This window comes from Cottoperca gobio, chromosome 1 (genome assembly GCF_900634415.1).
Source record: "Cottoperca gobio chromosome 1, fCotGob3.1, whole genome shotgun sequence".
NCBI classification, from domain to species: Eukaryota; Metazoa; Chordata; class Actinopteri; order Perciformes; family Bovichtidae; genus Cottoperca; species Cottoperca gobio.
Window position 1 is genome coordinate 24,783,929 of NC_041355.1, and position 72,089 is coordinate 24,856,017.

Here is a 72,089-nt window from a genome sequence, read left to right on the forward strand (position 1 = left end):
GCCTGTATGCACGCTCACCATGCAAGACTCCAGCTGAAGAAAAAGCATGTTGAAGCTCGTTTAAAGTTTGCTGAACAACATTTAGACAAGCCTGTGAAATACTGGGAGAATATAGTCTGGTCAGATGAGACCAAAATTAAACTCTTTGGATGCCATAATACACACCATGTTTGGAGGTCAAATGGCACTGCACATCACCCCAAAAACACCACACCAACAGTGAAGTCCGGAGGTGGAACATCCTGTTGGGGGGCTGTTGTTCAGCATACGGCACTTGCAAACTTCATATCATTGAAGGAAGGATGAATGGAAAAATGTACCGAGACATTCTTGATAAAAAATCTGCTGCCATCTACCAAGATGATGAAGATGAAATGAGGGTGGACATCTCAGCAAGACAATGATCTTAATGACCAATGACCCTCCTCAGTTGCTCTCCCTGAGGTTTCTTCCATTTTTCCCCCTTTAATTATGGGGTTTCTTTTAGGAAGTTTTTCCTTGTGCGATGCGAGGGTCTAAGGACAGAGGATGTCGTAACCTGTACAGTCTGTAAAGCACACTGAGACAAATGCATAATTTGTGATATTGGGCTATACAAATAATACAAATACAAATACTATACAAATATTTGATTTGATTTGATTTGATTTGATCCCAAACACACAGCCAAGGAAACTCTCAGATGGTTTCAGAGAGAGAAAATAAAGCTGGTAGAATGACCATCCAATCAACTGACTTGAATCCAATAGAAAATCTATGGAAAGAACTAAAGATCAGAGTTCCCACGGAATCTTCAAGATTTGAAGACTGTTTTTGTGGAAGAATAAGCCAAAATCAAACCTGAGCAATGCATACGACTAGTTTCTGCATACAGGCGCCGTCTTGAAGCTGTCCTTACTAACAAAGCCTTTTGTATGAAGTATTAAATACATTTCAGTAAGCGTGTTCAATACTTTTTCCCTGTGTCATTCCATTTTATTACACATAACTTAATTTCTGAACTTATTTGTTTTGGCTTCTTTGCATGAGTGGATTGAATGGGTTACCGACATCTGGTGAAAATGTCATGTCAATAGCACCTTTAGAAATATATTTACTAAGAAAAATGGTGACGTGTTCAATACTTATTTTACCCGCTGTATATATATGTATTTAGTTTTTGTTTCATTTGTCCAGTTAGTAGGATATCCATCTGTAAGATGTTTTTGTTTGTGGTACCCAAGGCAATGAAAAATGACATATTTCATCAGCAGAAATGCATCTTTAACATTAAAATTCGACATCAGAGAAACATTGTCCATCAACTCCTACGTTTGAGCACATTGGTGTGAACACAGTCTGTTTCCTCTCGTCTCACGGAGTCCTGTACTCTGTCCTGCGGTCAAGTACAACAGTTTTATCTTGGATGCCACCATGGAGTCAGGTCTGATCGTCTCAAAGTCCGCTGCACTTAATCCAATCACCACGCTTCCTTTCCAGTGTTGCTGACTGTATCTCTATCATTTGCCATATGTGCTCCAGTTATAAAGACAAAAAGACAACAAATAAAACAAAAATGTAGCAAGGAGTTCATGGGAGCTACCTGCTGCTGCATTCCAGCTTTTTAAAGGGCACACTATTCAGATAGTAAGATAAGCCTACACAGGCGGGTTCACAACGCTTCAACACTCAGCTTGTTAAACAATCAAACAGTAGTGCCAATTCATTGCTGGAAGACAACTGGTTTCAGATGTTGATATGCTCCAATTGTATCGAATTGTTGAAAGAGAAAAGTAATTAGTTACTTCAACTAAACATCTGTATTTTACAAATGATGGCCAGTACTACTACTCAGCCTTTGAAACAGTTGTCTTCTGTGTCACAGTGATGTCACAGTGATGTCACAGTGATGTCACAGGGATGTCACAGTGATTCACAGGGATGTCACAGTGATGTCACAGTGATATCACAGGGATGTCACAGGGATGTCACAGCATACCTGTCAACCGTCCCGTTTTTCCCGTAATTATCCCGTAATTATCCCGTATCTTTAACCTTTCAAAAATAAAAATAGGCCTAATTTAAAAAAGTATACAGTGGCCTCCGATAGAGCAGGTGGCAGTATTATGTTTAACATGAGCTGAAAAACATTATCCAGCAATAAACATACAGAAGAAGAAAACAGGAAGAATAACACAGAAGAAGACGAAACAATATGGATGAGAGTCACAGTGAACGGGAGATAGATGGAGACGCAGTTGTACTTATTTTGAAATTCCAATGTTGACAGGTATGTGTCACAGTGATGTCACAGTGATGTCTCAGGGATGTCACAGTGATGTCACAGTGATATCACAGTGCAGGTTTGAACACACACACACACACACACACACACACACACACACACACACACAGCTGCAGTACAGGTAGATCCAGTTTCCCGACGGTTTAGGTGAGCAGTAAACAAAGCTGATCATAGCAGGAAGAGAGAAGAAGGGAGACCTCTAATATTTGGTGGGAGTTTTGTGTGAATGCGTCCGATCAAGATTTATTTCATACTGCTTCTATAATCTGATCAGTAGAATCGTCACCAGGAAGTGTATTCTTACATTTCTATACCTTCCATTTCTCCTGGTAGTACTTATTATATTTATCACTGATCTGTGGGCAAATTGTCTGCTGATCCACAAACTTAGACAGTTTTCTAACATAGTTCTAGTGTTATACTCATAAATAGATTGAAGAAACAATCGACCAATCAGAGCTGATTTGGCAGGATTAAGAATGGGGGTGTCAGGTTCCGACATGGCCTCCGAGCTACAGTATGAATAAGATCAGTGTGGCCTAACCCTTAAGGCATGCTTGAAGTTTAGCCAATTGATTGGTTTCGTCTGGTTTAATTGATAGATATAATTGGGTATCATTCGCATAACAATGAAAGTTTATAGAGTGGTTCCTTATAATATTGCCCAAAGGAAGCATATATAATGTGAATAGAATCGGTCCAAGTACAGAACCCTGCGGAACTCCAAGACTGACTTTGGCTGTCATGGAGGATTTATCGTTAACAAGTACAAATTGAGATCGCTCAGATAAATAGGACTTGAACCAGCTTAGTGCAGTTCCTTTTATGCCAACACAATGTTCCAGTCTCTGTAGTAGAATGTCATGATCAACAGTGTCGAAAGCAGCACCGAGGTCTAACAAGACAAGAACAGAGTGAAGTCCTTTGTCTGATTCCGATAGAAGGTCATTGGTAACTTTCCCCAGTGCCGTCTCTGTGCTATGATGAACTCTAAATCCAGATTGAAAAACCTCAAATAAACAATTATTATGTAAAAAATCACACAACTGTTTTGTGACTGCTTTCTCAAGGATCTTAGCGAGAAACGGAACGTTAGATATCAGCCTATAGTTGGCTAAAACCTCTGGATCAAGACTTCTTCTATTAATCTCTTAAAGTGTGGGTGAATTTACCTGAAAATACCTCCAAACGACATACCCAAAGTAAATTGAAAGCTGCTCTTCAACCATTTGTACCAGCTGCATGCTTTTGATCTCATTCAAAAGATAACTCCAAGTGCTTCTGGCACTGAGTAATAGTGGTCTGAATATACTGAATTTGAAGAAAATACACTCCGCCTGAATTTATTTGTTGAAAAAGATGCCTGAAGATGGGTATAGCCGGTCGTTCCGAGCTGAAAAACACAATAGAAACATAGAACCAAATGTTATCAAGTTCACCACCAAATGTCAGATAAAAAAGGATAAAAACTTAACTTATTAGACAGGTCTTTCTAACAGTAACACAAGGCGTTCACATGCTGTGCAATTTGGAGATTTAATAAAATATTATTTTTATTTATTTATAAATAACTATTATATTATAAATATATTCCCTGTTAGTAGTAATCACACAGAGTAAGTGAAGTATAAACACATTTATTTCTAATATTTTAATGTTTGTTTTGTATTTTCTTCTGAACTTGAATATAATAAATATAATTTTGAAAATAAATACAATTTAAAAAAAGAAAACATAGGATATGACATATCAAACTGACCAGCGTTCATTGTCATTACGATACGCCAGTCACCGGGAAACTGAGCTGCTGCTGGCTCAGCCTATCAACGAAAGAAGAGGGCGGGCACTTCCTTATCAAGTTGACACTCATTGGCTCATAAAGGTTATAGATAAGCCATGGAAGCTCCGATTGGCTCAAATGAAGCGTCAATCTAACGCTAAGAGCCCGTCCTTCAGTCAGGAAGTGCCTGGACAGCGATGAGCGCTCGAAATATTACGTTTTGACAGTTTATGATAACAAAATGTTAAAATGTGACGTGATGACGCCAGACGTCAAAGACCAGAGATTATATATACATGGATGTAACCAGTAGGCGGGACCATTCTGTAGAACGTCGGAGAGAGGAGGCTGTGAAACAGGATGGTCACCCAGCTGGGTAAATTGTCCATGCTTGTCTTATGATATTAATAAATGCTTTGTTAAACAAACATATTGTTCAAAATATTGCTGAGAAGAGGATATTTATGAGGCATCATAGGTAAGTGGGCTCAAAGTTATGATTTTGATTTTGATTTTGATCATCTTAAAATCTAAATAGACGAGATTGTAAGTTTTCCAAAAATATATAAAAAAACAAACAAACATCCAGCATGATGGAATGTACACAACACATGGCACAATAAAACCCCTGCGGGCCCAGTAGGCTGTCCACACGGTAATTTAAGGGAGGTTGAAATCTCTCAAGCGTACCAGTTCAATGTGTACCAGTTCATCCCATGCAGTTGATTTCCTGTTTTAATGTGTTAAAATGATCCCATTGTGTGGCATGGCAGACACAAAAAACACACTATATCTGTCTCTGTGAAAGCTTTACTGGAAAAAGTTAGTACATCATGATGTTAGACAAATCAACATTATGAAAAGATAAATTAAGAGGAAACTGAAATCTCCCTTAAATTGCAGCAATGGAGTAAAAGTACAACATGACTGGAAATGTACAGAAGACAATGAAAACAAGAACCTCAGAATTGGACTTAAATCCGATGACAAAACACAACATTGACATAATACTACCTTATGAAGTTGTTATGCCAAATCCTTTTACAAGTTTCTGAAAAAAAAAAATATTGTATATATATACTATATCTTTACATAGATAATATTTGTCTGTATTGAAAGTATTTCTAGGTTTTACAAGAGAGGGTGATCCTAGACACACACATGCTGTTGTTATACATTGTCTCATCACATATATAAAACCTTCTAAAAACTACTACACATAGTATTTATACATTTACCGGGAGTGTTGTCTTGTGGATATCTGATTTTAAATGTTGCCTGATTTTAAATGTTGCCCTTACAGGGCAGCTTCCCAGACCTGCTGAGGAAAAGAAAAGCCTGTGCTGAACTTCCAACAGTGGACAATGTGAACACTATAGTCTTCAATTCATCTTGAGTCTTGACTATCCAGAACAAAGGCATTACAATGAATGGAACTAGATTAAAAATCAGCATAACCAACACTAAACAGATGATCCTGACAGCTCTCTTCTTCTGATGGTTCCCCTCATTCTCACAAGCCTCTTTTTTTCCTGGGCTGGGCCTTCTGAGGATCCTGACAATAGACAGACTGCAGAAGTCGGTCTGCAGGTGTACGACAATCCAGAATCTACAAATCAGCAGAAAGAATGACAATGAAGATCTTTATGTTGATATATTTGTGAATAACCTTCAATTTCTCTTTGCTTACATAGAACAACCAGCCAAACAGCAGCAAGACAGGCCCCCCTATACTTTATCTGCTTGTATCTGAAGAAGAAGAAGAAGAAGAAGAAGAAGAAGAAGAAGAAGAAGAAGAAGAAGAAGAAGAAGAAGAAGAAGAAGAAGAAGTGTGTATTTCAGTGTGAGGGTCAGTTTGTCTTATATCTTATATATAGTGTTACATGAGTACTGGTCTGTCTTTAAACTTCAGGTACCTGATGAACAGCACAGGGTGCACGACTGCCAGGTAGCGGTCCACACAGATCTGGCACGGGAACAAGGCTCGACCCACCACAGCCATAGCATTGTAAAAGTGTATCAGAGGGACAATAGAAACTTCTTTGCAAAATATTTGGATCAGCGAAAGCAAAAAACACATTGAACACAACATTTCTATGATTAGCAGGTTCAGTGTTAAAAGTTCAGAGTGTACGAGGCTGCGCCTCCCAGAGACGATCAGCCACAGAGCCCAGCCGTTGACTGGGACGCTGATCATGTGGTCGACTAAACCAGTGAAAACATAAATGTACATTTCAGGGGAAAGATACACCGCGGATTCATTGGCCATTTATCCTTCTTTTTCTGGAGACCAATTACCTAAAATAAAGAAACAGAGGACTCTTATATTGAAGAAAATAAACACAGTTGTAATTTTTGTGTATATATTATTGTTATTATTGTTATGTCCTTAGATTTTGAAATGTGTATGTCATGAGTTTGTGACAATGGCTATGCTAAAAGTAAAAAAAAAAGGTTTTTGTTATTATATTATAAATATTATATTAAGATATAGTTAATACTTTGATAAATGATTAATAAATACTTTGTAAAGCATCTATAAACATTATTTAGATAGATTTGTTAATGTAAGTGGTTTCTGGTCCATCTATCTATGTAATGTTTTACAAATCATTTGCTAACCTTTAAGAAATACTTAATAGTTTATAAAATGTTATGTGTGCAACAACAATATAGCATTACTAATAAGTAAACATTATTAACTGTTATTTCATTATGTATTAACATTAAAGTAACTATTAACCAGAGTTGAATTAATTGTTTAATGGTAATTATATTTTTATAATATATATTTTAAGTTTTTCATATATTTCACCAAAGGTTTTGTGCAGTTCACATTCTGCATCCTGAATAATAACAATATTAACAGTAATAATGATAAAACTGTACATCTAATATTAATCATTGCTTATAGCTGCATTTTAAACAGCACTTACCAGCTGGAGTGTCTGTCCCGAGTCCAGCTTCAGCACCTGCTTCTGTTCAAACATGGAAGTAATTCCATCCACGACACTTTGCATGTCTTTTATTTGACTAATGGCTCACTTGTCATCACTACACATTATGAACACTTCTGATGTAGCGCTTAACAAAACATGAACAAAGAAAGAAACTCAATTCTCAAAAGAGAAATCATGACACGCATCATCTGAATCATACCCCAGGCTGTGAGGATGCTGAACTCTCCCCCTGCCCCCTAATGGACCTGGATTGAAGATTGTTATTTTTATATATTTATTGTTGTACCTCCTTTTTGTATACCTCTTTTATGTGTGTATATGTACATATGTGAGTATGAGTATGTACATGTATATATTTTTATTTTTTCTGGGACTGAGAAATGGCATTTTGATCTCACTGTTTGTATCACACACAGAGAAATTGACAATAAAATTGACTTTGAACATCGACTTATTAAACAATCATTCAGAAAACAGTTCACATGTTTTACTTGTGAAAACTTAAATTGTTGATCTATTCAGGGTCCATGGAGTACCTTCTTATTTAGACAGTAAAACTAAAAGAACTATAAGAATGATCACCTATACGTTAGTTGTACTGTAAGTTGTTGTAATGATGAACTCATAAAATGTACATAAATGTTCAGTTATGTGAATAACACATTTTACAAGATTTACACTTTATTTTATCCCATAAAATTGCTAAACAGAATAATACATGATCAGTTATGTGAACAAAACTTGTTTTTAAAGGATTTCTAAATGTAATTACAGTAGCACTTTTTAAACCACCTATTAAACAGGTCTTTTGCCGGTGTACTGCGGCCTCGATATGTTTGTGATATTTGATGAATCCGAACTACCCAAAGTTACATAATAACAAAAAAATAACTAATGAAGGCAGGAGTAGCAGTAGACAGTAACTCTCGTGTTCTGCGAGGTAAAATGACTGAAATGAGTCTGGCAGAGATGGATAAAAGAGCTTCAGTCCCCTGTCAGACAAGTTAGTTATAAAAAAAAAAACAAGATGGCAGCAAATCTGTTCCGTCAGATACAGTATATCTCAAAAGTGAGTACACCCTTTAGATTTTTGCAAATATTCTGTTATATCCTTTCAGGGGATAACATTATCCTACTGAAACTTTGATATAACTTAAAGTAGTCAGTGTGCTGCTTGAATAACAGTATAGATTTATTGTCCTTTGAAAATTACTCAGTACACAGCTGTTAATGTCTAAACAGCTGGCAACAAAAGTGAGTACACCCCATAGTGAACATGTCCTAATTGTGCCCAATGATGTTGTTTTCCCGCCCTGGTGTCATGTGACTCGTTAGTGTTACAAGGATTCAGGTGTAAATGATAAGCAGGGCTGTTAAATTTGGTGTTTTGGGCACAATTCTCTCTGAATGCTGGACAACATGGCACCTCATGGCAAGGAACTCTCTGAGCGGCTGAAAAAAAGGATTATTGCGCTTCACAAAGATGGCCTTGGCTATAAGAAGATTGCCAACACCATGAAAATGAGTTGCAGCACAGTGGCTAAGATCATACAGCGGTTTTCCAGGACAGGTTCCACTCGGAACAGGCCTCGCCAGGGTCGACCAAAGAAGTTGAGTCCACGTGCTCAGCGTCATATCCAGAGGTTGGTTTCCAAAAATAGACGTGCGAGTGCTTCCAGCATTGCTGCAGAGGTTGCAGAAGTGGGATGTCAGCCTGTCAGTGCCCAGACCATACGCCGCACACTGCATCAAATCGGTTTGTATGGCCGTCGCCCCAGACAGAAGCCCCTTCTGAAACCGATGCATAAGAAAGCCCGCAAACAGTTTGCTGAAGACAATGAATCCAAGAACATGAGTTACTGGAACCATGTCCTGTGGTCTGATGAGACCAAAATAAACCTGTTTGGGTCAGATGGTGTCCGGCGTGTGTGGCGACACCCTGGTGAGGAGTACCAAGACAAATGTGTTTTGCCTACAGTCAAGCATGGTGGTGGCAGCATCATGGTCTGGGGCTGCATGAGTGCTGCCGGCACTGGGGAGCTGCATTTCATTGAGGGACACATGAATTCCAATATATACTGTGACATCCTGCAGCAGAGCATGATCCCCTCTCTTCGGAAACTGGGCCGTAGGGCAGTTTTCCAACATGATAATGACCCTAAACACACCTCCAAGATGACAACGGCCTTGCTGAAGAAGCTGAAGGTTAAGGTGATGGACTGGCCAAGTATGTCTCCAGACCTAAACCCAATTGAGCACATGTGGGGCATCCTCAAGAGGAAGGTGGAGGAGTGCAAGGTGTCCAACATCCGTGCGCTCCGTGATGTCGTCGTGGAGGAGTGGAAGAAGATTCCAGAAGCAACCTGTGCAGCTCTGGTGAATTCCATGCCCAGGAGGGTTAAAGCAGTGCTAGATAACAATGGTGGTCACACAAAATATTGACACTTTGGGCACAATTTAGACATGTTCACTATGGGGTGTACTCACTTTTGTTGCCAGCTGTTTAGACATTAACAGCTGTGTACTGAGTAATTTTCAAAGGACAATAAATCTATACTGTTATTCAAGCAGCACACTGACTACTTTAAGTTATATCAAAGTTTCAGTAGGATAATGTTATCCCCTGAAAGGATATAACAGAATATTTGCAAAAATCTAAAGGGTGTACTCACTTTTGAGATATACTGTATCTTGTCACCTCATCTCACAACACACACACACTTTAAACCTCTTTTAAGCCTCCTCCTAAATGATGGTTTTGTTCCATCTGAGAACCCTTGGACTGTATTCATGAGAACTGACTAAGAAACTCACAAACCATCATCACACACACTCAAATGTATTACTACACTCCCAATGTGCAGCATAATCCAGGATCTGTCACTAACATTAAATGTTTTATAAACTCAGGTAGGTTTGGTAGGTAATATTACTGCCAGTATCACCAAACGTATCTGTGGCGCGTTCTGCTCCATGTTGTTCAGTTAGTGTTTTCACGGCTCTTCGACTGATCTCAGGGTTTACATTTTCCACAGCCAAATGTCTGCGCGATAAGAAAGACTTATGCGAGTACATTTCTGGCACAGCTCCCCCGTAAACACACCTCAGCTAATTCCTTGTTTTTTTTTTATCCGCTTTCATTTGTGCACTGTATAACTAAACCAGACTAAATAGAAACAGAACCAAAAAGTATCTTTAATTTCACTCAGATTTAGTTTCTTCAATTTGTTCAGGTTAGAGGGTGACTGCAGCAAGGGCAACAGCTGCTGATACACAACTGACAACACAATGTAGCAGTGTGTGTGGTCTGTGAAGAACGGACATGTTGAGCAGTGATGTTCTTTTCCCCTTCAAAGCTCTGAGCATGCACAAGAAACATTGTGAAAGAGTGAAAACAGACAATTTAGTCAAACATTTTATTGAATGTGCACAGTTCTTACTGACAGTCATCTTACACTTGTTTCTCTTAATTGTACAAGAACAATCTATAACACATATTCAAACTGAGGCTAATCTACATCAATATGAAAATCTGGAGCCTTGGTGAGAAATTAAGAGACAATACAAGAGGAGGGGAATGGTGAATTCAGTCAAGATTTTCATAGCCACATTGAGGTGGAGTCAGGCAGTCACATTCACCGTGTTCGTGGTCGGCAAGAATTTCTAGAAGAGAAAGAACAGGGAAGCTGGATTAGACCTCAATATTCTGTCCTCTTTCAGATATTGACATCTGTAATGCAAAGAGAAGACTGAGGGATTCTCTCTTTGCACAGACTTATCCTACATTACACACCATAGTTCTTGTACACTCAATACCGATGGTGAAATGTAGGTCTTCCTCAAATCGATGTGTACAACAAGCTCAGGAGCAAAGTGGATGGTATGCTTAAACATCTCCAGTGACTACACTTTAAACAATAAAACCATTTACCACCTAGAGCCAAAACTAATTTTGGTCATTAAAAGTCTTCCCAAACGGTTTTATTTATTTCCAGACAAAATCAGAACCTTGAATGGGGCTGTTGTTGTAGAACAGAGAGCTAGAGTCAATTCAACCCCAACAGTATATCCACACAGTTAATTGTGTGTCTGTGTGCGAGAGTTTTCTTGGTCCTCACTTCTTAAAAGACCTGCTGGAAGGTTGTAAGGGTCAGGTCAGAATTGGGTTTAGTTTAGACACAGGTTTAGGGTCGGGATTAGTTAATTAGTTGTGATGGTTATGGGCTAGGGCAGGCCTATTCAATTAGCGCCCCGCGGGCCGGATACGGCCCTTCTGAACCTTTTTCTGGCCCGCAAGAGGTTGCCTGCAAATCGGGCTGGCATATATAGCATAAATAAAACTAAAGCCTGATTCACAACAAATGCGGCGAAAACGCAGGTGTTTCCATCCCACTCCGAGCTGCAGCGGCGTCCGGGAAAAACGCACTCTGTCCGAACCTGCCATCAGCTCAGTCAAGCTCCCGCTGGGTTGGCGGGACACAGAGAGAGTCACTCCCTTACTTTAGCTCGGCACGCTAACAACACGCTTAAAGATGTCTCTCTCCAAGCCAAAGAAACCTAGAGTTGATTCTGAAAATCGTCACTTCCAGAGCGAATGGACTGACAAATATTGATTTACTTTGCCAGCAGCAACAAGTAATAAACTGGTGTGTTTATCGGACAACGAATGTATTTCCGTGATGAAAACAACGTGAAGCGGCACTACAGGTCAAGTCACGGCTCGTTTTCTGCCAGATTTCCCGTGGGCTCAGAGGAACGGAGAAGGAAAGTACAGGGACCGTTAGCACCATTTAACGGAGTCAAGTGGCTTTTGGTCGCTTTTGCACAGAACAAGAGAGCCACGATAGCAGCCCTGCTTTGTGTTAGTTCTCTCCTCTCCTCCGCTGTGTCTGACTGACTGTAGCTGTGTGCGCACATGTCGCGTGGTTGTGTGATCTTTTGTTCTACATTAGTGGACATGGACCTGTTGGAAAACATCTCTTTTGCACTTTTGTGTGAAGCCTTGTAGCCACAGCTTTCCTACTGTTCTGAATGGACCGGTTGCTTTCTGGAATGAATTAAGGTGATACAAGTGAAAAAAAGAGGATGCACGTGACTAGTTCATTTCATGTATTAGTAACTATTAACACTACTGTAAGTAAGAGTTATTTGTAGTGATTCATTGACAAAGTATTGTGTGGCCCACAAACCCCCAATGATGTTCCTATTCGGCCCACTTGCTAATGAAGTTGAATAGCCCTGCAGTAGGGGGTCCCTGCACCACGCTACACCAGTTTGGGGGTCCTTGGCCCGAAAAACTTTGAAGACCCCTGGGCTAGGGAAAGCATTATGTCAATGAGGGTCCCCACAAGGACAAGTTCAGGTATATGTGTGCACGTTTTTCCTACCTGCACGTTCTCGTAGTGTTTGAGGGTCTTGCAGTGGTTTATCTCGGCCTCTTTGGTTCCGCTGAAGAACCTATTACACACCTTACAGAAGAAACCTGTCTTTGGGATCAAGAACTCCATACCTGTGGACAAACACAAACACACACACAAAATCTTAACTCAGCTCAGCTGTTGACCAGTTGTATAGTAAATGCATTGTGAACGTACAACATGCGGATACAAAGCTGATGAACACTACATGTCAGATGTCAGACATGGGGAATACATAGGACATGCGTCTTACCGACTGGGTTGCTTGGGTCAAAAGGAGGGAGGGAATAGCCAGTATTCATGGTCTTTAATTTCTTCTTCCCACTCTCCTCTTCTGTGTTTATTTTAACTTCACACCTCTCGTGGTTTCCTGTGAGAGACAGATATCTCTTTAAAATCAAGGTGCTCAAAGGATCTCGTCCTGCTTTATCTCAGCAAGCGTGTCCAGATAGGCAAAGGGGCTGCAGGTGCCTTCATCACTGAACACCCTCATCCATTCTAGCAACTACATACCACATAGATAAGGCGGCAACCGGATTAGTTAGTTAGATAGATACTTTATTTATCCCGAGGGAAATTCAGGCATCCAGTAGCTTAAAACATGACATACATAGCTCAGAGTTGTGCTGGAGTTACAAGCTAATTGTGATATCAAGATAGTAAACGGAGGTAAAATGAATGGTTCAAAAACACTGAAATTATGGCTCTAAACAGGAACTATTAGGAAAACGTGCATATCAAAGAGAATATTTTGAGCAGCCCTTTAAACAGTGAAAGAGCCTATTTAATAGGGGTGTTACAATTTTAATTCTAAATCAAAAATCCATCGAAATTAGCTTTCGATCATTGGAATGAAAAGCAGGACCGGCCATTCTCTCATTTTTCTTTTACCCCCGCCTACTTGACACTCACATTTTACTGGGAGCCTGCAGCTAAAAGACAACATTGTGTAGATTATCGGACAACACACCGCAGTTTTTGGGGGGAATTCAGCTGAAAGACAACACAAAATCGATTCTTTATTTGATTTAAACATTTTTCCAGCACTGACGGTGATGCCACTGAAAAGACCTTAAATTGACCTTAAAATTAAAAGTCAAATCGAATCGTGGTTTTGAAGAATCATGACACCCCAACTATTAAAGCTGCACCAGTGAAGTTTCGAAAGCAACTACTAGCAGCAAATGGTACAAAAACAGTAAGGAGATGACTCGAGGTGCCTCATATTTGGATTCAGCTGGAGCGGGACGGAGTAAGTACAGCATGGCAACAAACAGTAAATAATCCTATTGGGAATTAACCTGCCTCCTGCGGGAACTGTCTGTAGCTCAATAGGGTAGTACTGTATTTTAACGTTGGTCATGATGGTGGTACTTGGAGAGCCTGATATTTTCTGAGGTGGTACCATACCTGTCTCCACAGCAGGAGTTCCCGTCTCTTTGTCCTCCTTCTCCTGCATCTTCTCTTGTTCCTCGGTTTTGTCCTCTTCATTCATCATCTTCTCTTCCTCCGTTTTGTCCGACACCATCTCCTCCTTCGGCTCCGTCCTGTGACTGAGAGCACCGTCCTCTTTCTTATGTCTCTCCCTCTCTGAAGTCAGTGCTCCTGTTGCTGGTCTTTTTGAGGAGGAGTCAGCTGGGACAGGTGCAGGAAGGGCTTCAACCTCAGAGGTGGAGTCAAGAGTGGTTTCTATACAATAATGACAGATTTCAGGCTAAAATGATACACAATCTTAAAATTAAATTAAAAAAAGATCTAAGATTGAGTTCCTTCACTTCATTATAAACATGAAATCAGTGTGAGGTTGTACCTGTCTCAGGTGGGATCTCAGTCTGTTGACATGTTGGCACATGTGTTTGTGAATCTGACAACATTAAAGCTGTCGGCACTGTCACAGCTTCAGACTCTGATGCGTCTTCATCAGGCTTCACCGGGGGCGCTGGGGAGTCTAACATTGTTGTTTCTGTTGTGACCTCCATGTGCGAGTCCTACAAACAGAAAACATGAAGAGGACCATGATGTCATTACATTAAGGAATGGAAGTGTCAGAAGCTTGATGTGACATATAGAAGCTCTAATGTACCCCTGGAGTGTCTTGTTGGACAGATGTGGGAGCAGCCTCCTCTCCCTCTGTGACTTCCATAGGAACCAAGGAAGGAAGGTCGGTCAGATCTCCAACTTCATCTACCGTCACAAAGTCACTCATGTTGAACGGGAAGTCATCAAGCGCCGCCTCCTTATTCCATGACAGGACAAAGCAATAGAAATGAGAATAGGAATAAAGACATGGGAGTTTCAATACTTTTGGACCCGACAGTGCCTTCTCACCGTTTTGTTATACTTCTCATCCCTCCCGGAGCTCTGCTTGGATCCATCTGACCTGCCAAATGACCCTGACCCTGACAAGCCTTCACCGTATGCTCTCTTCCTCTCCCTCCTCTCCCTCTCTCTCCTGGTTCTTTCATCCCGCTCCCTCTCCCGCTTTGCCCTCTCCTCCTTCTCCAAGGCCCTCCTGTCCCTCTCCTCTTTTCTTGCCTCCCTCTCTTTTGTCTCCCTCCCCTGCTTCTTCACCTCCTCTGTGGGGTTCTTGGCTGGCTCTTTTGTCTCCTCTGCTGCTTTTTCACCCGGCTCTGTCTCCATTTGGGTTTTCCCCTGTTCTCCATTGGTGGAAGCTGCTGTGTTGTTGGGATGGCTGGCGGTTCTTGTTCGGCACTCCACAAGTAGTGCGTTAACCATCTCCTGAGTAACCTGTTGAAACAGGGATGAAAAAAAGAAGAAGGAAATGTCAAAAATATCAATTCATATGTTGCAGGTTTCTGACCTAATCAACACAGTCTGGTTCCAAGATAAAAAGCAGATTTGACCTTAGGGAGCTCTGGCATGGCCGTCTCCGGTGAAGCTGCTTTGTCATCAGAGCTACATGGCTTTGTCTCTTCACCAGCAGGAGTCTCGTCATTCCCTTCTGTGGATGCATTGACGCCTTTGTTCTTTTCTGCTGCCTCCGTAACAGTTTCAACAGCTGAGTCATCCCTCATGTCTGTGTCCAGATCTACTTCTGTTTTGGCGTCTGGTGCAGCCAATGAGTCAGAAAGAGCGATGGTGAGCTCGTCTTTTTTGATCTCGCCTTCTTTGCTCCAATCTTCTCCCAAAGCTTTGTCTTCATCAACCGTCTTCATCTTCTCGTCCTTCCCATCACCGTCTCTTTCAATCCCCTCCAATGGAGATTCTGAATTCTCTTTATGGGCCGTCTCCTCTTCATCTGCAGCTGCTGCTGCTTGGCTACCTTTGCGATTCGCAGGTGTTTTCTACGATCAGAGACAAGGAGGCATTGATTGGTGATACATAACACTCATGGATTCAGGTGTTTGATACGAGAAAAAAGCAACAGAAACGTATGCCAGTAGTAGATTAAAAATGTGGATGTCCCACAACTCTTGACAACCATTGCAAATTATTTATCAGTTACCAACCTGAGTGATGGATTTCAACTGCTTTTTGGGTTTGGCTTCATGCTTGTTGGAGAAGAGCAGAGGGTTGTTCTGGATGACGCATGGAAACGTCCGGAAGCGTTTGTGAACAGACATGGCCATAGCTGCAGTTGCCATCTCACAAATGACCTGAGCAGGAAGAGATATATCATCATGTCAACTGCATATGAGAATTCTTTGCCTGATAAATGAAGAGTTGGGACAGGGGTGAGGGCAGGCACATTTAGGAGATAATAGATTAGCACCCTCACCGTGTTGTCGAGCACTAGGGTCTTGATGACGGTACCAAATCGTTGCACCAGTTTCTGGACCTCAGAGGAGCAAGACGGTGTGTTGGGCACATTACTGATCACCAACAGGCAGGTCCAGCATACTGGAACAGAACTCTCCTGCAGGATGCAAAGGGACATTTGGTCACTTATTAGTGGACTTATTACTCCTCCATCACCAGAATCTAAAGAGTGCCGTCTAAGCCAAGCAGATAAGAAACTGAATAATTATAGCATAATGGAATGCCAGTGCAACTCCACTCATTTTCAAATGTTTATGTAATTTCCTGTAATTTATTACATGAGCTACACAAGGCTCATGTACACATTGGTCTGCTTACAGCCTCCACGGAGACGTAGCCACGGCGCATACCGGACTGGACATCATAACATAGACTCAACTAATCGATGATAAACAATTTTTATAAACAATTCAATCGATTAGTTGTTGCAGCCCTACTCAATTCTGAATGATCAATTACCTGACCATTGTCAGGAGAGTACAGGTGAAATACTGCCTTTTGGCTTACTCTGGTGCATTTACAGCAACACTTGTTAATGTGCACTGCCCTTGATAAACCAATAAACCAATCATCTGAATAAAGAGACAGACCAATACTGGTAGAAATACTCACCAATGGGTCCACTGATGCCATCAGAAGATTGTAGAGAGCCACCTGTGAAAAGAGTTCTTTTATATTAATCTCAGTTATTGCTGAACGTTGTTCAACACAATACAATATCAAAGACATAATAGATAATAGACAAAGAATAGAGGAGACAAGATGATCAATATACTGTAGAAGAAAATTGGATAAATGATGAGCGCCCTACCGGTGTGCTGAGACCGATACTCTGTGTGAGATGGATCATCTTCACCTCTGAGTCGTGAATCTTTGCAGGGCTGAAGGCGTGGGCTTTTACCATCTCTTGAGCAATCTCCATGTTTGGCATTGACACAAGCACCTAACAAACACAAAGAATGTTCTTCAATTGTGTTGTATGCACATCAACTTTGTGTTCTTTTTTTGTGCGTCAATCAGTATTATAAATCTTTTTTAAATAATAAAATAACATAATAATATAATTAATAGCAGCCAAACGACTCAACAATCCATGAAAAAATATAATGTATGGACAGATTAAGTAGACATAGCGTATTTTGTTTTGTATGGTTATGGGTAATGATGATTATATATTGCGACTATTCTATTGAACAGCTGATTTGTTGCCAAAACTTACAGAGAAAGCCAACTATCTTGCAAAACTTCAAGATACTCAGGACGTGCATTAGCTACTTGTGTTACTGCTGTCAAGTTGTGTTTTATCTCCAAGAAACAGTAAAAGCTTCAGATGAAACTGTGTTTACAACCTTTCTGATTTCTGTTGCCTGGATGATGTCAGAGGGAGTTCCAAAGGGCTGGACCAGCTTGATGATGTCACTCTCTGACCAGCCGCTCTCCGGAAGTCCTGTGATCAACACCATGCTCTTCTGTAGAAGACATTGCATTGGGATGTAAAACGTATTTCATTACTAGTGATGTTGCCCATTTACCAGCATTGCAAATTTTATACAATAAAGCAGAATATGTCCAATTAATCACTCAAGCCCGCAGATTTGGTTGAAAGCACTCAGCAGCCTTTTTTACAATGTTGATCTTTATATTTTACAGGGTATGTGTATGCATCATGTACCTCATCAAAAGTCTTCTGTCCAGCCTCACCTCCTGCTGGCCAGAGGTTGGGAGTTTGAGGAGGAGATAGGGGGGCCAAAGACAAAACAGAGCTACAATTAGTACTTTTTCAACACAACAAACCATGACATCACAAACAGGTCTACATGTGCATTGTCCTGTGGAGCCACCACTCGCAGGGATAAGCATTGGGTGCATTGTGAGCCGGGCAGCAGACTTTAGGGACTTGGAACGTCACCTCTCTGGCGGAGAATGAACTAGAGTTGGTGAGGGAGGTGGAGTGGTACCAACTAGATATAGTTGGGCTCACCTCTATGCATAGCACTGGTTCTGGAACTAAACTCCTAGACTGGGACTGGACTCTCGCCTTTTCCAGAGTTGCCTAGGGTGAGAGGTGCCGGATGGGTGTGGATTCGTATGAGCCCCCGGCCGCTGTGTTAGAGTTCGCCCCAGAGAACGAAAAGGTTGTCTTTATGCAACTGCGAGGCACTGGGGACTCTATATTTTTGCTGGGGACTTCAGTGCTCCCATATGCAACAAGGGAGCAACCAGAACCTGTTTTTGGATTTTTGTACTCGTCATGAATGGGACATAACAAACATCATGTACAAGCATAGGGCGATTAATAAGTGTACTTGGCACCAGAATACCTGAAGCCAAAGATCGATTAACAACTTTGTAGTCATATCATCAGATCTGCGGCTGTATGTCTGGGACACTAAGATGAAAAGAGGAGCAGATCTGTCAGCCGATCATGTCTGGCATTTTTTTTTAAAACCTCCACTGTGGAGGAAAACCAGGACTTGTGGTCGTGAGGTTGTTGGAGCCTGTCGTGGCCGCAACCTAAGAACCATCTGAACACCCGGTGAAGGAGGCCGGCTTGGTTGGCCAAGGGGTCTCCTGTAGCTGCAGACGGGTACCGGTTGGCGAGAAGGATTGCAGCTGCTGTCAAAGCTAAAATCTGGATGTAAGAGGAGTTCAGAGAGGTCATGGAGAAGGGCTTTTGGTTGGCCTCAAGGAAGTAGAAAGCAGGACGTGGCTCACCCAGACTAGGGATATTATCTAGCGGTGGAAAGAGCCCATAGGGGAACATCTGAAGCCGACCAACACGTCCCTCAGTGGAGAAGGCAGAGTTTAAAGACTTTGAGGAGGTGTCAGGTGTGGATGAGATTTGCCCTGAGATGCTGAAGGCTCTGGATATTGTTAGACTGTCTTACCAATAATAATGTACTTTATTTGTCCCATTGGTGAAATTGATTGTCATTCTGTTGTTATTTTTCTTGATTAACACGTGCAAGCACATGCATCAGTGTCAAGAGAAGTCAGAATGATTGGTCGCCGCAGCACAGCTCCCTGAGCAGTTAGAGGTTCGGTGCCTTGCTTGAGGGCATCTCAGCCAGCGGAGTTACTCCTTACTTGGTCAGTGCAGGGACATGAATCGTACAAGTCAAGTCCCTGCAGACTGAGCTACTGCTGCCCTTTGCTGATGTGCCTCTTCCGTGTTGTGTGGAGGTTGGGGACAGTGCCTGTGGAGTGGCAGACCCAACAGAGTGGTAGTTCCCAATTATTATTATTTATTGTTTAAATGGGACCAAAAGGTGCTTCCTTATTGGGGCATCACACCGCTCAGCTTTCCAGTGAAGGTATAATGGAAAGGAGGCTTCAACCGATTGTCAGCCCTCAGTTTCAGCCCAATGTAAATATGTTTTGTGGACTTGGAGAAGACAAACGGCCGTGTCCCCCAGGGAGTCCTTAGGGGGGTAGACTACTGCGGGAATATGGTGTATCTGGGGCCGTTGCTAAGAGGCATTTGGCCCTTATATGACCAAAGTGAGAGCTGTGTCCCTACTCTCTTTAGTGGGTATTGGCCTCCTCCAGAGTTGTCTCTATTCACAGACAGGATCTCATGGCGCAGTGGGGGGAGGACAGTGTCTGGCAGCTTTTAATTTAACTAATAAAGTGTAGTTAAGATATAGCCATTATAAATTGATACAATGATAGATTAGCCCTGACTTATTTCATTGGTGGATATTGACTCCCAGTTTCTTGTTTTCCTACCAGAGTCTTGTCCAGCACAACTGTCCTGTCCTGGAGCAAGTTTGCTGTGAAGACAGAAATATTAATAGTTAAATGCAACCAGAGCAGTTTTGTAATTGGTCGGGTAAGTGTATAACATACAGGGTTAAAAAGGACAAACCTGTTAGCTTCAGAAGAGTATCCTGCTTCAGGTTTCTAAAACAAATATATAAACAAAATGTGTTTACTGAAAGTGTACAGTGTATGAGACTACATACATGTGGTCCAAAAAAAGGCTTGAACCCAGTTTCCCAGTAAGGACGTAGCCTTAATATTAGGTGCTTTACCCTGTCCCCATGCCTTATTTTCTGAAAGGTACCTTGGCTTTTGAAGAAGTGATTTGTTGGTCTCTAATGGAGAGATTTGTGGAGTTAGCCAGAGCCTGGGCGCATTCAACCTTCATCATGCATACTGATGCCTGCAACAGGGGAGGGTGACATAGTTATAAAGTGAACCAGGAAATGTTTATAGCCTACCATGTCCACGACATTTCTTTAGGACTGAAGAAGAGACTATTTGCAGGTCTTTCTTGGAAGCCGCGTTCGTATTGAACATTTAGATTTGAATAATTTTGATACAACACAGAAAATAAACATCACCTTTTTAAAAGAAATTTCCAAATTGAATATCACTGCTTTTGCTTGCATGTTTTTCCGTTTGTTGTAATATTCACTAAATGAGTAAAACTTAATTACTCTTAGTGTTATTTGTACTATTGCTACATAAAAGTTTATTACCTTTAAGCAATAAATAAATGAACACAACTTTTGGATTGCATGCCCTCCTTCAGGTTTAGTTACTTTCTTAAATCTTCCCTTTAAAACAGAAATATAAAAACATTTCTGCTTACATTTTTTTATTTAAACCATTCTCTAACACACCTGTAAAAACAAAACTTAAAAGTCAAATTTCTTGCAAAATTAATCAATTATTTTTACACTTAAATAGCACCTTTTGTCCTTCCTTATTGCTCTCTTCCTCTGAGCCTGGCATGAGGGTCACATTGTTGATCTTGCCAAAGGACCCTACCAGGTCAGTAACTTCCTGCTCAGACGCATCTTTTGGGATCCCAGTCAGATAAACCAGACGATCTGTTGGATCCGATCGGGCTGGATACTTCTTCTTGGCTGGTGGAAGCTTGGCAGACTAGAAGCCAGAGTAAAAAAAAAGCATGTTTTTAAGAGAAATCCATTTTGAGACAACCAGAAGCAAACCAATGAAAGGTTTAACTGCTATGATCAAGTACTAAACTCTACATTTTTATTTACAATGAAAATACTTGTAAAATTGGAATAATTCAGTATCAACTTGATGGTGGTACAAGCCACTAGAACTAAATTATTTCTAGCATCCGTAAGCTTCACTAAATAACAAATACTTGAGTTCATATTGGTAACACCTAAAATAGTGTAAAAGCTTGTGTCTAATGTACTCATTTCAAATATTCAGCAGCATTATGATAACGTCAAATTGTAACTGGCTATACAATACCCATATTAGTAATAGTCTAATGATAGTTTATCATAACACGCGTCAGTCAATATTCCACTTTAACCAATGAATCAGTCATTTAACTGCACTAAGTCATTATATGAAGTTGATTTAAGACACACTAGCAGGTGTTTTTGTGGTTGTGTTCATTTTAAACGCATATTTAGGTGTAAAAGTGCTTGTTTAGATAGAACATAAAACTATTGTATACACCGTGTAGTCCTGACAACTCACTCAAACACGTCTGTATGATCTACCCCTCCTTCTCATCCACACAATTAGCTGTGACATTGTGGCCGAGTTTGGTCCAAAACAGTCAACATCTATGTCAAGCTTTGCACAACTTATGTGGAAGAACACCCACAGCCCCTGCAGTCTTGGCACTTGCCGTCTTAGTCGCCTTTGTTCCAGGTTTCGCCCCGCTCTTGACCGTTTTGTTGAAAGACTGTAATGGTCCATATTTGGAGCTTTGACCCGCCTTAGAGGCAAACGGGTGTCTGCTGGTGTCATCGTATGGACGCTTCACACCACTGCGAGAGGAACCCCCTGTAGACACGCCATGAATCAGAGGAAGGAGGACAGGGGTGCAAAAAGAAATATTCAAATAGAATAATTCAATTGATAATTATAGATGAATTCAACTGAAAAACCTGCATTTAAAAAAGGTAAAGACAGCAAATGTCATTTAACGCTTGTGTGGACGATATGAACATTTCTATTTCACCCTGAAGAGTTCAAATCTGGGATAAAGGCTTGTACAGGTTTTATGAACCCAGGATAGGTTGTTTACATTTGCAAACACATAAATGGGATGCACCAAATATTGCATGCCACATCACTGACTGGGAACCTTGTTGCATGTCAAGCCCCTCCTTCTCTCCATGTTTCCTGTCTCCCTTCACCATCAGCTCTCAAATAAACTCAAAATGCCAACAAATACTCTTTAAATATATATCATATCATACACAATGACTTACCTGATGATTCCCTGTCTCTCTTCTCAGGCCAATGCCCTCTGGAGAATGGGGAGATTTGATGTGAGCGAGAGGGACTGTTCTCCAACCGATGGCTGTGTTCTGAGGATAGCAGATGAAGATGGTTGAGTACTCAGTCACAAGTTACCAAGTCCAATGCCCAATAAAGCACAGTGCAGACAGTAACCCTGCATTGAAATTAGTAATGTCAGTCACATTTTGCTATGTTTGAGAACTAGATAATTATTTATTATAACCTGCACCAAATCTTATTTGTGTGTAGTATCCGTGGAGAGGAAGGCCCATATAAATCTGTTGAGGATAACCTCTCTTCATCCCCAGAATAAAGGAAGCAATAAAGTATGTTGAACTATTTAGTAAACTGCCTATTTATATGAACCATTGGGCTATTTAACGATCACAATGTGCATTACAAAACTATATCACTGTTTTAAAAGAACACAATGATGCTATTTTTTTTTATACATCTGATGTGTCTTCAGTACCAAGGCGTACAATGAACAATGGATGGGAAATCAGAGATAATAAAGCCAACAAAGACCTTTCTAAATCCACAGAATAGACCAATATCACAAAATCCCTTCTTTTATTTCTAACATTAAGAGCTAATATTTAACAATGTTAAAACCCAAATGATTCATGTCATGTTATTAACATCATTGGCATTCATTGTGCCACTCTCTAGCAAGCGGTCTACCTGTGTAGTGTTGGTGGCGAGGTTGATGGTGAGGAGAGTAAGGCCCTGTGTGCGGTCTATGGGGGCCCACCCTCTGATTGCCTTGAGGAGGACTTGGGGTGGGAGAACAAGAGAGGGATGGAGACACAGAATGGGATGGAGAGTGATCTTTTGGATCCCACAGAGCCCGGCTGCCGTATCGTCCGCTCCGACTGGATTAAAGACAACATTCATCAACAGACATAACTGGTGAAGATTGTGACAAGTATCAAGCCAAAGGCCTACATCCAACTAGATCAGTCTTTTGTTTTGTGCTGACTAAGCAACTGGTTAAGATTTAAAACAGTTGTGAAAACAACTTGTTGTGTATTCAAGTGCACATATGCAGAAATAATATTAGGTAGCGAGAAAAATTGTGTTGAAACAGGAACATTTAAGAAGCTTATTCATCAGTTTGTTTTTTTAGGTTCTAAAATATGGACACTAACTATACTTTCACACTCTACATAGTCAAATTCTATAGAAGATATCTAAAATAAATAGAACTATTTTCAAATGGATAAACAACAACACAGAAAGATGTGTCAGATTGGCTGAATATGCAAAGCCTTTTATTTGAAATGTGTGGGACTGACTCCCACTGGCTGCCGGTCACAGCTAAAAACAGATTATTGGAAACATAAGAACAAGAGTCCAACTGACCGTGGTAGATTTGGTTTCCAGTCAGGGTACCTTCAGAGACACACACACAAACATTCGTTCATTTCACCCGTGTATTTGAAAAGAATTACCAAATTCAATTGTATGCATCAACACAAAGCTGTACTATTTAAGCAATAAGTCTGATGGTTGCTTATAGTTCCATGCCCCCTCAGAATTAAGTACCTATTCTGCAGATCTATCCAGAGGTCTCTCCAAAAGCAAGCCCAGCGTAAACTACTTTAGAGAGCTTAAGTAAATGTGTGGCTTATGAAGCTAAAGGCCCAGGAAATCTCTCTCAGGGTATGGTGACTAAACCAGCGAAAAGGCACGTTAATATGAACTTAAGTGCTACCTGTAAACACAACTTCACTTTGTCCGTCTCTCCTGGATGTGCAAGCAGACAACTGTTTGCCAACACATTAGCCATCAGTACTTAACGAACCGAAAGCATATCTGGGCTGTGTTTCCATGTGTTTGTTTCATTGCTATCAAACATGACTTTGCACTGTTCATCCAAAACTAAATGCAGAATACTTATCTAGGTAAATATTACATAATAGTAAAGATATACTGGTTAATGCACGGTTCCACCAGCACATTAGAAATGTCCTCACTTGTTGCGCAGGTCTCTGCATGCGGCAGTGTGGTTGACGGTGTTAATATGGTCAACCCAGTTCTGAAGAAAAACGACAAATGGCAGAGGAAGAGATCACAATCAGACACCAATATAAAGAATCCTCCACACAGCTATATTCACGTGTATGAAAATAAACAAAATGAGCTAAATCTAAGAAACCAGATAACTCCTGTTATCTACAGTGCAACACTTAAGTAGAGAGACAAAAGCTCAAGGTGATCGTTGTTCCCTTGTGTCACCATGTGTTTTAACATGGTGTGAAAACCTTAACTGAAAGTTGAGCCGCAGTTCTTTGATCTCATATTCATGTTAAAATGATTTTACAACTGCCATCTGCAAGACTGAGCATCGTTTTGTTTTTCTGCTGGCTATCAATCGTGTCATGTGTAGACATGTTCTGTATCCATTCTACTTTCCATTGTCTTCAGTGTGACTATCATTCTTCACCATTGACGCTACATATCACTGGCAGAAAACCAAACTAATTGTTTTTAGTCTTCTTGTAGCAAATGTTGTTTTGTTAACTTACTAAGTTATGTTCCAGGGTCTGAAGAGAACTAATTATCATTACACCAATCTGTTACCTATGCTATATGCAATTCCTGTCACAGCCTATTGCGTACAACATTTTAGTTAAAAATGAAAGAAACTAAATTCCCTCTGGTAAACAAGTTTAACAAGTCATCAATAATTAAAATAAACCAAAAATAAAGTTGGAAATCTAAATACCTTGTAGAACCTTACATACATTAGGCAAAGACCTCGTCACATTCTAGAAGAGCACTACATGCATCTGATGGATGATTAAGGGACTAATTATTCGTCAGGCTACAACCCTTGTTATTTTGCTAATCACATTTTTGTAGATTTAGGGGAAACCTTTATTTAGAAAAATATATATATTTTTCAGGAAATTAAGCTGGAAAGAAAAAAACATTAAATTGCTTTTGTCCATGTACCAAATCTTCAAAAAGTCCACACTTGGCATACTTGAAAAATAAGACAGTCACACCCGACTACAAGTAATTACTGTTACAACACTGAAGCAAAGTACAAGCCATTTTAAAACGTAGTTATTATCATAGTCAATAACAACACCATTTGAGAAAAAACTCCAAAGCCAGAGACCAGAGCACTGGACTCTCAGAGAACAGTTATTACTGTTGATTAAAATAAATATATTTCTATTATGCTTTGATCAATGTATACCAACTTTTTTAAATGAACCGTTAAGAAATTATTAATTATTGTATCTTGAAGACATCTGTCCATTAAAGACACATAAACATAGACATGCAGCTTAAGTATAAATGTTCAATAACTTTTGAAGTTAACTGTCCTTTATAAAAGATAACCTGAATTCTTAAACGTTACACTTAAAACAACATATGAGACAGCGAGTCTCACTGCCAATTTATATATACTATACTATATATTGGGGGAAGTTAAAACCCAGGAAGTCAATAGAATATTAGAAAACAGCATTTTAAAAAAAAGGGCCAGGAATTTTTAAACATTTTTGATGTGGTTGGAATTTTAACCTTACACCTACTGGAGGTAATTAATGACACAAGGTTTTCCAGGAATAAAAATGAGTAAGTTCCTTCTTTGTACACTTCCTTTCTGGTGCTTAACAAATATGGTGTCATATTAATGTTGGATTCATTTATGTTTGCTTAATCTCATTCATTTAATGAGCAAAACATCCTTCTCTGCATATACATCTCTTGTGGCTATGTGAAAAAGTGTAATTTACACATGAAATCTATAGTTGAGCAAATATAATATATATTTTTTTAAAAGAAGTTCCAAAGTTGTACTACTTGGGCTTTACCAGTCGAGGTAGCGTTTGGTGGCTCAAAAACAGGAGGGGCTCTTTGGGCCTTTTTAGGGACACCTTTACAGTTTATAGTCTTATTTTACTTCACCAGACAGTTGACTTTTGAACATGGCTGTAGTGTGTTACATTACCCACTGGTTTATCTGCTCACCGACGTTTCTGTCAGTTACTTAAGTCAGAACATCCTATTAAGGGCAAAGAGGAGCAAGCCTGGGGGGAGCTGTGGTAGAATGAGCACATGGCAACCCCCACCTCTGGTGTCAGTCAATCCAATAAACCACGCCCCACATCACACTTGTTCTTAATGGAACAATTAATTAATTGTTCCATTAAGAACAAGACACACATGAGAAGTTAATTTAAGGGTTTTTAGAGCTGCCATTTTAGCAGTAATTAGCAGTGCTTCATCTGAGGTCCGAGTCTGGACCCAGACCTATCCGGACCTGGACTTATCAATACATTATTGAGGGATTTTCAATTTTGACGGGGCGTTTCTATTTTAACTGGCGCAGCTTTTCTCGTTTTTACAGCACTGGTTTAGCGGTTCAGGAAACTCACAGACCAATTACATGAGAGCCAATCAAATCTGTGCATTCCAGGCGACAAACATTGCGACTCTGAATACAGAGACAGATGAGAAGCGAGAGGCACGTGACAGACGGAATAACAAGTTAGCAATACAAGGAGAGAAGACGGAGAGACACGTGAGCCACAGACAGGGAGAGAAAAATAACTACACATGGCGCTCTCGAAGAAGAGAAAAGTGAACAACATTTTTGACCAAACATACACTCAAGTCTGAACTGAGGTCACAGAAAATCTCAGAGCCCAATATGGTGAATCCAGAAGGATCCTGACTCATTCATTCACTGCCCAACAACCTTCTCATGAATGTTCCCTCAGAGGTGCTTGGATTTTGGGTCAACACAAAAAGCTATTTTATTTATTTTCAATGTTAAGTGACAATAAATATTGTCAAAATGTTTTTTTATTTTACTTTCTTTATTTGATTTGACAGTCAGTTGTTTATGGCATGCAGACGTTGATACAGCTACTCGGCTGCTTCAATATATCTCACACTAATTCATAACGCATGTTAGACCTTTTGATGTTCCGGACCTTTGCTTGCGGAAATTTTCTCGAACTGGATCTCTTAGAATTTTAGTTGAATACCCCTGATTTAGAGCAACTGTACCTGCTTATTTTAATGGTAATTACAGACCATGCAAAACCCAACTTGAATGAGAATCACTGTCATCTCGACAACTGTCTGGTGAAGAAAGGTTGCAGACTAAAATTAAACATGTGGGGTTATTCCTTTCAGACATTGGTACAAGGGCATGTTGGCACTCACCTTTTCCTGATCACACTGTGTGTGGCACAGGGAGCAGGTATGGGGATACACCTTTGGAGACACAGCTGAGAAATCACTTATCATGGTGGGGGTAGGTAACTTCTTGCTGCTGCTGTGTGGTTTTAAGCCAGACGAAGAGGAGAGTGACTGTCTCGAGGAAGCTTCGCTCTTGGTTTCAGATGAAGGTCTAGGTTTGGGTCCATCACGCCTGTAGTCTTGGTCCAGATTACGAGATTTGGATGATTGTGGAAATTCTCTCCCAGATGCCCGATTGCTCTTGCGATGATCACTACCCGTCCTGCGATAGTCCCGATCTCCGTGCTTGCTTGATTCACTGTGTTCCGAGCGAACCTGCCGCCTTTCAACTTTATCTAGCTTTGGAGCTGATGAAGACGACGAGGATGGGTACATTTTAACTGTCCTTTCACTGGAGAGCGGCTCTCTTTTGAAAGTCTCTCTGGTAGTATTTTCATCCTTTGCCCGACTGGCATGACCATAGTCAATGACTTTACCTGCAGTCTGTGTAACAGTAAGAAGGCTGGGCACTTCTGGTGAGCGTGAACGTGCCAATGTTGAAGAGTGGGAAGGAGGAGGTGGCATATCATGGATGCCGCGTGAGAACGAAGATGAGGATGTGGAAGCTACAGTTTTCTGGTTGCCGGACTTGTTGATCTGAATGTCACGGAGTATGAACGGTAAAGTATCTGGGGTTAGCTGATCATCAGGGTAGTGACTCAGCACTTCTAAGTCCTCATTTGAAAGTCCAAAGCTAGCCAAGATGCTCCCGGCACTCTCTGGTGTATACAAAGCCTGACCATCCCCACCACCACCAACACCACCATGGAGGTGGCGTGCTTGGGGTGCTGCAGAGCCACTTACAGGGGCAGTCCAGCTTGGGATGCTTGGTCCAGCATGGCTGCTCTGTGGCTGCTGTTGAGGCCCCTGATGTCGTTGGGACTGGTGGCTAGCACTAGGTGGAGGACTGGCAAACAGTTTAGTTGGAGGTTGGTAGTTTGACCAGTCTACTCCTTGCTGGTGGCCAGGCTGATTATCAGAAGTTAGTGTTATTGGGTTAGAGCCGTAGCTTCCATGTTGACTGATCCCAGAACCTGATCCTTGGTTCTGGTGTTGGTTCGGTCGGTTCATGTGGTCAATGAGACGATGATCCATGTCCCTAGCACCCCGGATAGCAAGGGCAGACTCTAGCTCATCAGGGAGCTGGGTGGGACGAGGAAACTGGAAATCCATTGACAGCATGTTAGAGGGAGAACGATTCTGATGCTGATTTGGAGGTGGCTGATGATGGGGCGGCCTGGGCCCATTAGAGAAGGGCTGTGACCCTTGTTGCTGGGAGTGGTGGTGGTGGTACATGGCAGCAGACAGACTCTGTTGTGTGTTTCTGTAGGTTTTTCCGTTTGTGTCTATGTCGAACCTAGCAGCTGACACCTGCCGTCTACTGAGAAGATTCAGGAGGGCCAGGTGAGGAAGTAACACCGCTGCAAATCCGTTGTTATTGTTGTGACACTGATTGCCAACACTAATGGTTGCTCGAGTGGCAAGCTGCTGGAGAGCAATTTGCACCCGTGTCTCAATCTGAGCCAATCGGAGAGCTGTCACTGCGGCGGCAGCAACAGCCACAGGTCCAAATATGAAATGGGTCCCTCTGGTGATGTTGGCAACGGAGAATGTTGCACCGGGCTCCAAACGAAGGGTAGGAGCAAGGTGCAAATTACTGTCGGATTGCACAGCGAGGCTGTGAGGTGGAAAGCAGAAATATAGTATTACAGACGAACAAGCTTTAATGTCTCATTTCAAAAGTAGCTTTCAGATGAAGTCCTTTTTCACACGCACTTTTTTCCTCATTTTGTTTGCGGTTTCTTTCTTTCCTTTGAAATGTGTCAAAGCTCTAAGAAATTGCTTCAAGATCTCTACGCTGTAGTCCCGCTGTGCTTTTCTTTCAGGACGGGAAAGCAAAGCAACATTATGCAACAATGAATTAATGTAAACCATGAAAAAGCAAAACAGCAAATACGGATTTAACCAGCGGGGACACTACAAAGAAGCCTAAAGCTTTTTTAATCGTGCTTCCGAAGAAACACTTGCTAGCCTACAATGCATGTTCAACATTACAACACAGTGGATTTTGTCCAAACATGCCATATGTCTCTTTACCAAAATGTTCAAACAATTTTAACAGCACATAATGCAGTTTTTCCTGAATATTCCTGCAGCTAACATTAGACCATTGCAATGTCTACACATTCTAAAGCACACTTACCATGTCCTGAAACACATTCAAAATAAACACACAGCTAGTGAGTGTTTACTTTTCTTTGCAAAACGCCAATACAAATTTAATAATAAAATATTGAGCACTAACTAAACATCTTGAACAACATGTAACCCTTTGCAAGACCTAAATACAAGAGCAAGTCCACTGAAGATAGGCTTACAATGAATTGTTTTGGACATCCAAATCCAAAGTATCCACCCGGTCTTACTTTCTATATCCTGTACCTGAGCCCAATTTAGGATGACTGGTTGCTTTTTTGCATTTTACTAAGATCTACAAACTGCCTTTAAAACAGATATTATTTTAGCAACTGTATCACTCAAGATAAACTGTGATAAAATAATAGTCTACCCCGGCACCCGGTTCTGTGTCATGTCATAAATATACCAAAACATTCTTTAGTCTCTGAGGGCATGTTCTTTTCAACAGACCACACCCAGCAACCTTTAATCAAATATTCGCTTTTAAGAAAAAAGTGAGCTTGCATGCTGGGCAAACTATATATATTCAAGAGACAAAGAGATGGTTTTGTTGCTCATCATCTCACCAGATATTGGATAAGGAGGTTAATAGGCTAAGTGAAAGTTAAGCAAAGCAGCATTTAACTGAAGAAGATATCACATGCAGGTTGACAAAAAAGGAGGGCAAAGGTGTTAAAGTTGATAACATGATGATGCATGAATATATACTGTGATCTGAAAGTAAAGCTACAGGTTTATAAAAAAAGTTTGATCAGTCATGGTTACAATGCCTTTTACAGCTACTTCATTTCACTTTCAATTTCAATAATGTCCAGTAACATTATTAGCCATCAGGAAAATGACCCAAATACCCAAGGTCCAAAACAATTGTATTAATCAACAGAAAAAAAAGCAGTTGAAGCAACAACATCCAAGCCTCAGCATTTCTTCTTGTTATAAACAGTGCTGACTGCTCAGTGCGTTTAATGTGTTGAATAAATGCAACTACAGCATCCATCTCCACTATGCCAACAGAAAGACATGTGCATTAATGGTCTGAATATGGTATATGTGAATATGGGCATTAATGGTCTGTTTGTAAACTTTATGTCACTGGTTAGACACTTAAGGTCAACACGTAATAGTTTAAAACATTTGATTTCTGATGCAACATATGGCACAAGGGGTGACTCATTTAAGCATTACATCACCAAGGACGTAGATGCACACTACAGAATTGTCAATATATCATTCTGTAAAATAAGTGGAGATGTTAGTTAAATTAAATCCCAGAAATGGAGAAGCGGTCGTCAGCACTGGACAGCGTTCAAGAGCTAATGCTTGGAAACTGACGTTTCGTTTGTGGGAAACTCCTGAGGGCTTTCCGTTATGTCCTATCCTCACTCTGTATTTCTTCTCCTTCGCGTGTGGTTTTTTGGTCGTGTTTGTAACAGTATTCTGGTACAACTCAGACCGGTATACTACCACGCTCAATATTCAGATACAACTCCGTGAAGTAACATCCCGAGTATTCGTTGTTTCTGAACCACACACACATAATATTTGGAGTAATACTCGTAACTGTACAAACGAAATGCTAAATGCACACGTACAGTCTGTAGAATCCATACACCAAATGCACATACTCAATGGTTTATAATATGTAGAATAAATGCGGTAATTGTTTGGACGATTCATAATGTAAACAGGGAAATACAGGGTAACCCTACCTAGACCCACGCATACCAGCCATTTTGGGTGTTTTCCCTAACGTTCACGTACCTAGCTAGCTTTCATTAGCTACCAAGAAAAAAGCATATCAACAGTGCCGTTACATGTAATGTCCTCGCGTACCTTTTCCGACTGTATAACACATTCAATTAATACCTTTCAATGACTCGATGTATCTCAATCTTTGTTGTTAACGGAAAGTCTTGATTCCAGTTCAGCCCGTTGTCATTCACCCCGTATCAGGCTGTTTTTCGCCACCGGAAACAACAAAATACACTTCCGCCCGAGTTTGTCCAGAATAAAACCGTCATCCCTTAAATCTGACGAACAACTATTGAACAGAAACAGCACAGATTATTCTTCAACCAGGAATGTGCGGTCAGGGGAGGCATCATGAAAAGTAAAAAAAATAATAATAATAAAATAAAAATAAAAATGTATATTCGTCCACTGGTCAGTGCTATAGGCCTACATGCATGTTCTGTATTCTGTATCCGAATACTCAGAACTGCGGTTTGGGGCATAGGCACAAACAACAGTCAGAGTTTTCCCCCCCATAACCCGAAGGCATAGGGAGGCGGACCCTCTCGTCCACTTGGGTAAACTCCAACGTAGCGGCGCTCAGCCGGGGGCTAGTGAGTATCCCCACCCCGGCCCGACGCCTCACACCTTGGGCAACTCCGGAGAAGAATAGAGTCCAACCCCTATCCAGGAGTACGGTTCCAGAGCCAAGACTGTGCATGGAGGTAAGCCCCACCAGATCCAACTGGTAGCGATCCACCTCCCGCACTAGTTCCGGCTCCTTCCCCCACAGAGAGGTGACGTTCTACGTCCCCAGAGCCAGCCTCTGCTGCCCGGGTCTGGTCCGTTGAGGTCCCTGACCATCACTGCCACCCGTGTGACAGCGCACCCGACCCCAGCGGTTTTTCCAATGAGTGGTGGGCCCACAGGATGGATGGGTGGGAGGCATCACGTAGCTTCTTCGGGCTGTGCCTGACCGAGCTCCGTGGCAAACCCGGCCACCAGGCGCTCGCTGTCGGGCCCTGGCTCCAGACGGGGTCTCCAGGCTTCCTCCGGGCAGGGTCTCTCCTTTCCTTTCCCTTTTTTCATGAAATCATTTTTGAGCCATTCTTAGTCTGGCCCCTTGCCTGTGACCAATTTGCCTTGGGAGACCCTACCAGGAGCACTAGGCTCCAGACAACACAGCTCTCAGGTTCATAGGGACACACAGACCTCTCCACCACGATAAGGTGATGGTTCCCAGAGAGGTTGACACTGTTCAATGTCTTTTAATATTTCCACAGTAAGTATTCATTTTCACAGAAATATCTAACGTGCATTTGACATTAAATAGGCTTACTCACTGTTTAGTTTGCTCCTGAAACTTGACATCTTTTAGCGTCACAAGTGCATCAATATCAGGCATCAAATCCTGAATAACAGCCAATTTCAGGATGTCATTTAAGTGCTTGTGTGTGAGCCTGAAGCGTAGCTTTGTTTTATTGATACTCGTTACAGAGAAAAGTTATTCACAAAAGGTAGGTAGTCCCAAACATGCACAAAACCTTTGTAGCAAGGGCTGTCAATTTGGGGTACCCTGGCAAGAGATGCTGATAAAAGGTGTCCAAGTCCGCCGAGGCAAATTTGTCCTTCAAATCTGAATCACACTGCAAGTTGATTACTTCAAGTTGGATGTCGACGGGCATACCAGAAGCCTTGACCGTGAACGGCAAGCGAAACACTGCAGTATGGCTTTTATGCTAATGCTATTTCCCTAGCAATAAGGTAGCTAGCTTTCACTGCTGCATCACCGATATCTCAGCTACGGGTAACAACAGACTGCTGTTTCTTCAGACCCGCTAACAATTCATTTATCTCCTCAGTTGTCCTTGCAAGCTGTTGTATTTTTCACCATGAGTCTCATAGTGATGCCAAATATTATATTTTTTGAGTATTGAAACCTGCTGCGAACGCACCAAGCACACAGCTTTCCCACTCACCTCTGTGAATAAATAGGAAACGGTCAATTTTTCCTGGAAAACTCTACACGCCGTGTCAACTTTTCTCCTATTTTGACAAAGACATTTTGGGTAATGAGGCTGCGAGTGTAATATTGACAGAACCCGCAAGCTCCAGAAGTTTTTTTTACTGGCAGCTCCAGCATGAAGTTTGCTTCCTTGGCAGTGTTGTGTGCGACCCCCAGTGGACACATTTGAAATAGCAGTTACGTGTATTGAACATTTGAAGTTAATGTCTTCGCTGTAATTATTACACTTTGCAAAATCATCCCGCGGGCCAGATTGGACCCTCTGGCGGGCCGGTGCCTTATGTTTGACACTCCTGTTCTAGAGTATGGGTCTTCAACGTTTTTTGGGCCAAGGACCCCCAAACTGCTGTAGCGTGGTGCAGGGACCCCCTACACACAATATTGTACACAAGAGGCTTGAGGAGGTCTGTGTGACAGGGGGGGTGCGTGAAGGAAATTTCTTCCACTCTGTCTCTGACTGTAGGTGTGTGTCGGCGCCCTTCGCGAAGTACAGCGGAGGAGGGAATGTGAAGCAAAACATATTTTTTTGTAATTAATTGCTTTATTTACAAACTATTTTGCAACCCCCCTGCAATACCTCCGCGGATCCCCTGGGGGTCAGAAAGATTGAATAAAAAAATATTTTATTTTGAAAAATCACCGGATACATCTGTCTGTGCGTCTGTGTCTCTTGACACATGTCAAGACGCTCATCTCAGTCAAGTGATACTTTACTTAAAAAAAATTAAGCCCACAAGCAACAATGAGTGGAAAACAAACGTTTTTAAAGAGCTTTTTTGGAAACTGGGAAAAAACCCAATGAGGAGGCATTTAAAAGACAATATCAGGAGTCCTACTTAAAATATGTGTTTATCACTACAGGTGATTCTCATGCGTCGCTCTGCATAATATACAGGCTCGCAAATGAGGCAATGAAGCCTTCATAACGCCGGCACCCAGCGTTAAAAGACAAGCCCTTGGAGTTTTTTTTAAAGAAAAAAACATTAACAAGAAGGACATAAACAATTCCTGATGGCCACCACATTAACAAATGCGAGTGCACTGAGAGCGTCATACTTAGTGACTAACTGTATTGCCAAGGCGAAGAAACCTTTTACCATTGGTGAAGAATTGATACCCCTATATTGGACCGCCTCGTTGCAGAGACACAAGCTCAGGGCTCCCACTAATTCAGCGTAATGGTGAGTTTTTTTATGCACTTTATATTTGTTTTTATGCCAGTCGTATATTTTTTTTCCGTCATATTTAATGTCATATAATGTTTACAGACACTTTTATTATGCGTCCTGACTTTCCATAGTCCAGTTAATGTATGTAATGTATGTGTGTAACATATTTAGTCTTGCTGATGTGACGTAAAACCACAGTGAAAAAACACCAGGTGAGGCAGAGAGTAGCCTCCTCTGCCACTGAAGAGGGCGCACGTGAGCCCACAGGTTCGTGTTGCTGCTGTTCTTCTAAGCAGTGACGGTAAGCGCCAACAAGCTACTGCTAGCTAACATCAGAGTCAGGTGCACTGTAGCACCGTTTAGTTTAGTTTGTTTCTTCGACTCACGGCCAAAAATGGAAGATTTTACATAAATGGTGAGCCATGTTTATTGTATGAATTTCTGAAAAGGGCTTTTAGTTACGCTGCTCCAGTTGCTTGGAACCAGCTGCAAAATGAGCTGGTCTCTCTGAATAGACTTAAAGCGACTCTTAACGACATTTAAGCGGGCCGCTGTGTCTGTAAATGCTTTAATTAATGTTATGATTGTGACTGTTTTTTTGTCTGTAACTATGCTGCTGCCTATCTTGACCAGGACTCTCTTGAAAAAGAGATTTTTAATCTCATTGAGATATATCCTGGCAAAATAAAGGTTATAAATAAATAAATATGTGGGAAATGGGCCTTGCGTTATCTGCTGAGGAGACTGAGGTCTTTTGGAGTGCAAGGGGAACTCCTTAAGACCTTATTTGACTCATCAAATAGTGTTACGTGGTGGCATCAGCTATTTTTTATGGAATGGTCTGCTGGGGCAGCAGCATCTCAGCTGCTGACAGGGAGAGACTGAACAGACTGGGGAAGAACGCCAGCTCTGTCCTGGGGAGCCCTCTGGACACTGTGGAGGTGGTGGGAGACAGGAGAATGACATCCAAGCTGTCCTCTATTGGACAACATGTCCCACCGCGTCTACGACACTTTGTCTGCACTGTGCAGCTCCTTCAGTGACAGACTGCTTCACCTGGAGTCTCATGGAGAGATACCGTAGGTCCTTTCTTCCTGCAGCGGTCAGACTGTACAATCACCCCAGCCCCTGGTAGACCGCCACACCAAGAACAGACTATTCCACCAATAGGCTACAAGTTCACCAGTCACCAAAACAGGTGACTGGTGACAAAACAGGTGACTCTCTCTCTCTCTAAATAACAGACAGAGATAACTATTACTATTACTATTACTATTACTAATATACTACTAAAGGCCAATTTAGAGATACTGGTGTTTGAAAGAATTCAGCATCCACGTTAAGGCAATACCTAAATCAAACAATTCATTGAAAGAAATGAGCAGAAAGGTTTCATATCCATACCAGATTTAAATGACTTTATACCACCTACAGCAGTCTTTCTCAAAGAGTGGAGCGACTGCTAGTGGTCCGTGAGTATATTGGTAAAATGTCACATTTGAAATTAATATATTAAAAGTTTAAGGTGTTTGTCCAACTGTTTAAAAATGACTAGTATAGACTAGAGTGTAGCATAGATGTAGCGTAGCTATGTAGGTTTGTTTTACGATCTTGCGTCATAAATTATCTGCATGGTCAATTTGAGCCGTCAACTGACAAGATGGATCGATGGCTGTAGACAGGGTCAGTTAAAAGAAAATTAAATAAAAAATCTGACGCGACAGTGAAGGTGCATCATCCTGATGCAGGTGATTCAGCAGCTTCAAGTGCTTCAGCCGCAGGGACAAGTGATTTTGTGTGTGTTACTGAGTCCCATGAGAGCGGTTCGCCGTCCAACCACAACCGGCTGAAAGCTGTGAAACTTGGATTGAACGTGGAAAGTCCAGCGTTGAAGTGAAGAGAAAATATCACAGCGACTACATCAAATTTGTGTTTTGTGCTATGAGTCGGTGGCGAACGAGGTTATGAAACCCGCCAAGCTCAAGTGACATGTTGAGAGTAAACACAAGGATTACTTTGGGAAACCTTCAGGATGTTTTGAGAGAAAACGTGATGAATTTAAGAAACACATGACGAAGGTGCCCTTTTAAAGGGTGTTACGCGTCTGCGTTGTTTAGGTGAGACAGTTTGATCGTCAGCCTGTAGAACACGCTGTTTAGGGTTATTTGTTAAGCACGCTAGGTGCTCCGGTGCTGTTATGCCTTTTTGTTTGTATTTTGTGTTAATCCAGTTTTCACCCCGAGCTTGTTTTAGAATTGTTTAGGTTGGGGTTTATTTTTGTTAGTTGGCTTTGACGCCTTATGCTCTTATGTTAAGAGCCCTCTTTTTGTTCTTTGTGGTGTCGTTAAAAGCAATTGTTTGTCAAATTGTCCACCATATTTAATAAATATATCTTATTTTGCCATCAACTTCTGGTGTATGTTACTCCCTTTTCCCTCGCCGAGCCGGGGTCGTAACATTGGCATAAATAACAGTCCTTAAATACCAATGAAATCATGAGCTGCTGAATAAAAATACCAGTGAGGATTACACGGTACTGTCTATGCACGTGCGCACGCACGCACGCACGCACGTGTCCTGTCAACAGGAAATAAAAAACGGTGTGACTAAGAGCCCGGTCCCACCAGCATTTATGACAAACTTTTGAGCCAAAATAAATCCACATCAATCCAAGTCAGCGGGATAAGTAGATTTGTTGTGCACTCTCTCTGCTCAAGTCCTACCTCAAAGACTGCACATACAGGATAACTTGAAGGAACTGTTTCAAAAACCTGTCTGCTCACCACTGGGGTTCCTCAGGGGTCCATCCTGGGTCACCTCCTCTTTTCTTAACATCAATTAACTCTCATGGCTTCTCCGACCACACCTGACTCTTGACTGATTCAATTTTTTCTCCAGTCCAAAACCCAGATGGAGGCACAAATCTCTTCTTGTCTGGCCTAGCTTATTGAAACTGATCTTGAAACGGTTGTACTTGGTATATTGAAACAGACTGCAATCATGAGAGGAATCCTTCACATGGCAATGATAGCATCATGAGAGCATTACAGGAGTGGATGTCCGCACACCTCTTGAAGCTCTACCTTGACAAGACCAAACTTATTTTCCTTCTGGGGAAGGGCTCTCTCATCCAAGACCTTACTATCAACATCGGCACCTCTGTTGTTTGCCCGACTCGTACTGCAAGGAATCTGGGTGTGACACTGGACGACCAACTGTCCTTCAGTGCCAGCATCGCTGCAACAACCCGCTCCTGCAGATACATTCTTTACAATATTTGGAGGATACGTCCTCTACTGACTCAGAAGGCAATGCAGGTTCTGGTCCAGGACCTCATCTAACGCCTTGACTATTGCATCTCCCTGGTCTACCTTCATGTGCCATCCGACTTCTACAGCTCATCCAGAATGCAGCAGCCTGACTGGTGTGTGCCCTTGACACAGACACTCCTCACTTTTTGGATCAGCTTGAGTTTACTAACACAATTGGTGGAATCAGAGTTTTCTGTAACTCGCCACTTTTTACGGTCTGAAATGACCCGCTCTGTAGATAAGTTGACTCTCGCTGCCACCCTGAAGTGCTACTCTAGGCCTCTCACCACTATGCCAAATGTGCTTACTGCACTGAAACATGGAGTGACTTTTGGGGCATCATCAGTGTGTGAGAACACCTTTTTCAATGCTGACTAACATCTTTAGTCAGCACAGACGAAGCATGCTGCATCTGAGAAAACCCTGCTTGATCAAACTGGCATGTGAAGAGCATCCTACAAAATGATTTCAGAAAAAGAAAGACTGGAAGGATCGCTCACCCAGGAAGTTCAACAAACAAAGAAGGAGGCTGCAACTCTACTGATGCGAGGTCATTAATAGTTTTGTTGGTTTGTCGTGTATAGTTAGAATACATTTAGGAAATCTGCATATGTGGATGCCAGCCAGGGCCGTACAGCACTATCCGTGTTACTGGATCATAGCGAATGAGTCAAATAGACAAGAAAGAACACGATTTATTAGCCGCCTGATTTTTATTTATTTATTTATAACCTTTATTTTACCAGGATAGGTCTCATTAAGATTAAAAATCTCTTTTTCAAGAGAGTCCTGGCCAAGATAGGCAGCAGCATAATTACAGACAAAAAAACAGTCACAATCACAACACAATCACAACATTAATTAAAACATTTACAGACACAGCGGTCTGCTTCAATGTCTTTAAGAGTCGCTTTAAGTCTATTCAGAGAGACCAGCTCTCTGAGTTTCAGCTCATTCTGCAGCTGGTTCCAGGCAGCCGGAGCAGCGTAACTAAAAGCCCTTTTCCTAAGTTCTGTACGGACTTTTGGGACAGTTAAAAGAAACAAGTCCTCGGATCGAAGCCGATATGGTCCACTACATTTCCGACTCATGTAGATCCTTAAGTATGGAGGAAGAGCACCAAGTATAGCTTTATAAATAAGGATGTGCCTGTGTTTCAGTCTACGGGTCGTCAGGGAAGACCATCCAACACAAGCATATAAGGTGCAGTGATGCGTCAGGGTTTTGAGGTTTGTTATGAATCTCAGTGCCCCGTGGTAGATGGTATCCAGAGAGCTGAGGTATTGAGACGATGCATTCATATAAAACAACATCTCCATAGTCTAACACAGACAGAAACGTTGCAGAGACTAATCTCTTTCTGGCCTCGAAAGAAAAACAGGACTTGTTTCTAAAGTAAAAACCTAATTTTATTATTAATTTTTTCAAAAGTTCTAAAATGTGAGGTTTAAAAGAAAGAGAATTGTCAATGATAATGCCAAGATATTTGAACTGAGACACAGATTCAATCTCAGAACCCTGTAAAGTGGTGATAGGAGGGAGGTTCAAGTGTTTGGTTTTTGCTTTCGAGCGCCATCATGAGCTTCGTCTTTCCAGCATTTAAAACAAGTTTCAATTCACGTAAATTACATTGTACAATGTTAAAAGCAGTGTGGAGCTGACAAAGAGCCTGATATGGGGAGGACGCAGAGCAGCAAATTACTGTGTCATTAGCATAAAAATGGAAATTTGCATTTAAAACATTGTGATTAAGATTATTTATATAAATGATAAATAACAATGGTCCTACAACCGATCCCTGTGGCACACCCTTGGTTACATTAAGAGAGCTAGAAGTTATACCTTCTGCCCACACACACTGTGATCTGCCTGATAAATAAACAAACAGACAACTTGATGCGAGAGACCTATACTACAGTATACTATAGTCTTTGTGACGATAAGGCATGATCTACTGTATCAAAAGCCTTGGATAAAAAGTGCTGCACAATGTTCATTTATAAAATCATTTACTACTTTTAAGGCGGCTGTTTTAGTGCTGTGTTTTTTCGTAAAACCAGATTGAAGGTCAGATAAAATATTATTAGTCGCTAAAAAGTCCTAGTTGTTGATTTACCAATGATTCCAGCACTTTATTTAAGACAGACAATTTGGAGATGGGTCTGTAATTGTTTAGGAGAGTGTGGTCACCCCCTTTCAACAGTGGGAGAACAAAAGCAGATTTCCAAATAAGGGGGATTTCGTTTGTCTCCATGGATATATTGAAAAGATAGGACAGGGGCGAGGCGAGGAAATCAACTCCAGGTTGTCCGGACCTGCTGGTTTTCTTGTGTCTAAACTTGTAAGGGCTTTATGCACCTCTGAGACTGTTACTGGATTAAAAGTAAAGGGTTGACCCTGCCAGACACGACCTTCAGAGCGAGCAGGGGCTCCTTGAGGTATGTTCTGAGATTCAAAAAAGGAACCAGAGGCAATAAAATGTTCATTAAAACAACCAAGCATTTCTGCCTTGTCAGAGATTTGAAGAAAGTCTTTGACAATACAAGGTGGAAGCTCCATCACGTTTTTATTTCCAGCTATTGATTCAATAGTTTTCCAGAATTTAAGGGGATTATTTAAGTTATTTGTGGTTTCAGTTTCGAAATAATCAGATTTGGCTTTTCTGATTTTAACAGTGGATGCATTTCGCAGCTGCCTGAAGAGCAGCCAATCCGACCCAAGACCTGTACTCCTGGCTTTTGACCATGCCACATTGCACTTGTGAAGTAAATCAGAGAGATCTGATGTGAACCATACATTATCTCTGCCTTTTACTCTGTACTTCTTGCTTACTCTGTACTTCTTGCCTGTCAACAATTATAATAAAACCCTCAGAAAAGAATTTCCAGGCATTTTCAACATCGGAAATGAGATTGATTTTCTCCCAATCGAAGAGAAACAGGTCGTGAAAGAAACCTTGCACCACAAAATGTTTCATATCACGCTTTATGATGACACGGGGTTTTGTCTTAGGGACTTTTGTATTCTTTACCGTAGCAATGACACAGTGGTCACTGATACAAATACTCCTCCTAAATACACCACTGCTTCTGTATTTGCAAGGATAAGATCAATTAAGGAGGATTTTTCAGGAGATTTCAGATTGGGTGTAGTGGGACTACCAACAATCTGAAAGAGATTTAAGGAATTGCAGTATTTTTTAAAGTCCTCTGATAGCAGCCAGTTCCAGTTAAGGTCACACACAATGACAATTTCACTATAGTTAAGACTGGACAAAAGCTGCATTAAAGATGGTAAAGCGTTACTGACAGCTGAAGGTGGTCTGTAGCAACCAACGACAGTGATATGGAGAGCTTTTGATACTTCCAAGTCAAGAGCCAAAAGTTGTCAAATTGTTTTGTCAGTGATGTAGAGAGAAGTGCCCAAATACGAATCATATCCATTTTAGCAATCAAGCTGCGCACATTCAAATGGAAGAGACCAAGACCAGACCTCGATTTAAAATCTGCAGGAGTGTTAAAATTAACAACAGAATCTGGTCCAGGGTTAGGTTGCACATTTCCTCCTTCCTCCTTCATTATTCCATTTACTTTCTGTAAAGCACCTGTTCCATTGGCAGCAAAACAGGCCCACAGCATAATACTACCACCACCATGCTTGACGGTAGGCATGGTGTTCTTGGGGTTAAAGGCCTCACCTTCTCTCCACCAAACATCTTACTGGTCATTGTGGCCAAAAAGCTACCTTTTTGTTTCATCTGACCACAGAACTTTCCTCCAGAAGGCCTTTTCTTTGTCCATGTGATCACCAGCAAACTTTAGTCGAGCCTTAAGGTGCCGCTTCTGGAGCAAGGGCTTCCTTCTTGCACGGCGGCCTCTCAGCCCATGCCGATGTAAAAACATGCTTAACTGTGGACACTGACACCTGTGTTCCAGCAGCTTCTAGTTCATAGCAGACCTGCTTTTTGGTGGTTATCGGTTGAATCTTGACCATCCTGACCAATTTTCTATCAGCAGCAGGTGATGGCTTGCGTTTTCTTCCAGATCGTGGCACTGACACAACTGTGCCATGCTCTTTATACTTACGGATGATTTTAGGTTCTCCTGAAGAATTTGGAGGTAATCCTCCTTCATTATTCCATTTACTTTCTGTAAAGCACCTGTTCCATTGGCAGCAAAAAAGGCCTAGAGCATAATACTACCACCACCATGCTTGACGGTAGGCATGGTGTTCTTGGGGTTAAAGGCCTCACCTTCTCTCCACCAAACATATTACTGGTCTCTGTGGCCAAAAAGCTAAATTGTTGTTTGATCTGACCACAGAACTTTCCTCCAGAAGGCGAGGCATTGATTGGTGATACATCAAACTCATGGATTCAGGTTTTTGATACGAGAAAAAAGCAACAGAAACGTATGCCAGTAGCAGATTAAAAATGTGGATGTCCCACAACTCTTGACAACCATTGCAAATTATTTAATAGTTACCAACCTGAGATGAATCATAGTGTGAAGTGAAGAATTTCAACTGATTTTTGGGTTTGATTTCAGGATTGCGGGAGAAGAGCAGAGGGTTGTTCTGGATGACGCATGGAAACGTCCGGAAGCGTTTGTGAAACAGACAAGGCCATAGCTGAAGTTGCCATCTCACAAATGACCTGAGCAGGAAGAGATATATCATCATGTCAACTGCATATGAGAATTCTTTGCCTGATAAATGAAGAGTTGGGACAGGGGTGAGGGCAGGCACATTTAGGAGATAATAGATTAGCACCCTCACCGTGTTGTCGAGCACTAGGGTCTTGATGATGGTACCAAATCGTTGCACCAGTTTCTGGACCTCAGAGGAGCAAGACGGTGTGTTGGGCACATTACTGATCACCAACAGGCAGGTCCAGCATACTGGAACAGAACTCTCCTGCAGGATGCAAAGGGACATTTGGTCACTTATTAGTGGACTTATTACTCCTCCATCACCAGAATCTAAAGAGTGCCGTCTAAGCCAAGCAGATAAGAAACTGAATAATTATAGCATAATGGAATGCCAGTGCAACTCCACTCATTTTCAAATGTTTATGTAATTTCCTGTAATTTATTACATGAGCTACACAAGGCTCATGTACACATTGGTCTGCTTACAGCCTCCACGGAGACGTAGCCACGGCGCATACCGGACTGGACATCATAACATAGACTCAACTAATCGATGATAAACAATTTTTATAAACAATTCAATCGATTAGTTGTTGCAGCCCTACTCAATTCTGAATGATCAATTACCTGACCATTGTCAGGAGAGTACAGGTGAAATACTGCCTTTTGGCTTACTCTGGTGCATTTACAGCAACACTTGTTAATGTGCACTGCCCTTGATAAACCAATAAACCAATCATCTGAATAAAGAGACAGACCAATACTGGTAGAAATACTCACCAATGGGTCCACTGATGCCATCAGAAGATTGTAGAGAGCCACCTGTGAAAAGAGTTCTTTTATATTAATCTCAGTTATTGCTGAACGTTGTTCAACACAATACAATATCAAAGACATAATAGATAATAGACAAAGAACAGAGGAGACAAGATGATCAATATACTGTAGAAGAAAATTGGATAAATGATGAGCGCCCTACCGGTGTGCTGAGACCGATACTCTGTGTGAGATGGATCATCTTCACCTCTGAGTCGTGAATCTTTGCAGGGCTGAAGGCGTGGGCTTTTACCATCTCTTGAGCAATCTCCATGTTTGGCATTGACACAAGCACCTAACAAACACAAAGAATGTTCTTCAATTGTGTTGTATGCACATCAACTTTGTGTTCTTTTTTTGTGCGTCAATCAGTATTATAAATCTTTTTTAAATAATAAAATAACATAATAATATAATTAATAGCAGCCAAACGACTCAACAATCCATGAAAAAATATAATGTATGGACAGATTAAGTAGACATAGCGTATTTTGTTTTGTATGGTTATGGGTAATGATGATTATATATTGCGACTATTCTATTGAACAGCTGATTTGTTGCCAAAACTTACAGAGAAAGCCAACTATCTTGCAAAACTTCAAGATACTCAGGACGTGCATTAGCTACTTGTGTTACTGCTGTCAAGTTGTGTTTTATCTCCAAGAAACAGTAAAAGCTTCAGATGAAACTGTGTTTACAACCTTTCTGATTTCTGTTGCCTGGATGATGTCAGAGGGAGTTCCAAAGGGCTGGACCAGCTTGATGATGTCACTCTCTGACCAGCCGCTCTCCGGAAGTCCTGTGATCAACACCATGCTCTTCTGTAGAAGACATTGCATTGGGATGTAAAACGTATTTCATTACTAGTGATGTTGCCCATTTACCAGCATTGCAAATTTCATACAATAAAGCAGAATATGTCCAATTAATCACTCAAGCCCGCAGATTTGGTTGAAAGCACTCAGCAGCCTTTTTTACAATGTTGATCTTTATATTTTACAGGGTATGTGTATGCATCATGTACCTCATCAAAAGTCTTCTGTCCAGCCTCACCTCCTGCTGGCCAGAGGTTGGGAGTTTGAGGAGGAGATAGGGGGGCCAAAGACAAAACAGAGCTACAATTAGTACTTTTTCAACACAACAAACCATGACATCACAAACAGGTCTACATGTGCATTGTCCTGTGGAGCCACCACTCGCAGGGATAAGCATTGGGTGCATTGTGAGCCGGGCAGCAGACTTTAGGGACTTGGAACGTCACCTCTCTGGCGGAGAATGAACTAGAGTTGGTGAGGGAGGTGGAGTGGTACCAACTAGATATAGTTGGGCTCACCTCTATGCATAGCACTGGTTCTGGAACTAAACTCCTAGACTGGGACTGGACTCTCGCCTTTTCCAGAGTTGCCTAGGGTGAGAGGTGCCGGATGGGTGTGGATTCGTATGAGCCCCCGGCCGCTGTGTTAGAGTTCGCCCCAGAGAACGAAAAGGTTGTCTTTATGCAACTGCGAGGCACTGGGGACTCTATATTTTTGCTGGGGACTTCAGTGCTCCCATATGCAACAAGGGAGCAACCAGAACCTGTTTTTGGATTTTTGTACTCGTCATGAATGGGACATAACAAACATCATGTACAAGCATAGGGCGATTAATAAGTGTACTTGGCACCAGAATACCTGAAGCCAAAGATCGATTAACAACTTTGTAGTCATATCATCAGATCTGCGGCTGTATGTCTGGGACACTAAGATGAAAAGAGGAGCAGATCTGTCAGCCGATCATGTCTGGCATTTTTTTTAAAACCTCCACTGTGGAGGAAAACCAGGACTTGTGGTCGTGAGGTTGTTGGAGCCTGTCGTGGCCGCAACCTAAGAACCATCTGAACACCCGGTGAAGGAGGCCGGCTTGGTTGGCCAAGGGGTCTCCTGTAGCTGCAGACGGGTACCGGTTGGCGAGAAGGATTGCAGCTGCTGTCAAAGCTAAAATCTGGATGTAAGAGGAGTTCAGAGAGGTCATGGAGAAGGGCTTTTGGTTGGCCTCAAGGAAGTAGAAAGCAGGACGTGGCTCACCCAGACTAGGGATATTATCTAGCGGTGGAAAGAGCCCATAGGGGAACATCTGAAGCCGACCAACACGTCCCTCAGTGGAGAAGGCAGAGTTTAAAGACTTTGAGGAGGTGTCAGGTGTGGATGAGATTTGCCCTGAGATGCTGAAGGCTCTGGATATTGTTAGACTGTCTTACCAATAATAATGTACTTTATTTGTCCCATTGGTGAAATTGATTGTCATTCTGTTGTTATTTTTCTTGATTAACACGTGCAAGCACATGCATCAGTGTCAAGAGAAGTCAGAATGATTGGTCGCCGCAGCACAGCTCCCTGAGCAGTTAGAGGTTCGGTGCCTTGCTTGAGGGCATCTCAGCCAGCGGAGTTACTCCTTACTTGGTCAGTGCAGGGACATGAATCGTACAAGTCAAGTCCCTGCAGACTGAGCTACTGCTGCCCTTTGCTGATGTGCCTCTTCCGTGTTGTGTGGAGGTTGGGGACAGTGCCTGTGGAGTGGCAGACCCAACAGAGTGGTAGTTCCCAATTATTATTATTTATTGTTTAAATGGGACCAAAAGGTGCTTCCTTATTGGGGCATCACACCGCTCAGCTTTCCAGTGAAGGTATAATGGAAAGGAGGCTTCAACCGATTGTCAGCCCTCAGTTTCAGCCCAATGTAAATATGTTTTGTGGACTTGGAGAAGACAAACGGCCGTGTCCCCCAGGGAGTCCTTAGGGGGGTAGACTACTGCGGGAATATGGTGTATCTGGGGCCGTTGCTAAGAGGCATTTGGCCCTTATATGACCAAAGTGAGAGCTGTGTCCCTACTCTCTTTAGTGGGTATTGGCCTCCTCCAGAGTTGTCTCTATTCACAGACAGGATCTCATGGCGCAGTGGGGGGAGGACAGTGTCTGGCAGCTTTTAATTTAACTAATAAAGTGTAGTTAAGATATAGCCATTATAAATTGATACAATGATAGATTAGCCCTGACTTATTTCATTGGTGGATATTGACTCCCAGTTTCTTGTTTTCCTACCAGAGTCTTGTCCAGCACAACTGTCCTGTCCTGGAGCAAGTTTGCTGTGAAGACAGAAATATTAATAGTTAAATGCAACCAGAGCAGTTTTGTAATTGGTCGGGTAAGTGTATAACATACAGGGTTAAAAAGGACAAACCTGTTAGCTTCAGAAGAGTATCCTGCTTCAGGTTTCTAAAACAAATATATAAACAAAATGTGTTTACTGAAAGTGTACAGTGTATGAGACTACATACATGTGGTCCAAAAAAAGGCTTGAACCCAGTTTCCCAGTAAGGACGTAGCCTTAATATTAGGTGCTTTACCCTGTCCCCATGCCTTATTTTCTGAAAGGTACCTTGGCTTTTGAAGAAGTGATTTGTTGGTCTCTAATGGAGAGATTTGTGGAGTTAGCCAGAGCCTGGGCGCATTCAACCTTCATCATGCATACTGATGCCTGCAACAGGGGAGGGTGACATAGTTATAAAGTGAACCAGGAAATGTTTATAGCCTACCATGTCCACGACATTTCTTTAGGACTGAAGAAGAGACTATTTGCAGGTCTTTCTTGGAAGCCGCGTTCGTATTGAACATTTAGATTTGAATAATTTTGATACAACACAGAAAATAAACATCACCTTTTTAAAAGAAATTTCCAAATTGAATATCACTGCTTTTGCTTGCATGTTTTTCCGTTTGTTGTAATATTCACTAAATGAGTAAAACTTAATTACTCTTAGTGTTATTTGTACTATTGCTATATAAAAGTTTATTACCTTTAAGCAATAAATAAATGAACACAACTTTTGGATTGCATGCCCTCCTTCAGGTTTAGTTACTTTCTTAAATCTTAAAAACAAAACTTAAAAGTCAAATTTCTTGCAAAATTAATCAATTATTTTTACACTTAAATAGCACCTTTTGTCCTTCCTTATTGCTCTCTTCCTCTGAGCCTGGCATGAGGGTCACATTGTTGATCTTGCCAAAGGACCCTACCAGGTCAATAACTTCCTGCTCAGACGCATCTTTTGGGATCCCAGTCAGATAAACCAGACGATCTGCAAAAGACCAGTCTGTATTCTTCTTCTTGGCTGGTGGAAGCTTGGCAGACTAGAAGCCAGAGTAAAAAAAAAGCATGTTTTTAAGAGAAATCCATTTTGAGACAACCAGAAGCAAACCAATGAAAGGTTTAACTGCTATGATCAAGTACTAAACTCTACATTTTTATTTACAATGAAAATACTTGTAAAATTGGAATAATTCAGTATCAACTTGATGGTGGTACAAGCCACTAGAACTAAATTATTTCTAGCATCCGTAAGCTTCACTAAATAACAAATACTTGAGTTCATATTGGTAACACCTAAAATAGTGTAAAAGCTTGTGTCTAATGTACTCATTTCAAATATTCAGCAGCATTATGATAACGTCAAATTGTAACTGGCTATACAATACCCATATTAGTAATAGTCTAATGATAGTTTATCATAACACGCGTCAGTCAATATTCCACTTTAACCAATGAATCAGTCATTTAACTGCACTAAGTCATTATATGAAGTTGATTTAAGACACACTAGCAGGTGTTTTTGTGGTTGTGTTCATTTTAAACGCATATTTAGGTGTAAAAGTGCTTGTTTAGATAGAACATAAAACTATTGTATACACCGTGTAGTCCTGACAACTCACTCAAACACGTCTGTATGATCTACCCCTCCTTCTCATCCACACAATTAGCTGTGACATTGTGGCCGAGTTTGGTCCAAAACAGTCAACATCTATGTCAAGCTTTGCACAACTTATGTGGAAGAACACCCACAGCCCCTGCAGTCTTGGCACTTGCCGTCTTAGTCGCCTTTGTTCCAGGTTTCGCCCCGCTCTTGACCGTTTTGTTGAAAGACTGTAATGGTCCATATTTGGAGCTTTGACCCGCCTTAGAGGCAAACGGGTGTCTGCTGGTGTCATCGTATGGACGCTTCACACCACTGCGAGAGGAACCCCCTGTAGACACGCCATGAATCAGAGGAAGGAGGACAGGGGTGCAAAAAGAAATATTCAAATAGAATAATTCAATTGATAATTATAGATGAATTCAACTGAAAAACCTGCATTTAAAAAAGGTAAAGACAGCAAATGTCATTTAACGCTTGTGTGGACGATATGAACATTTCTATTTCACCCTGAAGAGTTCAAATCTGGGATAAAGGCTTGTACAGGTTTTATGAACCCAGGATAGGTTGTTTACATTTGCAAACACATAAATGGGATGCACCAAATATTGCATGCCACATCACTGACTGGGAACCTTGTTGCATGTCAAGCCCCTCCTTCTCTCCATGTTTCCTGTCTCCCTTCACCATCAGCTCTCAAATAAACTCAAAATGCCAACAAATACTCTTTAAATATATATCATATCATACACAATGACTTACCTGATGATTCCCTGTCTCTCTTCTCAGGCCAATGCCCTCTGGAGAATGGGGAGATTTGATGTGAGCGAGAGGGACTGTTCTCCAACCGATGGCTGTGTTCTGAGGATAGCAGATGAAGATGGTTGAGTACTCAGTCACAAGTTACCAAGTCCAATGCCCAATAAAGCACAGTGCAGACAGTAACCCTGCATTGAAATTAGTAATGTCAGTCACATTTTGCTATGTTTGAGAACTAGATAATTATTTATTATAACCTGCACCAAATCTTATTTGTGTGTAGTATCCGTGGAGAGGAAGGCCCATATAAATCTGTTGAGGATAACCTCTCTTCATCCCCAGAATAAAGGAAGCAATAAAGTATGTTGAACTATTTAGTAAACTGCCTATTTATATGAACCATTGGGCTATTTAACGATCACAATGTGCATTACAAAACTATATCACTGTTTTAAAAGAACACAATGATGCTATTTTTTTTTATACATCTGATGTGTCTTCAGTACCAAGGCGTACAATGAACAATGGATGGGAAATCAGAGATAATAAAGCCAACAAAGACCTTTCTAAATCCACAGAATAGACCAATATCACAAAATCCCTTCTTTTATTTCTAACATTAAGAGCTAATATTTAACAATGTTAAAACCCAAATGATTCATGTCATGTTATTAACATCATTGGCATTCATTGTGCCACTCTCTAGCAAGCGGTCTACCTGTGTAGTGTTGGTGGCGAGGTTGATGGTGAGGAGAGTAAGGCCCTGTGTGCGGTCTATGGGGGCCCACCCTCTGATTGCCTTGAGGAGGACTTGGGGTGGGAGAACAAGAGAGGGATGGAGACACAGAATGGGATGGAGAGTGATCTTTTGGATCCCACAGAGCCCGGCTGCCGTATCGTCCGCTCCGACTGGATTAAAGACAACATTCATCAACAGACATAACTGGTGAAGATTGTGACAAGTATCAAGCCAAAGGCCTACATCCAACTAGATCAGTCTTTTGTTTTGTGCTGACTAAGCAACTGGTTAAGATTTAAAACAGTTGTGAAAACAACTTGTTGTGTATTCAAGTGCACATATGCAGAAATAATATTAGGTAGCGAGAAAAATTGTGTTGAAACAGGAACATTTAAGAAGCTTATTCATCAGTTTGTTTTTTTAGGTTCTAAAATATGGACACTAACTATACTTTCACACTCTACATAGTCAAATTCTATAGAAGATATCTAAAATAAATAGAACTATTTTCAAATGGATAAACAACAACACAGAAAGATGTGTCAGATTGGCTGAATATGCAAAGCCTTTTATTTGAAATGTGTGGGACTGACTCCCACTGGCTGCCGGTCACAGCTAAAAACAGATTATTGGAAACATAAGAACAAGAGTCCAACTGACCGTGGTAGATTTGGTTTCCAGTCAGGGTACCTTCAGAGACACACACACAAACATTCGTTCATTTCACCCGTGTATTTGAAAAGAATTACCAAATTCAATTGTATGCATCAACACAAAGCTGTACTATTTAAGCAATAAGTCTGATGGTTGCTTATAGTTCCATGCCCCCTCAGAATTAAGTACCTATTCTGCAGATCTATCCAGAGGTCTCTCCAAAAGCAAGCCCAGCGTAAACTACTTTAGAGAGCTTAAGTAAATGTGTGGCTTATGAAGCTAAAGGCCCAGGAAATCTCTCTCAGGGTATGGTGACTAAACCAGCGAAAAGGCACGTTAATATGAACTTAAGTGCTACCTGTAAACACAACTTCACTTTGTCCGTCTCTCCTGGATGTGCAAGCAGACAACTGTTTGCCAACACATTAGCCATCAGTACTTAACGAACCGAAAGCATATCTGGGCTGTGTTTCCATGTGTTTGTTTCATTGCTATCAAACATGACTTTGCACTGTTCATCCAAAACTAAATGCAGAATACTTATCTAGGTAAATATTACATAATAGTAAAGATATACTGGTTAATGCACGGTTCCACCAGCACATTAGAAATGTCCTCACTTGTTGCGCAGGTCTCTGCATGCGGCAGTGTGGTTGACGGTGTTAATATGGTCAACCCAGTTCTGAAGAAAAACGACAAATGGCAGAGGAAGAGATCACAATCAGACACCAATATAAAGAATCCTCCACACAGCTATATTCACGTGTATGAAAATAAACAAAATGAGCTAAATCTAAGAAACCAGATAACTCCTGTTATCTACAGTGCAACACACTTAAGTAGAGAGACAAAAGCTCAAGGTGATCGTTGTTCCCTTGTGTCACCATGTGTTTTAACATGGTGTGAAAACCTTAACTGAAAGTTGAGCCGCAGTTCTTTGATCTCATATTCATGTTAAAATGATTTTACAACTGCCATCTGCAAGACTGAGCATCGTTTTGTTTTTCTGCTGGCTATCAATCGTGTCATGTGTAGACATGTTCTGTATCCATTCTACTTTCCATTGTCTTCAGTGTGACTATCATTCTTCACCATTGACGCTACATATCACTGGCAGAAAACCAAACTAATTGTTTTTAGTCTTCTTGTAGCAAATGTTGTTTTGTTAACTTACTAAGTTATGTTCCAGGGTCTGAAGAGAACTAATTATCATTACACCAATCTGTTACCTATGCTATATGCAATTCCTGTCACAGCCTATTGCGTACAACATTTTAGTTAAAAATGAAAGAAACTAAATTCCCTCTGGTAAACAAGTTTAACAAGTCATCAATAATTAAAATAAACCAAAAATAAAGTTGGAAATCTAAATACCTTGTAGAACCTTACATACATTAGGCAAAGACCTCGTCACATTCTAGAAGAGCACTACATGCATCTGATGGATGATTAAGGGACTAATTATTCGTCAGGCTACAACCCTTGTTATTTTGCTAATCACATTTTTGTAGATTTAGGGGAAACCTTTATTTAGAAAAATATATATATTTTTCAGGAAATTAAGCTGGAAAGAAAAAAACATTAAATTGCTTTTGTCCATGTACCAAATCTTCAAAAAGTCCACACTTGGCATACTTGAAAAATAAGACAGTCACACCCGACTACAAGTAATTACTGTTACAACACTGAAGCAAAGTACAAGCCATTTTAAAACGTAGTTATTATCATAGTCAATAACAACACCATTTGAGAAAAAACTCCAAAGCCAGAGACCAGAGCACTGGACTCTCAGAGAACAGTTATTACTGTTGATTAAAATAAATATATTTCTATTATGCTTTGATCAATGTATACCAACTTTTTTAAATGAACCGTTAAGAAATTATTAATTATTGTATCTCGAAGACATCTGTCCATTAAAGACACATAAACATAGACATGCAGCTTAAGTATAAATGTTCAATAACTTTTGAAGTTAACTGTCCTTTATAAAAGATAACCTGAATTCTTAAACGTTACACTTAAAACAACATATGAGACAGCGAGTCTCACTGCCAATTTATATATACTATACTATATATTGGGGGAAGTTAAAACCCAGGAAGTCAATAGAATATTAGAAAACAGCATTTTAAAAAAAAGGGCCAGGAATTTTTAAACATTTTTGATGTGGTTGGAATTTTAACCTTACACCTACTGGAGGTAATTAATGACACAAGGTTTTCCAGGAATAAAAATGAGTAAGTTCCTTCTTTGTACACTTCCTTTCTGGTGCTTAACAAATATGGTGTCATATTAATGTTGGATTCATTTATGTTTGCTTAATCTCATTCATTTAATGAGCAAAACATCCTTCTCTGCATATACATCTCTTGTGGCTATGTGAAAAAGTGTAATTTACACATGAAATCTATAGTTGAGCAAATATAATATATATTTTTTTAAAAGAAGTTCCAAAGTTGTACTACTTGGGCTTTACCAGTCGAGGTAGCGTTTGGTGGCTCAAAAACAGGAGGGGCTCTTTGGGCCTTTTTAGGGACACCTTTACAGTTTATAGTCTTATTTTACTTCACCAGACAGTTGACTTTTGAACATGGCTGTAGTGTGTTACATTACCCACTGGTTTATCTGCTCACCGACGTTTCTGTCAGTTACTTAAGTCAGAACATCCTATTAAGGGCAAAGAGGAGCAAGCCTGGGGGGAGCTGTGGTAGAATGAGCACATGGCAACCCCCACCTCTGGTGTCAGTCAATCCAATAAACCACGCCCCACATCACACTTGTTCTTAATGGAACAATTAATTAATTGTTCCATTAAGAACAAGACACACATGAGAAGTTAATTTAAGGGTTTTTAGAGCTGCCATTTTAGCAGTAATTAGCAGTGCTTCATCTGAGGTCCGAGTCTGGACCCAGACCTATCCGGACCTGGACTTATCAATACATTATTGAGGGATTTTCAATTTTGACGGGGCGTTTCTATTTTAACTGGCGCAGCTTTTCTCGTTTTTACAGCACTGGTTTAGCGGTTCAGGAAACTCACAGACCAATTACATGAGAGCCAATCAAATCTGTGCATTCCAGGCGACAAACATTGCGACTCTGAATACAGAGACAGATGAGAAGCGAGAGGCACGTGACAGACGGAATAACAAGTTAGCAATACAAGGAGAGAAGACGGAGAGACACGTGAGCCACAGACAGGGAGAGAAAAATAACTACACATGGCGCTCTCGAAGAAGAGAAAAGTGAACAACATTTTTGACCAAACATACACTCAAGTCTGAACTGAGGTCACAGAAAATCTCAGAGCCCAATATGGTGAATCCAGAAGGATCCTGACTCATTCATTCACTGCCCAACAACCTTCTCATGAATGTTCCCTCAGAGGTGCTTGGATTTTGGGTCAACACAAAAAGCTATTTTATTTATTTTCAATGTTAAGTGACAATAAATATTGTCAAAATGTTTTTTTATTTTACTTTCTTTATTTGATTTGACAGTCAGTTGTTTATGGCATGCAGACGTTGATACAGCTACTCGGCTGCTTCAATATATCTCACACTAATTCATAACGCATGTTAGACCTTTTGATGTTCCGGACCTTTGCTTGCGGAAATTTTCTCGAACTGGATCTCTTAGAATTTTAGTTGAATACCCCTGATTTAGAGCAACTGTACCTGCTTATTTTAATGGTAATTACAGACCATGCAAAACCCAACTTGAATGAGAATCACTGTCATCTCGACAACTGTCTGGTGAAGAAAGGTTGCAGACTAAAATTAAACATGTGGGGTTATTCCTTTCAGACATTGGTACAAGGGCATGTTGGCACTCACCTTTTCCTGATCACACTGTGTGTGGCACAGGGAGCAGGTATGGGGATACACCTTTGGAGACACAGCTGAGAAATCACTTATCATGGTGGGGGTAGGTAACTTCTTGCTGCTGCTGTGTGGTTTTAAGCCAGACGAAGAGGAGAGTGACTGTCTCGAGGAAGCTTCGCTCTTGGTTTCAGATGAAGGTCTAGGTTTGGGTCCATCACGCCTGTAGTCTTGGTCCAGATTACGAGATTTGGATGATTGTGGAAATTCTCTCCCAGATGCCCGATTGCTCTTGCGATGATCACTACCCGTCCTGCGATAGTCCCGATCTCCGTGCTTGCTTGATTCACTGTGTTCCGAGCGAACCTGCCGCCTTTCAACTTTATCTAGCTTTGGAGCTGATGAAGACGACGAGGATGGGTACATTTTAACTGTCCTTTCACTGGAGAGCGGCTCTCTTTTGAAAGTCTCTCTGGTAGTATTTTCATCCTTTGCCCGACTGGCATGACCATAGTCAATGACTTTACCTGCAGTCTGTGTAACAGTAAGAAGGCTGGGCACTTCTGGTGAGCGTGAACGTGCCAATGTTGAAGAGTGGGAAGGAGGAGGTGGCATATCATGGATGCCGCGTGAGAACGAAGATGAGGATGTGGAAGCTACAGTTTTCTGGTTGCCGGACTTGTTGATCTGAATGTCATGGAGTATGAACGGTAAAGTATCTGGGGTTAGCTGATCATCAGGGTAGTGACTCAGCACTTCTAAGTCCTCATTTGAAAGTCCAAAGCTAGCCAAGATGCTCCCGGCACTCTCTGGTGTATACAAAGCCTGACCATCCCCACCACCACCAACACCACCATGGAGGTGGCGTGCTTGGGGTGCTGCAGAGCCACTTACAGGGGCAGTCCAGCTTGGGATGCTTGGTCCAGCATGGCTGCTCTGTGGCTGCTGTTGAGGCCCCTGATGTCGTTGGGACTGGTGGCTAGCACTAGGTGGAGGACTGGCAAACAGTTTAGTTGGAGGTTGGTAGTTTGACCAGTCTACTCCTTGCTGGTGGCCAGGCTGATTATCAGAAGTTAGTGTTATTGGGTTAGAGCCGTAGCTTCCATGTTGACTGATCCCAGAACCTGATCCTTGGTTCTGGTGTTGGTTCGGTCGGTTCATGTGGTCAATGAGACGATGATCCATGTCCCTAGCACCCCGGATAGCAAGGGCAGACTCTAGCTCATCAGGGAGCTGGGTGGGACGAGGAAACTGGAAATCCATTGACAGCATGTTAGAGGGAGAACGATTCTGATGCTGATTTGGAGGTGGCTGATGATGGGGCGGCCTGGGCCCATTAGAGAAGGGCTGTGACCCTTGTTGCTGGGAGTGGTGGTGGTGGTACATGGCAGCAGACAGACTCTGTTGTGTGTTTCTGTAGGTTTTTCCGTTTGTGTCTATGTCGAACCTAGCAGCTGACACCTGCCGTCTACTGAGAAGATTCAGGAGGGCCAGGTGAGGAAGTAACACCGCTGCAAATCCGTTGTTATTGTTGTGACACTGATTGCCAACACTAATGGTTGCTCGAGTGGCAAGCTGCTGGAGAGCAATTTGCACCCGTGTCTCAATCTGAGCCAATCGGAGAGCTGTCACTGCGGCGGCAGCAACAGCCACAGGTCCAAATATGAAATGGGTCCCTCTGGTGATGTTGGCAACGGAGAATGTTGCACCGGGCTCCAAACGAAGGGTAGGAGCAAGGTGCAAATTACTGTCGGATTGCACAGCGAGGCTGTGAGGTGGAAAGCAGAAATATAGTATTACAGACGAACAAGCTTTAATGTCTCATTTCAAAAGTAGCTTTCAGATGAAGTCCTTTTTCACACGCACTTTTTTCCTCATTTTGTTTGCGGTTTCTTTCTTTCCTTTGAAATGTGTCAAAGCTCTAAGAAATTGCTTCAAGATCTCTACGCTGTAGTCCCGCTGTGCTTTTCTTTCAGGACGGGAAAGCAAAGCAACATTATGCAACAATGAATTAATGTAAACCATGAAAAAGCAAAACAGCAAATACGGATTTAACCAGCGGGGACACTACAAAGAAGCCTAAAGCTTTTTTAATCGTGCTTCCGAAGAAACACTTGCTAGCCTACAATGCATGTTCAACATTACAACACAGTGGATTTTGTCCAAACATGCCATATGTCTCTTTACCAAAATGTTCAAACAATTTTAACAGCACATAATGCAGTTTTTCCTGAATATTCCTGCAGCTAACATTAGACCATTGCAATGTCTACACATTCTAAAGCACACTTACCATGTCCTGAAACACATTCAAAATAAACACACAGCTAGTGAGTGTTTACTTTTCTTTGCAAAACGCCAATACAAATTTAATAATAAAATATTGAGCACTAACTAAACATCTTGAACAACATGTAACCCTTTGCAAGACCTAAATACAAGAGCAAGTCCACTGAAGATAGGCTTACAATGAATTGTTTTGGACATCCAAATCCAAAGTATCCACCCGGTCTTACTTTCTATATCCTGTACCTGAGCCCAATTTAGGATGACTGGTTGCTTTTTTGCATTTTACTAAGATCTACAAACTGCCTTTAAAACAGATATTATTTTAGCAACTGTATCACTCAAGATAAACTGTGATAAAATAATAGTCTACCCCGGCACCCGGTTCTGTGTCATGTCATAAATATACCAAAACATTCTTTAGTCTCTGAGGGCATGTTCTTTTCAACAGACCACACCCAGCAACCTTTAATCAAATATTCGCTTTTAAGAAAAAAGTGAGCTTGCATGCTGGGCAAACTATATATATTCAAGAGACAAAGAGATGGTTTTGTTGCTCATCATCTCACCAGATATTGGATAAGGAGGTTAATAGGCTAAGTGAAAGTTAAGCAAAGCAGCATTTAACTGAAGAAGATATCACATGCAGGTTGACAAAAAAGGAGGGCAAAGGTGTTAAAGTTGATAACATGATGATGCATGAATATATACTGTGATCTGAAAGTAAAGCTACAGGTTTATAAAAAAAGTTTGATCAGTCATGGTTACAATGCCTTTTACAGCTACTTCATTTCACTTTCAATTTCAATAATGTCCAGTAACATTATTAGCCATCAGGAAAATGACCCAAATACCCAAGGTCCAAAACAATTGTATTAATCAACAGAAAAAAAAGCAGTTGAAGCAACAACATCCAAGCCTCAGCATTTCTTCTTGTTATAAACAGTGCTGACTGCTCAGTGCGTTTAATGTGTTGAATAAATGCAACTACAGCATCCATCTCCACTATGCCAACAGAAAGACATGTGCATTAATGGTCTGAATATGGTATATGTGAATATGGGCATTAATGGTCTGTTTGTAAACTTTATGTCACTGGTTAGACACTTAAGGTCAACACGTAATAGTTTAAAACATTTGATTTCTGATGCAACATATGGCACAAGGGGTGACTCATTTAAGCATTACATCACCAAGGACGTAGATGCACACTACAGAATTGTCAATATATCATTCTGTAAAATAAGTGGAGATGTTAGTTAAATTAAATCCCAGAAATGGAGAAGCGGTCGTCAGCACTGGACAGCGTTCAAGAGCTAATGCTTGGAAACTGACGTTTCGTTTGTGGGAAACTCCTGAGGGCTTTCCGTTATGTCCTATCCTCACTCTGTATTTCTTCTCCTTCGCGTGTGGTTTTTTGGTCGTGTTTGTAACAGTATTCTGGTACAACTCAGACCGGTATACTACCACGCTCAATATTCAGATACAACTCCGTGAAGTAACATCCCGAGTATTCGTTGTTTCTGAACCACACACACATAATATTTGGAGTAATACTCGTAACTGTACAAACGAAATGCTAAATGCACACGTACAGTCTGTAGAATCCATACACCAAATGCACATACTCAATGGTTTATAATATGTAGAATAAATGCGGTAATTGTTTGGACGATTCATAATGTAAACAGGGAAATACAGGGTAACCCTACTTAGACCCACGCATACCAGCCATTGTGGGTGTTTTCCCTAACGTTCACGTACCTAGCTAGCTTTCATTAGCTACCAAGAAAAAAGCATATCAACAGTGCCGTTACATGTAATGTCCTCGCGTACCTTTTCCGACTGTATAACACATTCAATTAATACCTTTCAATGACTCGATGTATCTCGGTCTTTGTTGTTAACGGAAAGTCTTGATTCCAGTTCAGCCCGTTGTCATTCACCCCGTATCAGGCTGTTTTTCCCCACCGGAAACAACAAAATACACTTCCGCCCGAGTTTGTCCAGAATAAAACCGTCATCTGACGAACAACTATTGAACAGAAACAGCACAGATTATTCTTCAACCAGGGATGTGCAGTCAGGGGAGGCATCATGAAAAGTAAAAAAACAAATAACAATAAAATAAAATAAAAATGTATATTTGTCCACTGGTCAGTGCTATAGGCCTACATGCATTTTATGTATGATTCCAATAATGTTGATCATTTTTAGTCAAAATCGCTGAATTTGCGTATTCTCTAGACTTTTTTTGTAATTAATTGCTTTATCTACAAATCGCGATCCCCCTTGCAGTACCTCCGCCGACCCCCTGGAGTCAGAAAGATTGAATAAAAAAATATTTTATTTTGAAAGAGGTTTTAATTTGCGTCTGTTTCTCTTGTCACATGTCAAGACGCTCGTCTCAGTCAAGTGATACTTTACTTCAAAAAATGAAGCCCACAAGCAACAATGAGTGGAAAACAAACGTTTTTAAAGAGCTTTTTTGGAAAAGGGAAAAGACCCAATGAGGAGGCATTTAAAAGACAATATCAGGAGTCCTACTTAAAATACGTGTTTATCGCTACAGGTGTGTCGCTCTGCATAATATACAGGCTCGCAAATGAGGCAACGAAGCCTTCATAACGCCGGCACCCCGCGTCAAGAGACAAGCCCTTGGAGTTTTTTTTAAAGAAAAACACATTAACAAGAAGGACATAAACAATTAACATAAACAAAACAGTAGAAGGTCGGGAGTTCAATACCAGGCTGCCACCATTGTACCCCTGAGCAAGGTACTTAACCCTGAGATTTTTAATCTCATTGAGATATATCCTGGCAAAATAAAGGTTATAAATAAATAAATATGTGGGAAATGGGCCTTGCCTTATCTGCTGAGGAGACTGAGGTCTTTTGGAGTGCAAGGGGAACTTCTTAAGACCTTATTTGACTCTGTGGTGGCATCAGCTATTTTTTATGGAGTGGTCTGCTGGGGCAGCAACATCTCGGCTGCTGACAGGGAGAGACTGAACAGACTGGTGAAGAACGCCACCTCTGTCCTGGGGAGCCCTCTGGACACTGTGAAGGTGGTGGGAGACAGGAGAATGACGGCCAAGCTGTCCTCTATTGGACAACATGTCCCACCACCTCTACGACACTTTGTCTGCACTGTGCAGCTCCTTCAGTGACAGGCTGCTTCACCCGACATGGAGAAATACCGTAGGTCCTTTCTTCCTGCAGCGGTCAGACTGTACAATCACCCCGGCCCCTGGTAGACCACCACACCAAGAACAGACTATTCCACCATTGTTTTGAAACTATCACTGCCATGTGCAATATTCACTTTTTATAACTTCTGCAATTATATCCCCGTTGTGGGACTAATAAAGGACTTCTGATTCTGATTTTTAGCTCCCGTTTGTGCTAGATTTGTTGGTTGGATGACAATCTATGGCTAGGCCTACATTATAACTGTTGATATACTTGTTGGGGAGATAAAGTAATGTTAATTAATTTGGTTGTGGTGCTATAAATGTCACATATTATGCAAACCCTTTTCTTGGCTTTTCAACATGTGTGTCAAGGAGCTGCTAACCCTTCTTTTTCGGGCAACTGGCTCCCCTGTAGGGGTCACGGGTGTGTTCAAACTAATTATTCTAATTTGGGGTCTGATGAACAGTAAATTCATCCAATTCAGTGGTAGAAAACGCGCAATAGGCTACAAATTCACCAGTCACCAAAACAGGAAAAGAAAACTCTTTTTAAACCAATGAAATGACACATAAATGTTACGCTTCCTGAGATTGGTTCAAATGGTGTTCTTACTCACTCTCTCTCACTCACACACACACACACACACACACACACACACACACACACACACACACACACACACACACACCTTCCAAACAGAACACCAGATAGTTGTGAGTTCAATATCAGGGCTGCCACCATTGTACCCAACACACATTCTAGTTATATATACTAAAGGCCAATTTAGAGATATTGGTGTTTGAAGGAATTCAGCATCCACGTTAAGGCAATACCTAAATCAAACAATTAATTGAAAGAAATGAGCAGAAAGGTTTCATATCTATACCAGATTTAAATGACTTTATACCACCTACAGCAGTCTTTCTCAAAGAGTGGAACGACCGCTAGTGGTTCGTGAGTATATTGGTAAAATGTCACATTTGAAATTAATATATTAATATATTAAAAGTTTAAAGTGTTTGTCCAACTGTTTAAAAATGACTAGTATAGACTAGAGTGTAGCATAGATGTAGCGTAGCTATGTAGGTTTGTTTTACGATCTTGCGTCATAAATTATCTGCATGGTCAATTTGAGCCGTGGTCAACTGACAAGATGGATTGATGGCTGTAGACAGGGTCAGTTAAAAGAAAATTTAATAAAAAATCTGACGCGACAGTGAAGGTGCATCGTCCTGATGCAGGTGATTCAGCAGCTTCAAGTGCTTCAGCCGCAGGGACAAGTGATTTTGTGTGTGTTACTGAGTCCCATGAAAGCGGTTCGCCGTCCAACCACAACCGGCTGAAAGCTGTGAAACTCGGATTGAACGTGAAAAGTCCAGCGTTGAAGTGAAGAGAAAATATCACAGCAACTACATCAAATTTGGATTTTTTTTGGACTGGCGATGAAGAGAATCCCATTCCACACTGTGTTTTATGCTATGAGTCCCACCAAGCTCAAGCCACATGTTGAGAGTAAACACAAGGTTTACATTGGGAAACCTTCAGGATGTTTTGAGAGAAAACGTGATGAATTTAAGAAACACATGACGAAGGTGCCCTCACAGTTTGCATTTTGCGTATCTCTCAGTAGCAAACGATCTTGCTGTGGGTAAGTTGCGGCTCTGTACGGACATAAACTCCGTAATAAATATAGTCTACGTTTCATAATGATTTGTAAAATCTATCAGCATTCACCGTTTAAATCGCATATGAACGAAATGCTTGTAGAATCCGAAGTTGTATTTGTATTGTTGATTTAATGTGTGAACGAATGATATGGAGAAGGTCACATAAAGCTGTAACATATTGTTGGAGTGGTAAGCAGGCCTATTGTTTTTGGATATTTGGGGAGTGTTTTTTTTATTGGTTAAGTGGTCCTTGGTCTGAAAAGGTTTGAGAGACACTGACCTACAGGGACACTAGTTTCTGGATAAAGATTTTTATTTTATTTTAAATGTAACTTTTTGATCACAACATCATTTCTGTCAAATGGATGTAGTATTTGTACTATGTTGTTTATCCTGTACACACGACTGTCCGTCCTGGGAGAGGGATCCCTCAGTTTCTCTCTGAGGTGTCTTCCATTTTCCCCCCTTAATTGTGGGATTTCTTTTCGGGAGCTCTTGTATATATTGTATGTTATGTACTGTTTAGTCGTAACCCTCAGAGGGTGATAGTCTGTTCGTTAGCTTGCTGAGCTGTTTAGAGACCTTTGTCAAGCACGCTAGGTACTCCGGTGCTGTTAACGCATTTTATGTATTTTGTGTTAGTTTTCACCGCAAGAGTGTTTTAGAGTTGTTTAGATTCAGGTTTACTTTTGTTAGTTTGGCTTTGATGCCTTGTCTCTCTCATGTTAAGAGTCCTCCTTTTGTTCCATTTGTTTTCCCAAACACAATTGAAATTGTCAATTGTCTCAATTATATTAATACATATATTGTATTTACCATAACCAACTGGTTAGGCTATCTGCATATGTGGATGCCAGCCAGGGCCGTACAGCACTATCCCTGTTACTGAATCAGAGCGAATGAGACAAACAGACAAGATAGAACACGATTTCTTAGCCTGCCTGCTTTACGTGGTTGTAAAATAGAACTTTCGGCCCCAATTCTAATCCCCCTGCCTTTGTAGCAATCCACAGAGAGAAGAGAAACAACAGGGAAGAAACACAGAGAGAGCCGCAAACAGCTGTTTCTACGGGCCTCCCGTGAAAATTTTGAAAATATATTTCGTAAGTTCAAAAAATATTTAGCGATCTGCTAGTGAGTTTATTTGTTTATTTTTTCAATTTGATCCCCATTAGTTTCTACCAGTGTAGATTCTTCCTGGGGTTTATACATAAGAACATAATGCCAACATACAACATATAGTTGTGGTCAAAAGTTGACATACAGAACATGTATGTCATGGCAGTCTTGAGTTTCCAATAATATCTAAAACTCTTATTTGGACCACATACTTCTTTAAAAAGATTTTTTGAAGTTTGGTTATTTTATGAATTCATTATGGGTCTACTGAAAATGTGACCAAATCTGCTGGGACAAAAATATACATACGGCAATGCTAATATTTGGTTACATGTCCCTTGGCCATTTTCACCTCAATTAGGCGCTTTTGGTAGCCATCCACAAGCTTCTGGTTGAATCTTTGACCACTCCTCTTGACAGAATTGGTGCAGTTCAGCAAAATTTGTTGGCTTTCTGACATGGACTTGTTTCTTCAGCACTGTCCACATGTTCTCGATAGGGTTTAAGTCAGGACTTTGTGAAGGCCATTCTAAAACCTTAATTCTAGCCTGATTTAGCCATTCCTTTATCACTTTAGATGTGTGTTTGGGGTCATTGTCCTGTTGGAACACCCAACTGCGCCCATGACCCAAACTTCTGGCTGATGATTTTAGATTCTCCTGAAGAATTTGGAGGTAATTCCATTAACTTTCTGTAAAGCACCTGTTCCATTGGCAGCAAAACAGGCCCACAGCATAATACTACCACCACCATGCTTGACGGTAGGCATGGTGTTCTTGGGGTTAAAGGCCTCACCTCCACCAAACATCTTACTGGTCATTGTGGCCAAAAAGCTAAATTTCTGTTTCATCTAACCACAGAACTTTCCTCCAGAAGGCCTTTTCTTTGTCCATGTGATCAGCAGCAAACTTCAATCGAGCCTTAAGGTAAACATGCTTAACTGTGGACACTGACACCTGTGTTCCAGCAGCTTCTAGTTCATAGCAGACCTGCTTTTTGGTGGTTCTCGGTTAAATCTTGACCATCCTGACCAATTTTCTCTCAGCAGCAGGTGATAGCTTGCGTTTTCTTCCTGATCGTGGCACTGACACAACTGTGCCATGCTCTTTATACTTACAAACAATTGTTTGCACAGTTAATCTTGGGACCTGTAGCTGTTTTGAAATGGCTCCAAGTGACTTTCCAAACTTTCTCAAGTCAATGATCCACTTTTTCAGATCCGTGCTGAGCTCCTTTGACTTTCCCATCGTCGCGTTTGTGGCTGAGTCTAATGATTGTATCAAATGAGCCCTATTTAAATGGGCTCACCAGCTGTAGTCAATCATAATCACTCACAAGAAGTTAAGAGGCCATGCCACAAAGCTCATTTGATTGACACAACTTTCTACATTACCAAAATTAATAATTCATGTTGTATGTATATTTTTGACCCAGCAGATTTGGTCACATTTTCAGTAGACCCATAATAAATTCATAAAATAACCAAACTTCAAAAATCTTTTTTGTGACAAAGATCCAATCACTCTATCACAGAAAAAGAGTTTTAGAAATTAGACTGCCATGACATGCATGTTCTTTACAAGTGTATGTAAACTTTTCACCACAACTGTATATGAACACAATCCACATACGTCTCCCCACCCACCCAACACACCCAGATCCCCATACACACACAGAACCCTCTCAACTTAAGAGGATAATCACATCAACAAAAACGATAATAACTTTCAACAATATACAGAGAAAAGTAACAAAATGAAATATAACAAAACCAAACTAATTTTCACCTAGAAGGAAAGCACTGACTGCCATTTTCATTGTCCCCATGGAAAACTAGCTCATGTTTACCAAGGAAACATACAGCATCTGTGACACTTTTTAGGATTTCTCTATTTTTCTGTACATTCTCATTGTAGAATGAGCCAGTCGGCCTTGTTCATCCAATGCCATGTCGATTGTGTTGTGCACAAATGTTTTCAGAGCAATCTGGCTCTGGATGTGGACCACCGACTTTTCATGCTTGGCTATTGCGCAGAGCAAGTTGTTCAAGTGGATATATCCTACGTTAGTCCAGACCTTGTCGGTGGTGCTGCGGCCGCCAAGCAGCAGACATGAGAAACAGAACAGCCTGTTCAGTGTAGCACATCGACAAAGCCAATCCTTCTTTTCTACAATTCACTCTGAAAAGTACGAACAATTTTCTGCACATTCCTTTGTTGAAGTTCTTCTAGGTCAGGTGTTGGACCCTAAGAAGTTGACGATTTTCTTCAAACGAAAGTCGTGAAAATAGTTTGAGCTGCGATGGCGGTATTATCATGTTTGAGAGCCCGCTTGAACGTATGAAGGAGCTTGAGGATGTGTGAGCGTCAATTCAAGAAAGCACCTTGAATGTAGCAGTATGCAGTACTGTAGTACAGTAACGTTTGAAGGCAGCATAGCCTTTTTACGTACATATCAAATAATATGGGAACTAATTGTGCATGCGTTAACACGCATCCTGACAATAATATGACAGGCAAAGGCAGAGAAGGGCTGTGCCTGCGCTGTGATGCTAACGGTAATAACAGCTGAGGTCTCTTACGGACTACTGATAAGAGGAGAATCCCTGCGCCCAGATATGCTCCGGGACAGAGGGTGTGGTTTTCCACCAAGGACCTTCCGCTACGGGTGGAGTCACGCAAAATTGGCTCCAAGGTTTGTGGGTCCGTTCCCAATCTCAAGGGTCATCAACCCAGTAGCAAGTGAGGTTGCAATTGCCAAGGTCCATGAGAGTACATCCCACTTTTCACCTGTCTCGAGTTAAACCTGTGAAGGAGAGCCATTACGTTACCCACAACCAAACCCCCACCTACCCCCAGATTCTTTGAGGGAGGGAGCATCTACACAGATAAGCTGTCTACTGACCCGACCCTGCCCCTGGATTATCCCTGCATGCTTTCTACGTTTGACTGCATACACGTGTACCACCGCCACTGTAAAGCGTCAGTAAAAACTGTTTTAATTTACATTGTTCTGCCTCTGAGTCGTGCTATTAATCCGATCACCAACTGCTGATCTGCTCTGAGTTCATCCAACGTTACCCTCTCTCTGTCGCTCAACCACACGTAAGTTACGCACACATTATGCTACTCTTATACCAATTACTTAATATGCAAACATGCGGATTTCACTTAAACTACACAAGCAATTAAGTTTGCAAGATGTCTTCTTAATCTTCTCTCAATCACAATGTGGGACAGGGGCATATGAAGTGGGGGCGCCAATGGCCCTCATGTACGCTTACTTCCGATGCCCTTGCTGATGGGTAGTTATCATGTTAAATCGTTTGATCGGCTGGATTCTGGATGACTAGCATGTTACCTGTAAACTCACCAGCTACATATTTTGCCAACTATCCCCACAAAGACAAGCAGATGAATTTCACTGTGCCATTTCAAATATGAGAAATGATGTTGGTAATTACATATACCAAAATAACTGTCCAAAGTGTGATTATGTAATGTGCATGTTATATCAGATAGAAAGAGGAGATGGAAAGAACAGAATGTAATCAAATGTCTCTAACGTGGTCATCTGTTTCTGTAATGAGTTTGCACTGTTGGCCCCGCTAAATGTCAGGGGTTGAACTTTATTAGCAACTTGCCACTGCTCTGTGTGTGTGTGTGTGTGTGTGTGTGTGTGTGTGTGTGTGTGTGTGTGCGCGCGTGTGTGTGTGTGCGCGCGTGTGTGTGTGTGTGTGTGTGTGTGTGTGTGTGTGTGCGCGTGTGTGTGTGTGTGTGTGTGTGTGTGTGTGTGTGTGTGAGGGACTAAGACAGAGCTTTTATTCATGTGCTGATGTGCTATGGTAATGACTTTATGTCAGTTGGGACTCATATTGAGTTTCTCAGTGACCATGTCTCTCGTACACACACACACACACACACACACACACACACACACACACACACACACACACACACACACACACACACTTGGCCATTGCAATGTGGTGCTGTAATCTTAGCTATACAGAATGCTGTCACGTGCAATTAATGTGTTAGATTTATATCTGAATCAAACCTAGTAGAGCGTGTCAGTCTTTTTCTTAGTGGTTGAGCAGTCTCCAGTTCATTAGAATAGAGTACTTCATTTTTAAATATTTAGTCTGTTACTCTTAGAAGTTTGGCCCAAGACTTAAACCAGACATTGCAAATACTTGGACCTGTTCAGGATGGAACCACATGCTGTTGATTAGGCCTCATGTTCCCACTTGATACTTGTTTCTACACCCAGGCAACATTCCTGTTGAGTCATATGAATGACTGAATTAGATCGTCTAGTGTTGCCTTGGATAGTGAATAGTGGATCGACATACTGCCAGGAAAGACCTTCTTATATATCGGTCAAGTATCTCTGAAGGCAAAGTAGGAGAAGCATGCAAATGTACGACTACGAGGGAGGCCGAGAACAGAAACGGAAAGGGAGTGTAAAATAGAGAGTCTGTGGCTAAAGTAGAAGGCTAGTAGGCCATGATTCATGATCATACTTCCCCTATAGGGCAGCTGCATATTCTGAAATTCTGAAAATGTAAGGGTGTGATGGGTGGGAAGTGACTTTATATGACACAGTGTAAATGGGTTATCGAGATCTGAGATCCCCTCATATCTGTTCTAATAATCGATATATTTCTTTTTTTAAATCCATAATTCTTTTCATTTTCATGATATTCACGGAGACACGAGAAGCCCATTTTGTCAAAAAAAAGAACAATAATTAATGTTAGGGATGTGAAACATAAAAAATAGGATAATGAACGATACATCAATAAATTAAGATTAGAAGTTACTAAGTCAAAATGTATGTCTATTAGTTATTAGGTGAATGCAATTAATTTTAAAACGTAATAATGGCTTCCTAAACCTTAAAAATCGTAAAATAAAATTTTGACTCATCGATCAAATCATTTTAATGTAATATCTCATAATTTTGACCGAAACCTTTCACTTTATTATGAACTTTTTATTTCAATGTCATAATTTTAAGTCAACATTTTGACAGTAGCTTTCATTTCCTTGGGTATTTCTATTTTTATAATTTATTTTATTTTATCTTCTCCTTCTCCAATTCTTTGGTCTTCGTCTTCTCTTAAAAATAGATTTGATTGAATATAACAGATATTATTTCGGTTTTTTTTGTGAGAAAGCAACATAAAACAACAACAATCGGAAAAAAATACATAAATAAAAAACACAACTACACAACAAACAACAGAAAACATAAACACAAAAACAAAAAACAAATGAATAAAATAAGTATCAAATAAAGTAAAGGAAAAGAAAGTAACCGGTCATAAACTTACTACCTCACTATAGTAAGGGGATATATACAGTATGTGCGTTAGTCTAACCACATCCTTTATACAACACTTAAAATTGGTAAATATTCTCTGTTGTGTTAGGACAGGGTCGCTAATAAGGGTGACCATATTGATTTATATTTATCTAGAGAGACTATATTTATGTAGATTACTTTTTAAGTTTAGCTATTTTCAACAGCGCATTCATCCAGTCTTGACTGTGTGGGGTACTGTCTCTACATTTACAAAAATGTTATTGCAGTGAACTTATTTCTAATGTCTTTTGCCTTTTGCTCAGCACTCAATCATCCATATTAGGGATGACACTTGTTGTAGCCAAATGATTTGAATTGGTGATTCTTTAATAACAACTTCCTTGTTGTTCATTGTAAGCTACAAACATTTTTTTCATTATTATTTACGTCAGTCACCCTTTAGGTGCACCATTGGCTTTACTTTATAGGGACAGGTGGTGTGCTGTGTCAGTCTAGAACAACTACTTTAAGAGTGTATCACAACTAGAACAAACTTGAAACACATGAGCACCAGCTGCAAAAACACTGACCATCAAAACACTTAAGATTTGACCTCTGAAGGTCAAATCGTGTCAAAGATACTACATGAGTTGTCTAATTGTGTCTTCAAGATTTATAGACCATTTTACTGCTGGCACTTCTCCAAAGAGCCAAGGCCAGCTCTTAGGACATCTCAGTGTTCTCATTCATCATCACAGTCAGAGACAGTTTAAAGGCCTTGTCTTTTGCCAGTCCTCAATTCTTCAGGTAAGTTTAGGAAGAACACGAGTTTAGAAGTATGGTTTGGTGACGAGGAAAGAATAAGGTAAAAAAAATATTTAAAAGTTGGATGAAGTATTATCATTTGATTCAGGATTAGATTTAGGTAAAGGGTTAGATCAGTGGTTCTCAAACTTTTTTGGGCCAGCGCCCCCCTATCCATTATCCAGGTCCCTTACCGCCCCCCTTCAAATAAAATGTAGGCTAATTGTCTCTCCTGAATTTTAATGTTGATTATTATTCTGTTTGTATTATTATGGTTATTATTCTTAGTATTTATTATTTATATTACATATTGATTATATTAATTTAGTATTTCAATTCTTATAATATTGTTCTTATTATTAGACTGATATATTATGTTATTATAAAAAAAAGAGATTGAAGTTACATAATAACATTTCTAAATAATAATAAATATTATATCATAGAATAAATGTTTTGTTGTTGTTGTTTTTACCTTCAATTGCCCTAATACACCATGTACCCAGGGAGCAAACAAAGACATTTTATTCAGGAGTGTTAAACAAATGCAACGGTAAGAAGTTTGAGATTCAAACTTTATTCGGTCTCAAAGACTGCAGCCAATCAGAAACGGGTCCGACATTCAAACTTTAATTGGTGTTAAACACAGCAGCCTTAGAAATGTAAAACAATTTGCACTCTTAAGTGTTCCAACAATAAACGAGCAGAACAAGTCTCAGGCGCTGCCCCCCAACGGTTCCTCCTGAAATTCAGTTTATATAAATATATAGTGCCAAATCACAAGTCACTTTTCACATTGAACAGGTGCTCTTTACACTAAACGCTTAAGTTATTTATCTATTTTATGTGCTCGTTTCCGTGTCTACTGCGTTGCTTTGCGCATTCACATTTTCTCCGTTTCGCGAACACCTCCAGTCAGAGACAGAGCGGAGGAAAGGAGAGAAGAGAACTACAATGTGCAGAAAAGTCAAAAATCCAACACATTATTATAAATGTAGCAACGTCGACCCCAACATTTAGAAACTCAGGCGAAAATATCTGTGTTTTTAAAGGCACACAGCCTGAATTCTTTTTCAAGCAGCACTTTATCGCTCAGCAAAATAAAAATAAAAGTCTAAAAACACATAACGTTAACTTTATCCAAACGCACTCGTCCTTTCAGCTCGTCCTGCTTAGCATGTTTCGTGCTGTAATGACACTCTTTTTCATCACCGCAAGCACGTAAGCACAAACTAGGCACACTGGCCTTTTACTTCTACAAAGAAATAATATGTTTGTCTATAATCCGGAGAAGTTTATTGTACCGTCAAAGTGGATTTCATGATATCCAAACTCTAGAAGTCAATCCATCTCAAATCACCAAAGCATGTATCCCACACTGAAGCAGCTGTCACCATTCACAGAGAATTTTAGATTGTCTTTGGAAGCTCAAAAGACCCGTGCAAAAGTGCTGTTGGACCACGGCGACTAAGTCTTCACTCAGCAGCAGGGTGCACAGCCTGGTGTCATAGAGAGGGGCGAGATGTGATTAATTTCTCAAATGGGTCAAAGTCATTTAAGGTGTTGCACTCAGTTGTACATAGAAAAGGGGACATACATAGTTGTGTAAAGAATGACAAAGGAGAGCTTGAAAAAGTTAAAAGTCTGCCTCCTTTCTTGCCTCCACACACCTTGCAAATCATTGTGCTTGTAACACAGTGATCCTGATCAGCATACTGACCCACTAAGTCCTAATTGCCCAAAATATGGATTTTCTATCTCCAAACAACTATAGCCTAATAATAATAATAATAATAATAATAATAATAATAATAATAATAATAATAAATTGTATTTATAAAGCACCTTTCAAAGCTAAAAGCAATCTCAAGGCGCTAGAACAGATGGAGGTGAGTGGTAAACCCAAATCCATGATTCAATACATTACTGAAGCTGAACCTATTAGTGTTTAAAATTATATTTGTACCTCAGTCCTTAGTGTGCTGGCACATTCTGAGCACAGAATGTAGATAGTAACAAACATATAAATACATTCATTTAAATGTTTATTTTATACTCAAAATAAATAATTTACGTATAATTTCCCCTCTGAACATTTGCATGGACTTGCAAAACATATTTTTCTGTGTTAAAAAATATAGCCATAGCGTGTTTTGAATTGAGGCACAAATGTTTTACCATGTGTCTTACGGTAAAAGTTAAGTGTAGATATTGCAGGTACATGGTATGAGTTATGAAGGCCATCACGTTGTACATTGGTTGGAGATCGTATCAAAAGAGGAAGTTACTAATACTCTTCACAGCACTTCAGCAGCCAAAGCCTGTTATCCTTAAACAAATGGGCTCTGATCGTCCTATGGAACATTTATCGGACTATTGGGGTTTCGGGACAATGGGCTGTCGGAACAATGGGCAGCTTGCTCCAACAGCTGTCGGCCCGCTTCCTGTTGTGCACTGACTTGGTGGGGGGCTGGGGGCGACTACAGAATATAGAGATCACTTTTCAATAATGTGTAGTAAAGGAAAGCAAAGCTCCATGTTACAAACAGAATGGGCATTTTTATATTGTGACCATCCACAATATTTCTCCCCCCCTGAATAATAACAAGCAACTTCTGGTAGAAGAAATATTATTTGCCATTATTTGTACTTTCCCAAAAAACGGATTTGGATTCAGGTACATCCCTTGTTATTTCTATGGTCAAAGCATAGCAAGCTAATATCAAATTAAACAGCATAAGATGTAAACATGAATACATTGCATAATTAGTTATGATGACACAGCACAGTGATTAGCAAATGTATTTGTAGCCTACGCAGAGCATGATTAAGTTTATCCCAGCACCTTTTTAAAAAGTCCTTTATTGCTCCGTTAATCTATGTCACAATCTGGTTGTACCCCAATGCCAGGGTGGTAGGCAAACTGAATTGGGTCCATTGATGGTCTCACAAGGGGCCGAAGATAGCCAAGGACCAGCCTCTCAAGGGTCTTCATCAGCTGAGATGTCAGCGCCGCCAGCCTTAGCGGTTGAAGTCCTTGGGGTGGGGGGTCTTTGGCACAGGTACCACGCAAGATGTTTTACACAGTTGTGGTACCCTCCCTTGCTTCAGGCTCAGGTTAAACAATAGCTCCACAATCCCGCACAGTTGGTCAACACAGGATTTGAGGAACCTTGAGATGATGCCATCTGGACCCGCAGCCTTTCTCGCCTTAAACCTTCTGAGCTCACTCCTCACCTGGTTGGTTGTGAGGGACAAAGTGCAGGTAGTTGGTGGGGTGCGTGTGGGTAGAAAAGCAGGAGACAGAGTGGGTGTGTAGAGTAGCTGCCAGCTGAGGATTGAGGGAGGGGGCAGGATGGAGATG

General features: G+C 40.9%; 1 protein-coding gene and 1 long non-coding RNA gene across 2 annotated transcripts; one reads left to right on the forward strand and one right to left on the reverse strand.

The window, feature by feature from the left end:
• Positions 1-4,275: 4,275 nt before the first annotated feature.
• LOC115010854 (uncharacterized) lies at positions 4,276-7,474 on the forward strand. The gene is made up of 2 exons (XR_003832545.1): positions 4,276-4,542; positions 5,368-7,474. It is a non-coding gene; the product is annotated as an uncharacterized LOC115010854 (long non-coding RNA).
• A 2,952-nt stretch (positions 7,475-10,426) lies between these two features.
• LOC115011941 (zinc finger protein 638-like) lies at positions 10,427-58,626 on the reverse strand. Its single transcript, XM_029437246.1, is given in 41 exon segments — positions 10,427-10,687; positions 12,412-12,533; positions 12,695-12,811; positions 13,852-14,130; positions 14,252-14,429; positions 14,525-14,677; positions 14,770-15,189; positions 15,306-15,746; positions 15,912-16,058; positions 16,181-16,318; positions 16,834-16,875; positions 17,033-17,164; positions 17,571-17,690; positions 17,894-17,928; positions 19,951-19,994; positions 20,090-20,124; positions 20,288-20,386; positions 20,920-21,114; positions 21,848-22,005; positions 22,437-22,535; positions 23,152-23,342; positions 23,833-23,862; positions 24,447-24,508; positions 42,663-42,785; positions 42,787-42,828; positions 42,951-43,088; positions 43,604-43,645; positions 43,803-43,934; positions 44,341-44,460; positions 44,664-44,695; positions 46,720-46,763; positions 46,859-46,893; positions 47,057-47,155; positions 47,617-47,808; positions 48,542-48,699; positions 49,131-49,229; positions 49,846-50,036; positions 50,527-50,556; positions 51,141-51,202; positions 54,360-56,112; positions 58,500-58,626. Coding segments are annotated over 40 exon segments (6,189 nt in total). The 5' UTR covers positions 55,731-56,112; positions 58,500-58,626; the 3' UTR covers positions 10,427-10,645.
• Between the last annotated feature and the right edge of the window lie 13,463 nt (positions 58,627-72,089).